Source organism: Neovison vison, chromosome 13, assembly GCF_020171115.1.
Source record: "Neovison vison isolate M4711 chromosome 13, ASM_NN_V1, whole genome shotgun sequence".
NCBI classification, from domain to species: domain Eukaryota; kingdom Metazoa; phylum Chordata; class Mammalia; order Carnivora; family Mustelidae; genus Neogale; species Neogale vison.
Genome location: NC_058103.1, coordinates 15,604,981 through 15,671,683, shown reverse-complemented (window position 1 = coordinate 15,671,683; position 66,703 = coordinate 15,604,981). Strand labels below are relative to the sequence as shown.

At 51.7% G+C, this 66,703-nt stretch overlaps 3 protein-coding genes across 7 annotated transcripts in view; 2 read left to right on the top strand and 1 right to left on the bottom strand.

Annotated features, from left to right (window-relative positions):
• PGF (placental growth factor) overlaps positions 1–9,715 on the top strand; it is a 12,271-nt gene extending 2,556 nt beyond the window's left edge. Inside the window, exons 3-7 of one of the 2 annotated variants that reach the window (XM_044229805.1) lie at positions 2,867–3,063; positions 3,644–3,720; positions 5,855–5,884; positions 5,993–6,055; positions 9,061–9,715. In XM_044229805.1, coding sequence (XP_044085740.1) covers positions 2,867–3,063; positions 3,644–3,720; positions 5,855–5,884; positions 5,993–6,055; positions 9,061–9,088 — 395 coding nt within the window. In that variant the 3' untranslated portion in view covers positions 9,089–9,715. The remainder of the gene's footprint in view (positions 1–2,866; positions 3,064–3,643; positions 3,721–5,854; positions 5,885–5,992; positions 6,056–9,060) is intronic. The other variant, XM_044229806.1, reaches the window with a different exon arrangement.
• Positions 9,716–28,515: 18,800 nt separating this feature from the next.
• Positions 28,516–43,425, top strand: RPS6KL1 (ribosomal protein S6 kinase like 1). 4 transcript variants are annotated; one of them, XR_006381679.1, is made up of 11 exons: positions 28,516–28,933; positions 29,752–29,876; positions 30,727–30,819; positions 37,836–37,883; positions 38,263–38,395; positions 39,156–39,764; positions 40,143–40,232; positions 40,375–40,457; positions 41,591–41,686; positions 41,951–43,098; positions 43,238–43,425. XR_006381679.1 is itself a non-coding variant. In XM_044231004.1 (11 exons), the coding sequence occupies exons 1-11, from the start codon at positions 28,594–28,596 to the stop codon at positions 43,020–43,022; spliced, it is 1,791 nt and encodes a 596-aa protein (XP_044086939.1). In that variant the 5' UTR covers positions 28,516–28,593; the 3' UTR covers positions 43,023–43,425. The 4 variants fall into 4 exon arrangements, 3 of the variants coding, with proteins under 3 accessions (XP_044086939.1, XP_044086937.1, XP_044086938.1); XM_044231004.1 differs by having other exon boundaries at positions 41,951–42,057; positions 42,956–43,425; XM_044231002.1 differs by having other exon boundaries at positions 41,951–43,425.
• Positions 43,426–44,713: 1,288 nt separating this feature from the next.
• DLST (dihydrolipoamide S-succinyltransferase) lies at positions 44,714–65,255 on the bottom strand. Its single transcript, XM_044229567.1, has 15 exons — positions 65,146–65,255; positions 64,546–64,579; positions 61,606–61,654; positions 58,253–58,308; positions 58,046–58,120; positions 57,764–57,819; positions 56,918–57,029; positions 54,880–55,035; positions 54,334–54,410; positions 53,378–53,475; positions 49,784–49,914; positions 48,370–48,443; positions 47,995–48,078; positions 47,393–47,560; positions 44,714–46,245 (listed from the first exon to the last, which is right to left on the bottom strand). Exons 1-15 carry the CDS (start codon positions 65,206–65,208, stop codon positions 46,111–46,113), a joined length of 1,368 nt encoding a protein of 455 aa, XP_044085502.1. The 5' UTR covers positions 65,209–65,255; the 3' UTR covers positions 44,714–46,110.
• Between the last annotated feature and the right edge of the window lie 1,448 nt (positions 65,256–66,703).

Sequence of the window (66,703 nt, the reverse complement as noted above, 5' to 3'; positions counted from 1 at the left end):
TCAGGGAGGCTATACTGTGGTCAGTGGCAGTACCGTGAGTTTTGGAGTCCAGTCGCCACAATCTGAAAATACCATCCCCTCTTGCTAACACAGACAAGAGACAGCATGTTCTGTACTTTGCAGCCGTGGACGTTGATTTTTACTCTTACTCTTCGCGGTACTAGGATTGGGCATTTCCTGTGATTCTGCCCGCCCGCAGGCTGTGAACTGGGAAGGCATTCACAGTCTCCACATTTTGAGGAACCTGAGGCTCAGAGAAGCCCTCAGGGTCTCCTAAAGCCTCAGACGCTATTCAGTGTATGTGGCGAAGTCAGCGTGTATAGCCCCAGGCCCCCTGGAGCTGGGGAGAGGTTTCGGTGAGCCCGTCTGAGGCCCTGCAGCAGCCCCATGAGACTGTCCAGCCCCGGGCAGGTGCCTGAAGGAGCCACGGCCTCCAGTTCCTCTTACCTCTCTGCCTCCGGAGCAGGTCTGGGGCCAGAGGAAGGGCTCTCAGGAGCCGCTGAGCAAGATTCTCTCCTGAGGGGCTCAGCCTCCATCTGGGGGCAGTCCCCATGCTTCTGGAGCCAGCCCCTCACACACCCCCCTCTGATTCTCCCACTGTCTCCCAGACAGTGGCCTCCAAGACTCTTTCCTGGTGGCTGCCAGGTAAACTGGGCCCAGCCCGCCTCCTGCTTAGCCCTCGCGCCCTCCTCCTTCCCACACGCTCTGGCCATGTGGCCCAGAAAGGGTCAGATTTCGGGGCTCTGGGGCATGGTGGGGTGTGGGGTGAGGGAAGGAGAGCCCTTCTGCCTCAAACCCACGCAGCTCTACTTAACCTGGCCGTGGGCCCGTCCGCCCAGCCGGGTGGGGGTCCCTGTGGAGAAGGGGAGGAGGTTGAGTCCCGCCTTCTCTGCTGCTGTCCCCTCCCACCCCCCCACCATGGCTGATCCCAGAACAGGAGCCTGGGCTGTCTCTGGCGCTTCAGCAGCTGGCTGTTCCTCTGCTGTTATTGACGTTGTCCATGGCAGAGGTTAAATGCTCAGAGTTATGGAGCACTTACGGGTTTCAGACTAAACAGGTGCTCATGGAGTTCCATGAGGGTGGCGGTCCTCTGGCCTCACACCGCACAGGCCAGCTTCCCTGGGGCACGATGGCTGCTTACAGGGAGAGGGGCTTGTTTCCCCCTTGGGTCCTGGGAGAGTATCCCTGTGGCCTGGAGAGGTGGGATCAGGGGAGGCATCTGGTCCCCTGCCTGTCCCCAGGCCCAGCCCCTAGGACCCCCTAAGCAGACAGTGCGGAGTGGAGCGGCAGACACCCAGATAAGCATGGCTTATTGCCTCTGTGGCCGCCTTGGCCAGCTCCGCAGGGACACACAGCCTCTTGGGTATTTTCCGCCAGCTTGCGGCCCTTTCCAGAAGGCCTCTGCTAGGGCTGAAGTTTATTTTTCCTCTGAGATTACCCCGAGGCCAGTCCTCACAGGCTCAGTGGAATGGACTTTGGCCCCTTCTGCCTCCAAGGAAAGGCCACAGGGAAGAAGTGGGGGGCTGTTGGGAGAGGCCACAGCTCTAGGGCAGAGGCTGCGGGGTCCCCAGGGGATCCAGCTGTCCTAGCCACCCCCCCCCCCAGCTATGGATAACTGTCAGGTATAGGGCAGGATGACCCAGAGTGGGAGAGGTCTCTCTGCCCACAGTCTCAAGGCTGGGCTGGGTTGCACGCACTGACTCCCAAACCGTCTGCCAGAGCCGAGGGAGACCTTAGCAACCATCTAGCCCCAACCCTGTGTTTTCTTCCGGGGGAGGAAACTGATACACTCAAAAGGTTAAGTGACCTCCCCAAGGTCACACAGCCTGGACAGGGCCAGGACTAGAAGCCAGGTCTCCTAGCCCTAGCTGCTCACTTCCTCTGAGCCTCTTTTAGGGAGCAGGCCCCAGGCCTTTCCCCGAAGGAGCAGCATCTTTTGAGAGATTCTAGATCAGCCCACACAGGCTCCTTGACATGACCCCACCAGGACCCGGAAGGGGTCGGAGATGTCCCTGATAATTCTCAGTGAACCATCATTTAACCAATCAGTCATTACTCAGCCTGTGTTTCCCAGGTGTTTCCTGTCCTCACGGAGCCTCGACTTGGTTGTGAAGGAGATAAGATCTACTAGTGGTCGACACAGGGCAAGGCCTAGCGGCCAAATTCTGCTCTAGGGAGTAGCATCTGGTCAGACTGGAGAAGCTGGAGAAGGCTTCAGAGAGGAGCTTGGGTAGTGGGCTTTATTTGATTAGAAACGCGAAGGGGACGCGGAGCATATCCCCCAAGGTGGGGGTGACAGTGACGCAGCCGGCCATGGTGTGAGGGCTGGTCTGACGGTTGCAGAGAGTGGGTTCTGGGCACGTTGCTGGCCGTGGCCTTGGCTGCCAGGTGGAGGAGCTGGCTCAGAGCGGGGCGGGAAATAAGGACTAAGGGGAAGGCTAACCCTCCCTGTGGGGCTCTACAAGCCAGTCATGCAGAACGGACTGCTTTCTGCAAATTCCCCATGATCGAGAAAGCACTCGTTTGGGCCTGAGAAAGACCCAGAGGACATGAGGAGCTGCCAAGATATGCTCCTCCAGGCTCCAAGGGCACCAAAGCCGATGTGCGCGCCTGCGTTGAGAACAGAGCGGAGAGCCCAGACACTGAGAAACTCCCATCGCACTAGGATTTCTGTCTGGCAGATGGGCTGCGGGTCCAGCCATCACCCCAGAGGCCTCATGTCAGGGGTTCAGAGCCCAGGGAGCTCGCAGAGGCTGGGGGCTTCCTGGAGGAGGGAGCGTAGGCTGAACCTGGAAGAGCCTGCAGGGCCCGGGAGCAGAGAAGGGAGCTGGGCCTGACCCGGCCTGCCGTGTGTGTCTCCTCTTAGTGGTGCCCTTCCAGGAAGTGTGGGGCCGCAGCTACTGCCGGGCACTGGAGAAGCTGGTGGACATCGTGTCGGAGTACCCCAGCGAGGTGGAGTACATCTTCAGCCCGTCCTGCGTCTCCCTGATGCGCTGCACGGGCTGCTGCGGCGACGAGAACCTGCACTGTGTGCCCATAGAGACCGTCAATGTCACCATGCAGGTGGGCGCCCGGGAGGGAGGAGAGCGGGTCGCGGTCGCAGTCATGGGAACTGGAACTGACTCCCAGGCACGAGCTCTCCCCACCCACCCCTGTGCCAGCTTGGAGCCCACTGGCTTCCTGCATTACTAGCGCTCTGGGCCTCAAGCTTGGTCCTACCCCAAGATCTAAGGGTATCTGGTTGCACTTGGAAGAGAAGTGTGTTCAGATTCAGGAAGTCCCTGTGTACACCGGGAGCATTTGGCACTCTGAGCTTTACGCTCATGTACACACACACACACACACTGGTTTATTGAGCACTTGCTAGTGAGGCCCAGCTCTGTTCAAGGCGCCTCATAAATGCAACTTCTGTTACCTCAACATTCAGTCCCTCGAGACAAGGCTGAGGAGGACCAGGGCCTCCCTCGACCCACACACAGGTGCGGGGCTTTTTGCCCCCCACTCAGAGCAGAACGAGAGTACGTCACGCAAAGGCTGGTGGGAAGCAAGGAGTCTGGCCCTCCTCGCGAGGAGAGGGTGGAGAGGATATTGCAAGCCCACAGCCACCCCCCAATCCAGGCATCCAACCCTTCTCTCCCCGAAGGTCCTGAAGATCCGCGCTAAGACCCGGCCCTCCTACGTGGAGCTGACATTCTCTCAGCACATCCGCTGCGAGTGCAGGTAGGTCCTCGGGAGCGGCTGGGACAGGCCCTTCGTACTCGCCGGCCTCAGCTAAGTGGCTGCCCAGCCTCCCTGCACCTTCCTCATGGCTGAGGGAGACCAAGGAAGTCGGGGGCCAGTGGCAGCTTTTTATCCCCCTTTTATCCCTCTCGTCGGCCTGGTTGGCCTGGGGAAGGGGTCCCATCCGCTGGGGCACAGCTGCCCGAGACACCGTGGGGGCAACAGAAGCCTGGGTCCCTCCTAGACGTGCAGGGGCAGGGGGCACACTGTCCTGCTCCCTGAGATGGGAGGGAGCTGCCACAGCCCTGGAAGAGAAGTGTGGGGCGAGGACATTGCTGGTCTAGACATTGTCCAGGGCCCGACTGGTTCGCTGGGGAAGGGGACACTGGACTGAGGGGCAGAGGGGGATGAGCTCTGCAGGAGAAAGGCAGCAGAAAGTAGGAGTCATGGGCTTTCTTTAAAGTCATGCCTCCACCTGGCGGACACTCTGCCCAGCACCGGTCTTGCTGCCTTTGCCCAAGGCACCTTGACACAGTGACCAGGAGCAGCAGGCCCGGCACTTCCACCAGGCTCGGGAGGAGAGAGACGGGCTGCAACCTGGTACTCTCCTGGTACCCCTGAGCCGTGGACGGAGGCGCCAGACTAGAGGTCCTGAGCCTGTCTGGGGGCCAGGAGATGGGGGGGCCACCATTTCTCATGTGCACCTCTTCTGTGCCTTGCCCCACACTACGCCCTTGAATGTTTTCTCAGTTATTCAGCAAACATTTATTGACTACCTACTGTATGCCAGGCACTGTCCTAGATGCTTGGGATACAGTAGTGAGCAAGGCAGACAAGGTCCTTCCTCTTGTGACAACCCTGGGAGGTAGTGGGTACTGTTGTCGTCCCCTTTTATAGAGGAGGAAACTGAGGCTTGGAACAGTTACATTATTTGCCGCGACTAGTGAGTGAACCCCCGCCTGTCTAACACCTGAGCTTGCCCTTTCTCGTGCTCCCTCGCTCGTCCATGATCACATTCTTCAGGAGCCCCAGCGCTGCCCTGGGCTTGCCCTGCCTACTGCCCAGGGCTCTGGCCACCCCTTTTGGACCCAAGCCCAGGCTCCAGGCCCTCTTCTCTGTACCTCTGTTGGAGGCCCTGTTTCAGTCCGTTTCCTCCCTTCCGTCCTGGCCAGGGCTTAGCCACATAACAATAGTTCAGTAGTGAGCCCTCCCGGGCACAGTGCCACCGGTGACCTTTACCTCCTATGTCACCTTTGCCCTCACAGCTACTTTTTGGGGGCAGGCAGACTGGGGAGACTGAGTGTCTCTTATGGGCCCAAGATGGCAGAGACATGACCAGGCTGTCCAAGAGGCCCCGACTGGCCCAGGCAGGGCCCAGCGCTGGCTCCCAGGGGAGGTAGCTGGCCTAGGGCAGCATTCTGTGGCGCCAAAGTGGACGGTTACCACCCTGCCCACATCCCCACCCCTGTTCCCAGGGGAGACCGAGGCCCTGTCCCCTTCCAGAGGTCTGGGCAACAGGGACACCTTTCTTCTCACTTCTGGGCCACCAGCCACAGCCCCGCCAGGCTGAGCCAGACCATGCCTGGTGACTGTGGGGCTCGGGCTCCCCTCCCTCCATTCCACCACCTCCCGCATTCCCCCTGCTGTTGCCTGCTGTGGCATGTGTCCCCAGGGTGGGGGTGGCAGTTGTGCCCTGACAGGCAGAGCCTCAGCTGAGGGCAGCCATCCTCCCGTCCAGGGCCCTGTCCCTCATTCACTGTCCTTGCAGAAACTCCCACAATGCACTCTGGGAGGAAGGGCAGGTACAAGGGAAGGAAGTGAACAGAGAAAGTCAGCAGAGAACAAACTCACAAGTCCACAGCTTGATACCAGGAGGCTGAGGAGTGCAGAAGGGTGTGGAAAGGGGCCCGAGGAGGAGATTCCTATCTCTCTTCCTGGGGTCACAAGAGCCTAGAGTGGAAGCTGAAGCCCAGAGGCCTCTGCCCATCCCTCTCTTGCCGGCTCATCCTGCCCCCTAGTGGCGCCAGTACTAACTGCAGGACCCAGGCTCTGGAGGTCTGAGAGATGTGGGGGTGGCGGGGAGCCCCACTTTTTGGTTTCCTGACTCTCCCCTGGTCTCTGTCTGTTTTCCTAGGCCTCTGTGGGAGAAGATGAAGCCAGAAAGGTAAGTGGCCTGGCCAGGGCTCTGGGCTATTCTCGGGCCTGCCAGTCCCTGTCCTAGCATGGGGGCCCCCCCCAGCCACTTGGTCTTGACGCTTTTGGCTTATTGCAGGAGGAGACCCAAGGGCAGGGGGAAGAGGAAGAGAGAGAAGCAGAGACCCACAGACTGCCACCTGTGAGTGTGCGGAGGCGGGGAGCAGGGATGGCAAGGAGGCCTGGCCAAAGGGGAGCCCCAGCCCTGCCGGCAGGGATCAGCGGTTGGGAAGGGGAAAAGCAAGGCCCAGGGCAGTCTTGCGGCAGAACAGGGAGCCAGCATCTCCTAGAGAACCTAGGGCCCAGGAAGCATCAGGGGGCCTCCATCCTCCATCCGGCTTAGCCCCGCGTCTCCTCATGGCCCTGAGCAAGTCATGTCATCGCTCTGAGCCCTGTTTGTCTCTGTGTGTAGAAGGAGGGGAGCCTAGCGGCACTGGGGAGGTGCAACCCCCCATCAGCTCCCAGGCCCGTGTTTTTGCCAGCCCTCTGCTTCCCACCCAAGCAGGGGACCTTGAAGGGCCACTAGCTTCTTCTTTCCCTCTCAGCGTTACCTGCCCATCTTGGCTTCACACCTGGAGGCCCAGGCTGCAGCCCAGGCCTGCATGTGGCTGGGAGAGGATTAGAGTGGGGGTTGGGGGGGACCCAAATCTGTGAGAGTAAATAGTAAAATAGTAAAAATATAGTAATAGTAAAATACCTGCACAGAAATTCACATGGTGGTTCTGCTAGAGCCTGCTTCTTCCCGGTGCCAGACTCCAGGAAATCATTCATACCATGGAACTGGAGCTGACCCATGTTCTACCCCCATGAGTCCTCCCCTCCAAGACTTCCACCCCATTCCATCAAGATAGGGATTCTGGGGAGGTTGGTCCCCTGAAAGTGTGTGGCCCTCATTTGTTCCTTGGGCCCAGGCATGGACTGGAAGGAGAAGCTGGCAGTGTAGACAACGTGGGGTTCCCCCCAATCCCACGGACCAACAGTGAGAGAGCCCTGGACCAGCAGTGCTTCATTGCTCTGTCTTCTGGGACAGCAGAGCAACACCGCATTTGGGGAATCTCCTGAAGGAATTTTTTTTTTAAAGATTATTTATTTATTTATTTAACAGGCAGAGATCATAAGTAGGTAGAGAGGCAGGCAGAGAGAGAGGTGGAAGCAGGCTCCGCGCTGAGCAGAGAGCCTGATGCAGGGCTTGATCCCAGGACCCTGGGATCATGACCCGAGCTGAAGGCAGCGGCTTTAACCCACTGAGCCACCCGGGCACCCCTCCTGAAGGAATTTTAAAAACTCATGTACTCCCTCACTTATTTTTAAGTTGACATTGAACTTTTTCACCAAAATTATAAATAGTTGCAAAGGGTATCATTTCTGGTGTGTTATAGATGTTAGTATTTTAGCAAAGTCATTATATGTCCTCCAGGTTACCCCACAGGATAAGCTATCCTGATATTCACCATCATTCACTTTTTTTCACAAAAAGATTTTATTTATTTAATTGATAGAGCACACAAGCGTGGGGAACAGCAGAGGGAGAGGGAGAAGCAGGCTCCCTGCTGGGCGAGGAGCCCGATGTGGGGCTTGGGACTCGATCCCACGACCCTGGGATCATGATCTGAGCCAAAGGCAGATGCTTAACCAGCTGAGCCACCCAGGCGCCCCTGCCCATTATTTCACTTTAAAAATGAGATGTGAACACTCTGCTTTAGTGGTCGTGTGTTTACATTGCTTCTTTTCCCCTTGGCCTTGTATATCCCTTCCACTTGCCCCACAGAGTGGCCTAACTTAATATGCTTGAATGTTCAAAGTCCTTGACGTATCGCCTTGTCTTATTTATCGGCCATGACAATGGCATATACATCGAGATGATTTTCATTTTCCTATGAATAGAAAACTCTAAATTAAGCTCTGCCCTGGAATAAATCATTGCAATAATTATTAGTAGTACCACTTGATCAAAACAGCACAAATACATCATTATTTTAATAAATGCAAAACACAGAAGTATCATCAATGTTACCAGGAGTGCATCTCAGTGAGATGGCAGTGGGTACCTCTTTTTAATTAGTTAATGAATCCATTAATGCATGTTACCTCCTGCCAGACCGAGACAGGATTCAGCATTAATTCCATTCTCATTTTTTAATAGATGGAAATGTTGAGAAACCATGCTCACATAAATAAATGGGACTAGATGTCACGCAGTCATTTGAACTCCTTCCAAGTTATTTGCCAAAGCCTCAAGGTGATCTCACAAAAATCACTCCTCTTGACGTAGTAGCTGACAATTCGGTTAAACCGTTCTTCAATTTTGTTGAAAGAGGAAGACGGAAACCACTTGACTTGCAAAAGGCTTGGTGGCTTGGTGGCCGGGTTGTAGGCCCTTTCTCCTTTCCTAATTCTCACCTCAATATGCCAAGTTGTCTTTTTGTTCACCATCCCCAGCCCAGTACTTTTACCCTGGAGCAAAGGACTGACCCGGTTTAGGAAGGAACAAGATGCTCCTTTCCTTTCCAGAGGGAGCAGGACAGTTGTGGGCAAGGCCATGGGAAAGCAGACCTCGGGTACTTCTCATGAAGATGGCTTTCAGGCAGAGGATATGAGCAGGCTGAAAACCCAGTCTCTGAGCACCATCAGTACTCACACACCCCTCAGACAACCTCCATGCACATGTGGGGTTGCCTGTCCCCCTGCTAGGGGACTGCTGTCCGAGAATAACCAGAGGCATTATTGTGTGGAGCCAGACTGGGTTCAGAGTTGGCTCTGTCACTGAGTAGCTGTGTGACTTCCAGCAAGTTTCTTAACCTCTCTGAGCCTTAAGTTAGTTTGCGGATTTTTGTTTCTGTTTTCATTTTTGTTTTGTTTTGTCTTCGAAAGGAAAGTGGCAATGGGGCCTTCCTCACAGGAAGTTATTAAAGGGCAATGAAAAAGTGCTTTGCACCGGGCTCGGCACCGGGCTGGGCACCAGGCTAAGTGCTTGGTGCAAAGTAACTCCCAGCTTCTCCGCCCCGGTGCGAGCAGAGACGCAGGAAGGCTGCAATCTCCCTGTGCTCCCTGTCCAAGCTTTCCCTCCAGGTTTGCCCCCCTCCCATAGGAGGGCCCCCCACCCTCCCTGGGTGCTGATACCCCCTTTCTGTGTTTGGTCTCTGGCAGGTGCGGCCATACTGTTCCCCGGAGGTAACCGGCCCCTCGGAGGAGAGTCACCTCCGCCCGGCTCCTGTATTTATTATTACGGCCACACTCAGTCCCCTCCCTGCTGACGCCTCTATTTATTAGCCAGTTGTATCCCTGCTGAATGACTTGCTCCCTCCGCGATGAGGGGCAGGGAGGGACAGGACCCTCAGGAATTCAGTGCCTTAAACAGAACGTGAGAGAAAGAAGGCGGCCCCGGAGCCACGTGTGCTGCAGCTGGAGAAGAAACAAGACCTGAGGCCCGGTGAGGGGCCGGCCAGGCCCCAGCGGGCTTCCTTGGAGCGGGAAAGAGAGCGGGGACGGCGGCAGGGCCCGGCCCGGGGCTCCGCGTGGACAAGCAGCCCCGACTTCTGGGGGGAGGCAGGCAGCGGCCGGAGCAGCAGCAGCTCCGGAGACAGGCCATGGCCTGGGGGCCTCTGCCACGGCTTGTCCCCTACGTCTCTCCTGACATCTTGTCACTGCTCGTGCTGGGATGTTGTTCTTTACGGTCAAGGCGTCCCCCCCTGCCCCTCTCAGGGACATAGGCAAAGAGGGGGCCCTAGGCTGGCCGTGGAGCCAGCTGCCCCTGAGTGGCTGCTGTGTGACTGCCAAGCCAGATTCTCTTGAATAAAGTATTCTAGTCTGGAAACAGCTTTTCCAGGGGTGTGTGTCTGTGGAGCGGGGGACCACAGAAGCAGAACGCGGAAGTGGGACAGGAAGAGGGACGATGGGCTCAGGGCCACCCCCACCCCCACCTCCGGTGGCCCCAGCCACTCCCGCAGTATCCCACGGTGCTACCTTCCCAGCTGCTTCAGGCAAAAACCTGGGGTCCGCTTCTCCCGTGCTGAGGTGTTCCCAAGATGTAGTCTTGGCTTTAAAAAAAAAAAAAAGATGTGGTCTTGGCCTCAACGTGGGGGCCCCTGGTTCCAGCCACCCTGAACAACCTCAAATTCAAGAGCACATTCCTCTTCCCCTCCCCCCGGCCCCGGCCACAATCAACTCCAGTGCCTGGCCCCCCGGGGCCCTGAAAGAAGGGGGGCTCCAGGGCTTCTCCCAGCCTTTGGAGAAGATGTCCCAGCTGCCGTTCCCCAGCCTGCTCAGGCTGCTGAACGCGGGGATCTGCAGATGCCCGATTTCTTCTTCTTTTCACCTCCCATCTTCCTCTGCCTTCCTCCTGAACCCCTTGGCACGACATGAGAGAAAGTTCTCTTTTCTCAGTCCAAACCACATACTGTCATATTCCTACCTGCCTGTGACCTGCCAGGCACACACGTGGGTTTATGTTGTCTGAGTGGTGGGGGTCGGGGGGACACCCCACTTCTGTCATCTGAGGCTGCTCAGGACAAACCCGCAGGGACGCAGGGGGCAGGGGCTGGCCTCAGGCTCTGGAGGGAAGCCAGGGCTGATGGGGCGCCGTGGGGTGGGACGGGGTGGGGTGGAGAAGCCCTGCTGAGGCAGCTGCCCTTGGCAATGTGTTCACGGAGGCCCGGGCCCCCCAGACAGAGGACGCTCTGGTCAGAATGTGCTTCTGGCGTGGTCGCAGAGGAGGTGTGGGCCAGCCTCGGGGGACACATTTGCAGGAGAATGCACTTCTCTCCTACTTCTCCATGATGCGGCGGCAGCCATCATGAGCCACTACCTTTGACAGACCGAAAGCTGAGAAGAGCGCCCCTTCCCCTTGGTCAATCCTCGGGCTTGGCTCCGGGGACCCCAGCCCAGCCCCTGTAGCGTGTCCAAGGCCCTCAGCCTCCCAGGCTCCCGCTCACTTGGACATCAGCCTCCCCTCCCAGGCCAGCAACCCCTCTAGGATGCTAAACCGAGACCAGAGAAGCTTCCGGAGGTCCGAAGTCAAAATCGGCATGGGTGGCTGGGAGCCTCATGGCAGGAACGAGCAGGGAGGGAACTGACTGGCCCATTTGACTGTGTTGGGTGTCCTTTAGGTCTCAGAGGGCCCTCTTCCTTTGCTCATGACATGTTTGCAGAGCAAAAGTCACTGCACCTGACACCATCTCAGCACCACGGACTCAGTGGGGGAATCGAGCACGCAAAGCCCCATTCCCATGGATCTCAGATTTGAGGAGAGAGACAGACCATGACCATATGTTGCCAGATACTGGGTGGACTTTTCCATTGCTCAGACTGATGACTGGACTCAGGGCTAAGGAAAAGGGTCTTGAGCATCTCACACTCTGAAACAGAGGGAAATAATTTGGGGTGGGACACCTCTGCCTACAGGATTTGTCACGAGATGGCTGGTGTTTACGAGCCCCAAACACCGCCCCCCAACCCCCTTCCTCAGTCTTCAAGGTCTTTACAAGCAGAACCCAGGGAGGGGGAAGGGAGAGGGGGAGAGGCGAGGTTAGCAGAGACCCGGGTTGCTGGCTCTTCCCCTCCTCTCCGGGGCTGGATGTGCTGTGCCGATGAGCCCGTGTGCTAGCTGGACTGCAGCTGTGGGGAGTGGAGAGTTGAAGCAGGACGGAACGGAGAGAGGCGCAGCCAGCGGGAGCTTCCCTGGGGTCAGGGTGTGTAGGGTGGGAAGGTGGACAGCCCTAGGCAGCCCTCCCCTTCTCCCAAGAGGAAAACCTGTGAGGAGGCTGTGGGCTCTGGCTGGAGGGTTGGAGCAACCGCTGAGTGGGGCTGGCAGACCTAGAGTTGGGAGGGGAACAGTGCTGTGGGGGCCTGTTGCCCCATAGGAGCTCCACTGTTGCCCCACAACGGAGCTGGCCTCCAGAGGCCCATCCGACCAGCTGCCTTCACAGCCAGAGAAGACATGGCCACAGCTAAGTAGTCCTTTCCCCCGGCCACTCCTTCTCGACCCTGTGCGATGGAGCAGAAGGGAGCCATAGAGAACACAAAGCGGGGTACAAGGGGAGACTGTGCCCACCCTGCTCCCTTAGGCCCAATCCAGCCCAGTCCAGGAAAAGGAGTGGGTCTTTGGTTGGACAGACCAGCCTAGATGGTGCTGGACTTTTCCTAAGTTAAAGTGACAGGAACTTTAGAAAGTCTCCCAAAATGCCATTAAGAGACAGGAAAAGGACAATGAACAAGGTTCATCTAGAAACCTTGATGACAGAAAAAAACTAGTTTGTTTTAAACCCATTGTTTGCTCAACAAGCAAGTTTCCCGTGTAAACAAAGAAATTAATAAGAAAATGTCTTTTTACCAAAATGTGGCTCTGGCACATTTAGAGGTGGCCTTGAATTCTTTGACATTATATTCCTTGAGAGGTCAGGCCTCTGTTCCCTCCCTCTGAATGTGAGTTGACCTGGGTCTTCTCTGTAAGTCGGAAGAGACCCAAAATGGTTCCTTCTGAGAGGGCTGGCAGTTTCTGCTTGGTCTCTTGGGAGATGGAGCTGCCACATAAGAAGGTCCGTTATCGTGAGGCCACCATGCTGGAAGGGAGCCCAAGCTGCCACAGAAAGGTGGAGAGAGAGAGCCTGTGTGAGCAAGAGCGAGTGAGCTCAGCCGGCCTCCAGCTTTTCCAGCTCCCAGCCTCCCCTCCCCTCCCCCCTCACCTCAGCTGAGACCCCAGACCCCACAGAGCAGGGGAGCTCCTACCTGTCATGCCCTGTTGGGCTTCCTGGCCCACAGAACTGTGAGATTCATTAATAATAAATCGTGTGGGGCCGGTTTGTCATGCGGCAACAGAGGCTGAATGGAATATATGGAAAATAAGGAAAGGAGATGAGATGGTGTTTGGAGGAAGGTGCTCCAGACCAGGAGGCCATGGGGGGGCCTCAGAGGAGGTGACATGTATGGGGAAGTTTTAAAGGACAGGAAGAAGTTGGTCCTGTCAAGATCATGAGGAAAAGCACTCAGCCAGAGGACACGGCAGTGTCACGGAACGGGAGGAATTCCAGGCCACAGGAGCATGACGAGAAAGGGGGAAAGGGCACGGGATGGGATGTCAGGGGGAGGCGGGGGTCGGGTCATGGGGTCACGAAGGGCTTTACAAGACAGCGTGAGGGGCAGGAATTCGCTTATAACGTGGAGGGAAACCATTGGAGGATTGCAAGCAGGGGAGTGAAGTGATATTAAGTACATTTTTGAAAGATCTAGAGATTCTAGGGACACCAGCCTAGAGGTACAAGGGCCACTTCGAAGGCTGTAGCAAATCCAGGCAACCAATTACCGAGGCTTGGCCTAGGAGATACTGGGAAGCAAGAGAAGTAAGTTTGGCCTTAATTATGCATGCGAGCTGGTTGTCTCGATCATTCCTTCACTCAGGAGCACTCTCTGAGGCTCCTAGAAGCAGGCATTTTGTAGTAGATACACGTGTGAGGGGCCAACTTTATTACCACATGAAAGCCTTCCCAGTTTCCTGCTTAATAAAGAAAACTCCAGTCTGTGAGGCGGAAGAAGGCTAAGGAGAGAGGTCTTGGCTGGAGAGGCTAAGCTGATCTACCTAAGAACTAGGAGAGAGCATTCAGGGAAGCTGGGGAAGGGAGTAAAAGGCCCTGGGGACTAGATCTAGAAAAGAGCTTAGGGTTTTGTCCTAGAGCTCTTGAGGCTTCGGGTCATTCGGGAAGTGAGGCAAGTGTTTGTAGGAGTGTCCTTCCTGTTGAAGACCATAATGTTCTTTGAGAGAGGCTCGCTCAGAGAGACACCCAGCGGAGACCAAGCCCAGTGGAATACCAGACTCGCCAGGGTTGCACAGAGAGGGGGTAAGACCTTGTTTCTGATCTTACAAAGTTGGTCAAAGGAATCAGATGTGGGCAGGTGATTATAATAGAAGGAAAGAAGGCCACGTGGCTTGAGCAAATGCAGGTGAAGGGCTACTAGAGAAATCCGAGATGCCAGGACCAGCTTCTCAAAGCTGGTGGTGCTTGAGCTACTTGAGGAAAGGCAAGCCAGTGCGGGCAGATGACTGGGGAAGGCGTCTACTGGGAGGCAACCCGTTAACAAAGGACCCGTCGTGCTTTGGGATTTTTGAGTGGTGCGGTTTGGCTGATGCTTAAGGTATGTGAAACAGAAGAGTCATAGAGAAGGCCAGAAGGTAGCCCGGGGCCCTGGATGCTATCGTAGGGAATTAGGGTTTTGCTAGGCAGTGGGAAGCACTGAGGTTTTTTTTTCATCAGGAGAGTGACACAATTTTGGAATTCAGGGCTGAAAGAAAATTTGCAAAAGATCTATTTCCACACAAACCTGAGGCCCAGGCTTGTCCAAAGGCCTGAAAGTGAAGTGAGCCAGAATTTGAAAATTTATCAGTGAGTGAGATGAAGGAGAGGGAAAGGGGAGGAGAGCCGTGTCTGCTCCAAGCCTGAGAAGCAGGCCAGACATCTGCGAGGCGGGTCGGGCGGGTCGACAGAATAGGCCCCTCCACAAACTCTGGTGGGAAATCAAGGCTCCAGACAGGGCAGCGGTAGGACAGAGTCTTGGTGGGGAAAGATGGCTGTCTGTCAGCACCAGAGCACAGCAGCTGTTTTCCCAGAGAAAGCGGAGCCTTCCCTTTCCTGAGGGAAGCCTGGAGCGTTCCCCTTCCCCGTGACATTGGCTGCGACCAAGGCAGATGAGGGCCTGGCCCCCGCTAGCCGTCTGCGGGCCCCACCTCAGAGGCCACGGGGCTCCAGGCCAAAAAGATGGTGTGTTTCTAGTCCCTGAGGTATAACTTCGTTACCATAGAGACCACCAGGCAGGAAGGTCGGGCAGGGAGGAGGTCGGCGTTGGGCCCCCTCCCTGTGCCTCGCACCGAGAGGGTATTACCTGGGTGATGGGGACAGGGTCCCGCCACCCTACTGATCTCTCATGGAGGCACTCTGGAGAACCGGCCCTGACCTCGGTTGGACTCCCCGACCCCCATGCAAGTGTTTCCCCTCTCCTGTCCCCTCTAGGGCCCCCGCCCTGCCGTCAGCCGGGCCACCCATGTGGGCAACACGGTAACGGGAGCCTCTGTGCTCACACAGCACGGGCTGTTTACAGCCCTGTGACCGCCTGCCGCCCGGCTGGGGTCTGCGGTTTAGACTGTAACGGTGATATCCTCCCCTCGTTGAGCTCTTTATCCTTTTCCAATCAGTCTCTGCCACAGTCCTCTTCCGAAGCCTGTGAAGTCTTCTCACTTACCAGACAAGCTGGAAGGAAGTACGGAGAGGGCAAGAAATCTGCCCAGAGGATTTCAGCGCCGGCGTCTCTGGAGGGTCAGGGGAGCTGACAGCTGGCCACGGCTGCCTCGAGGCCAGGCAGGCAGGAAAGGCAGAAGCTGAGGCCCCCCCAGGATCTGATTCCCGCGTGGACCCAGGGTGTGGACCGAGGGCCAGCCACGTGCGGTCGTGGAAGCCATCACCCGAAGGGAGGGCCCAGTCCGAACCTGGGGGTGCCTCCTGGAGCTGTCCCCAGGCTGGCTGGAAATACAACTTTCAGCAGCCGTGGGGAGCATACGGGGGCCTGCGGATTCTTCTCTCAGAGCCAAGTTCCAAGTCCAAATCCAGGAGACTGCAGGTGCTTTTGGGATCCGTGAGAATCCAGTCCTAGCCAATCAAGATCAGCTCCAGCAACCAAGGCTCTGCGTCTTTGTGTAGGTGTAGACTTCCCTGCCATCCGCCACCCTCTACCCCGCCCCTTTCTCCTGGGAATAAAATGCCCTCTTGGGCAAAGACTAATTGTTCTGTGGCTGTAACAAGCAACTCTCAGAACCAGTTATAAACCTGGTTTATTCGACCACTTGTTCCAGTAACCGTGTTCCCTAACCCGTGTGCTTTATAATAGCAAACCGTGAAAATAACCAGTCAGCGACAGGCTCCCTCCACGTTCCAGGCTTCTGGGGCCAAGGTCAGCCCCCTGAAAGCCGACCCACCCCTGAACTTTGTGCTTTCCGACGCCTCGCGGAGGTTAGCCTCAGACACGTGGCTTGACACACAGCTGTCCCTTGGTTCCACGAGTAAATTCTGCCTCTCGTTTCAGATACTGACTAGTGACGTCTTCCTTCCATACTTACCCCCGCCAAAGTCTTTCTTGTGATCTAGCACAGATTGAAATGAAGAACTTCAATGAAATGAAATTCTTCCAAAATCCAGAGAAGGAGGAATACATTTTCTTTTTCAGCTTTGATATGAAGTTGGTCTAAGCGGGGGCCAGAAGCTCCTTCCTTCTCATCCCACTGCCCTCCTCCAACAGCCCAGCCCCATGCTGGGCCCGCGGGGAGCATCCACAAGACAAATAAACCTCTCTTTCGATAAAGGGGATCGCTTCCTTTGGCATCATTTGTATTGTGTTGCCGGAGGGCCCAAAGACCCCTTTTTCTACCATCAGACATGAAGGCAGGGAGAAAGAAAGTGATAAAGGAATCATCTCGATACATATACTTAATTTTTGATATCAAAATGAGATTGCGGGGATCCTGGGTGGCTCAGTCAGTTAAGCACCTGCCTTCAGCTCAGGTCATGATGATCCCAGAGTCCCAGGATCCAGCCCAAGTCAGGCTCCCTGCTCAGTGGGGAATCTGCTTCTCCCTCTCCCTCTGCCCCTTCCCCTGCTCCTCTCTCTCTCTCTCTCACTCACACTCTCTTTCAGATAAATAAATAAATGAAATGGTAATATACTCATTATCTTATAACTTGCTTTTAAACTTAATATATTATAGACATTTCCCCATAACTATAGATATTCTCCAACAATATGATTTTTTTTTTAAAGATTTTGTTTATTTATTTGACAGAGAGAGAGCATGAGTAGGCAGAGCGGCAGGGAGAGGGACAGAGAGAAGCAGGCTCTCCACTGAGCAGGGAGCTGGATGCGGGGCTCGATCCCAGGAGCCTGAGATCATGACCTGAGCCGAAGGCAGCTGACTAAGCCACCCCGGCGCCCCCAACAATATGATTTTTTAAGGGCTGAATTGTACTGCCCATAATTTGATTAACTGATCTATTACTAGATTTTTGTGTTCTCTTTTTTGTTGTCCTATTAAACCGTGCTACAGTGAACATCCTTGGGGGTTTGTCTTTGTGTATAGAAGTCGTTCTCAACCTAAAACTAAAAACAGCAGCAAAAATCAAGTCCGTCCAAAAAAAAAAAAAAAAAAAATCAAGTCCGCCCTTCAACTGCACGTTCTCCTTGCAGGCGTCTCTCCATGCCCGTCTTGTGCTTCATGGCCACGTGCCTTGACAGTGGTCTACGCTTTCCCTCTCTATCTTGGCATTTCCGCTCACTTCCATAGCTCAGCCCTGAGAAAGTGACTCCAGGGATTTCCAGGGTGTCAGTCAGCGTTTCCGGTTCGTATCTAACTCAACAGCACACGCTGGTCTTAGAATTAAGCTCCCAGCCCTTTCCCTCGGCCTGGAAGCTTCCATGAGATCTGAGCTCTGCCCACCTCCAGCTTCATCCCATGTTAGACTCGTCTCTAAGGTCCAACACGCTTGTCTTTTTCCAGTTTCTGGAATTTGTGGTGCCCCCTCAGGGCCTTTGCTCATGTTGTTTCCTCTGCCAGGAAATCCCTTCCCCCCCACCCCCCCACCCAACGTTGCTGACTAATAAATGCATCAGCCATAGCTCAGCTCAAAGGCACTTCCTCAGGAAAGTCTCCCAAACACGCCTGCCCATCAGCTGGGTCCTATTCCACCATTAGAGGCTATGAAGCACCGTCTACTTCCTTGTAGCACTGAACACTATATCTTGAAAATTAATTCTGTAATTTCATGGTTATGTATTGAATATATCATATTTAAATATTAATCTTAACATCACAAATAATATACCAATTACCTTTATCCCCTAAAAACAGAATTTTTTAAAAAAAGATTTTATTTATTTATTTGACAGATCACAAGTAGGCAGAGAGGCAGGCTGAGAGAGAGGGAGAAGCAGGCTCCCTGCTGAGCAGAGAGCACGATGCGGGACTCGATCCCAGGACCCTGAGATCATGACCTGAGCCGAAGATAGAGGCTCAGGCTTAACCTGGGGAGCCACTCAGACACCCCTAAAAACAGAACATTAAAGGTATTATAATGTCCACCTGCTCCCTGCCCCCATCAGTCCCTCGCCTCCCCGGAGAACAGCGCTGTGGGGAGCTCAGCGTGATCAGCCCAGGGGGCCAGCGCTCAGGCTCTGGAACCAAACCGCCAAGGTTTGCTTCCTAGTGCTCCCGCTTCCTACCTGTGTAAGCTTAAGCAAATTACCTAATCACTTACTGAATTATTGAATTACTTAATTAAACCTGCCTCAGTTTTTTCATCTGTAAAGTAAGGATAAATAATAGTAACAAAGTGTGTTTTGTTTTTTTGAGTAGTGTTGTTTTAAGATTCATGTAAGATGTTCTGTGTTAGGTGGTTAGGATGAGTGCCAGGCTCACAGTACATGCCGAGTGGATGTTAGCTATTACTATCTGTGGTCGTTACTTTTATGTGTCAAGTTTGCTGGGTCATGTGGTGCCTAGATATTTGGTTAAACATTATTTCTGGAGAAATAATAATGTTAGGGCACTTGGGGGGTGCAGTCGGTTTGGCATCTGACTCTTGATTTTGGCTCAGGTCATGATCTCAGGGTCGTGGGATCGAGCCCCATGTTGGGCTCTGTGCTCAGCACAGAGTTTGCTTGAGACTTTCTATCCCTTTGCCCCTGCCCTCCACACACACACACACACACACACACACACACTCTCTCTCTCTCTCTCTCTCTCTCTCTCTCTCTCTGAAATAAATAGATAAATCTTAAAAGAAAGAAAGAAAGGGGGGTGGGGAAGAAAGGAAAGAAAGAGAAGAAAGAAAGAGTTTTTCCAGATGAGATTAGCATTTGAATTGGTGGACTCCGTAAAGCAGGTGACCCTCCACAGTGTGGCCCGGCATCATGCCTGAATAGAACAAATGAGTGGAGGAAGGGAGAATTCACTCTCTGCCTCACCGAGCTGGGACGTTCATCTTCTACCCTTGGCCTGGGACTCAAACCGCTGGTGCTCCTGGTTCTCAAGCTTTGGACTTGGACAGGAACTTTTACAATCAGATCTCCTGGTTCTCAGGCCTTTAGATTCAGACTGGAGCTATGTCCTCAGACTTTTCCAGGTTTCTAGCTTGCAGATGGTAGGTCGTGGGTCTTCTCCGTAATTGCATGAATCGATTTCTTATAATAAGTCATCTATTTATCTACTGACCTACCCATCTATCTATCCTATCGGTTCTTCTCTGGAGAATCCTAATACACTATAATATAGTGGTAATATATAATATTGTTTTGTGTGTGTACTTAACAAATACAAATGCAAAAGACATCACGTTGTAGGTAGCATTTAAGAACTGTTTTTACTCAACAATGTGTTTTGAGATCTTGCATGATCATAAGCACAGCCTTAGTTCTGGTTCATTCTTCTTTTTCTTCTTTTTTTTTTTTTTTAAGATTTTATTTATTTATTTGACAGAGAGTGGGGGAAGCTGGCTCCCTGCTGAGCAGAGAGCCCAACGTGGGGCTCAATCCCAGGACCCTGGGATCATGACCTGAGCCGAAGGCAGAGGCTTTAACCCACTGAACCACCCAGGTGCCCTCTGGTTCATTCTTCTAAAATGCTGAATACTAGGGGCTGCCTGGGTGGGCTCAGTTGGTTAAGCATCAATCTCTTGATTTGGGCTCAGGTCATAGTCTCAGGGTCATGAGACCAAGCCCTGCACTAGGCTCCATGCTCAGCAAGGAGTCTGTCTGAGATTCTCTCCCTCTCCCTCTGCTTCTCCTCATGCATTCTCTCTCTCTCTCTAAAATGAATAAATGTTTTTTAAAAATATTTATTTATTTGACAGGGAGAGAGATAGCGAGAAAGAGAATGCAAGCAGGGGGAGTAGGAGAGGGAGAAGCAGGCTTCCCACTGAGCAGGGAGCCCGAAGTGGTGCTGGATCCTAGGACCCTGGATCATGCCCTGAGCCGACGGCAGATGTTTAACTACTGAGCCACCCAGGCGTCCCTAAATAAGTCTTTCTTAAAATGCTGAATAATAATAATTCAATATATGAAATGCCACATTTCATTAATTCATTTCTATATTGATGGTCCAAAATATATTGAATTTGAAATTTTTTCCCAATTTTTTGATATGGTAGGCAATGCTGCCATGAATCTCCATATACATCTTTACGTATGTGGGCAAGTGTTTTCCTGGATTAAATATCTAAAAGTAGAACTGATAGGTTATAGATTGGGTGTATTTTTACTTCAAATGGTCAAAACCAACCTCCAAAATGTATAATCACATACTCCTCCCCACCAGGAATATTTAAAAGGCACTTTCTACCCAAAGATTGTGCTGATATTCCTCAGTGCTTTCTTCTAAAAATTTGAGGTTGTTCTGGTTCTTTTTCATCTAAAATTTTAAACTTAGATTTATTTTTTACTTATGAGTAGGAATTAATCTTTTCCCACAAGTTAATTTAATTGTGCCAATCCCTCTCATGAAGAATCCATCCTGTCCTACTGGTGTGAAATGGGTTCTTTATCCTAAGTCAAATCCCCCTAGATGCATGAGTTTTGTTTTGGGTTCTATTCTATTCTTATCCTCTATTGATGTGTACCCATCACTGTTCTTACAATTGCAGCTTTGTGATATATCTTTTGATCTGGTAAGTAGACCCCCTAACCCTCACTATTTGTTCTTTTTCAAGGGGTTATTGTTGCCCATTTATAAATACTGTGTATAATCACCATGAGATATTATGTACCTATACCTCTATGTTTTATCATTGGTTTTCTCTCATAGGAATGAAGGGCTTTTTTGTTTGTTTCATTCACCTCTGTATCCTCAGTACCTAGAATAGAGTTGGACCCATAGTAAGCCCTCCACAAGGTTTTGTGATGATAATGAATAAACATAGGAATTTTAGAAGCATCTGCTCAAGTTCTAAGAAGTCCTTTTGGGATTTTGCCTGGAATCACATTGGACTTTTAAATTAATTGGGGGAGGGGGAGAACTGACATCTTTACAAGGGTAGTCATCCTATTACAAAACACAACACATCTCTCCATTTATTTGGGTCTTTTTTGTGTCTTTCAATTACAATTTTATTGTTTTCACCATGAAGGTCTTATCTATTTCTAATTAGTTCATTCATAAATATTTCACAGTTTTTGTTACTATGGTGAATGGGATTTAAAAATTATTATTAAATTTTCAAATTGTTATTGCTGATATATGGAAAAGCTCTTGATTTGTAAATATTGATCTGGCCTCCAACCATTCTGCTGGACTCATCAATTTTTGCTCTGGGTTTTCCAGGTAGATAATCACCTCACCACCAATAACGGGCACTTTGGCCTCTTCCTTCCCAGTCATTAAACCTCTTGTTTGTTGTTGGGTTTCTTATTGCATCAGTTGTAACCACCAGTATATTTTTGAAGAGCGGAGGCATTGATTCACTTCTGACTGCATTGGGTGTACCATTCCAAATAGGTCTGGGTAGGCTGCAATAACAAACAATCCCAAATCCTGTGGCTTTACACAATAATTCTGTTTCTTGTTCAAATTCACTTCTCACTCACACCTCTCGTGCAACACAAGTCATGGGGCAGGGAGACGTTCCTTGTTTCTCAGAGACTCCGGCTGATGGAGTCCTCGTACCTCCACAGACCCGTGCTTTCATGATCACTGAGGTGGGAGGGAAGGGCTGGCATGAATTATGCACTGTTTGAAGCTTCACCCCGGTCAATCTTGTTCTGTCCATTAACATTTCAGAGCAAGTCCCTTGGCCGAGCCCCTTCCAAAAGGAGCAGAGAAGTGTGATCCTACCATATGCCAGAAGGATGTCTGGACCGTGGGAAACCTTCCAGGGCTCTCCCATTACACATGCTGTTTGCCCTGAGTTTCTGGCAGATAACCCCTTATCAAGTTAAGAAGTAGGTTCGTAAGTTTGTTTAGAGTTGTTATGGAAGGGGTTTGCTCTTATCATGAATGAGAATTGAATTTTATCAAATGGTTTTATGCCAGGCCATTCGTTTGATGTGCAAATGTTATTTTTCTCACTTAATTTGTGAAGATATTTATGCACACCATTTCTCTGCCCAGAACACTCCTGCACTTTTCTTGATTAATTCTTTCTCATCCTTCGGAGTTCATTCATTCATTCAGCAAATATTTATGGAGCAAGACTATGTCCAGGGGCGCCTGGGTGGCTCAGTGGGTTAAAGCCTCTGCCTTCGGCTCAGGTCATGATCCCAGGGTCTTGGTATCGAGCCCCACATCGTGCTCTCTGCTAAGCAGGGAGCCTGCTTCCTTCTCTCTCTCTGCCTGCCTCTCTGCCTACTTGTGATTTCTGTCTGTCAAATAAATAAATAAATAATCTTTAAAAAAAAAAAAAAGACTATGTCCAGAATGCAGTTCTAGCTGCTTGGGGTAAGTCAGTGAACAAAGCAGATAAAGGCCCTTGCCCATGTGGATCTTACCTGGAGGCAAGGAAAGAAAATAAACATAGAGAAAGAAAATAAACATAGAGAAAGAAAATAAACATAGAGAAAGAAGATAAACATAGAGTAAATGACATTGTATGCTACTGGGGTTCAGTACAGTGGGAAAGAAGCAGGGCAGGGTAAGGGAGATGGGGTGTTGGGAGTGTGTAATCAGAGTGGGTCTCTCAAGAAAGTGACAGCAGGGCAATGACTTGAAGCAAGGCTGGGGTTGACCAGGCAGAGGGCCAAGAGTATTCCAGAGTATTCCAGGCAGAGGGTAGCTGCACGGCAAAGACTCTGGAGTGGGAGCTGTCAGGTATGTTCCAGAAGCAACAAGGAAGCTCGAGAGGCTGGTGTTGAGTCAGTGAGGTTGGAAGGAGATGAAGCTGCAGAAATAATGGAGAAGGGTGACCATGAGAGCCTTGGAGGTCACAGTAGAGGGATGGGAGCCCTGGCAGACTTTGGAGCAGAAGAAGGACAGGATCTGACTTGTGCTTTGAAAGGATCCCCTGACACAGTGTTGAGAACCGCCTCAAGGGTAGCGAAGGTAGAAACAGGAAGCCAGGGGAAATCTCCCAACAGTAAATCAGGTATGTGAGGAAGGGGCCTGTCCCAAAGTCACACCAGCCGAGGAGGAGGTAAGAAGTGGAAGGGGAGAGTAGTGCTCAGAGTCTGGATATATTTTCCAGGGAAAACCTGTATGATATTCTAATGGACTGGATATAGGGTGTGCGAAAATAGGAGAAGCTAGGAAGGCTCCAACATTTTTGGCCTGAGCATTTGGAAGGGTGGAGCTGGAAGAGGCTTTAGATGGAGTTTCAGGTCAGGAAGGATCAAGAATTCAGTGTTTTTCTTTTTCATTCTGATAATTTTTAAATTGAGATATAATCCACATACCATTCACCTCTCTAAAATGTGAATTTGTGGGACACTTGGGTGGCTCAGGTCAGTTGAGCGGCAGCCTTCAGCTCTGGTTGTGATCCCAGAGTCCTGGGATGGAGTCCCACATCGGGCTCCTTGCTCAGCGGGGAGCCTGCTTCTCCCTCTGCCTGCTGCTCCCCTTGCTTGTGCTCGCATTCTCTCTCTCTGTAACAAAAGAATAAAATCTTTTTCAAAAATGTGAATTTGGTGGTTCTTAGTATATTTACAAGTGTTGCAACCGTCGCACTAATTCCAGAACATTTGATGAACTGGAAAAGGAACCCTTATTCTTTAGCCACTCCCCCATTCCCTTGTCCCTGAAATCTATTTTCTGTCCCTATGGACTTGCCTGTTCTAGAGATTTTATATAAATGAACTCCTACAATATGCGGTCTTTTGTGTCTACTTTCTTTTACTCAGCATAATGTTTTCAACGTTCACCCACCCATCTGTACTTCATTATTTTTTTAAAGATTTATTTATTCATTTATTTGAGAGAGAGAGAGAGGCAGACAGAGATCATAAGTAGGCAGAGAGGCAGGCAGAGAGAGAGGGGGAAGCAGACTCCCCGTTGAGCAGAGAGCCCGATGCGGGGCTCCATCCTAGGGCCCTGGGATCATGCCCTGAGCTGAAGGCCGAGGCTTAACCCACTGAGCCACCCAGGCACCCTGTACTTCATTATTTTTATGGTCAAATAACATTGCATTATATGGATATGCTAATTTTATTTATCTATTCATCAGTTGATGTTTATATTATTTCTACTTTCTAACTATTATGAATAATGTCATTATAAACATTCATGTGTAAGTTTTCATGTGGACATATGTATTTAGTTTTCTGGAGCTTATTTTTTTTTAAAAGATTTTATTTATTTATTTGACAGACACAGATCACAAGTAGGCAGGGAGGCAGGCAGAGAGAGAGGGGAAGCAGGCTCCCCACTGAGCAGAGAGCCCGATGCGGGCTTGATCCCAGGACCCTGAGACCATGACCTGAGCCGAAGGCAGAGGCTTAACCCACTGAGCCACCCAGGCGCCCCAGTTTTCTGGAGTTTAGAGAAAGCCACGAGTGGATTGCTTGGTCATATGGTAACCCTTTGTGAAGAACTTTCAAACTGCTTTCCAAAGAAGCTGCACCATTTTATACTCTGACCAGCAATGAGTCATAGTTCCAACTTCCCCAGGTCCTTGCCAACATTTGCTATTGTCTGTCTTTTTTTATCATAGCCATCCTAGTGGATGTGAAGTCATATCGCATTGTGGTTTTAATTTGTATTTATTTAATTTGTATTCCTTTAATGACTAACCATACTGAGTATCTTCTCAAGGGCTTATTGGCCATTTGCATATCTTCTCTGAGGAAGTGTTTACTCAAATCCTTTGCCTATTCTAAATTGGGTTATTTGTCATTTTATTGAAAAGTACGAGTTCTTGTTATGTTCTGGATGCTAGACCGTTATCAGATAAATGATTTACAAATGTTTTCTCCAATTCTGTAGGCTGTGTTTTAAACCTTTAGTTCTGGACTTGTTGAATTAGAGATGTTTTATTAGGCTATTAAGTATTTAAGTCTGGTAGACAGGGGAAGGCTAAGAGATACAGAAGATAGAAGATATCTGTAAATAAGTATACAGAACCATCAGCATATAGAATATGCTGTTTAAAATCACAAGACTACATGCAATCTTCATTAAGAGAGGAAGGATAGAGGGAAGAAAAACACCAAGGGCTGAACCCTGGGCCACTCTAACATTCAGAAACTGGAGAGGAGGAGAGGAAACATCAAAGGAGATGAAGAAGGGGCTGCCAGTGAGACAGGGGGCAACCATGAGAGTATGGGGTCCAGAAGCCTGGAGAGAAAGGCATGATCACCTGGGATGGATGCTTCTGAGAGGAAAGAGAGGACCAAGAAATGACCATTGGGTTTGGCAACCAGGAGGTCATTGGTAACTTAGCCAAGAGCAATTTCATTTTGTAAAAGATTTTACTTATTTATTTATCTGAGAGAGAGAAAGAGTGTGCATGTGTGAGAGCAGGGGAGGGGCAGAGGGAAAGGGAGAGAATCTCAAGCCGACTCCCCACTGAATGTGGAGCCTGATGTGGGGCTCAATCCTACAACCCATGAGATCATGACTTGAGCTGAAACCAAGAGTCTAGTGCTCAAGAGACTGAGCCACCTAGGCACAGGCACCACCACCCCCCACTTTTTTTTTGAGAGAGAGAGTAAGTGGCGGGATGGGGGAGGGCAGAGGGAGAGAATTTTAAGCAGACTCCATGACTGGCATGGAACCCCACTTGGAGCCCCACACAGGGCTCAATCTCATGACCCTGAGATCATGGCGGGAGCCCAAATCAAGAGTCAGCCACTTAACTGACTGAGCCATCCCAGTGCCTGGACCAAGAACAATTTCAGAGGAATGCTGAAGAAGAAAGCCTCATCAGACGCAGGTTCAAGAAGAGGAGAAGGTGGAAGGTCTTCAAGAATTGGAGACGGTGAGCATAGACCTCTCTTTCAAGGAGCTTTGCTACAAACCTAGGGTGGTAGATAGTGGGAGAAGGGAGGCCAAGAGTGATTTTGGTTTGTTTTGTTTTCTTGCTCTGCTTTTAAAATGGGAGAATCGGCATTATGCTTGTATCAGACGAGAACAATCCAGTGGGAGTCAAAAAGTAATGATGCAGGACAGAGAGGGGAGAATTGCTGGAGAAGTTTTCTTGCACAGGTGATGGGATAGGGCGGATCCCAAGTGGAAGTCTGGCCTTTGATGGGTCACAGACAGGTCATCTGTGGGAAGAGGTGGGCAGGCATTGTGTGGGTGCAGACCTGGCTGGCAGGCAGATAGCAAACAGAAGAAGAGAGCTCCTGTGTTTTCAAGGGAAGAAGGAAGTGTGTCTCTGGCTGGGAGTGAGGATAGTGGAGGAGGCATTGGGTTTTAGGAAAGAGGACTTATGTTAATGTATCCAGGGAAGACACAGTGCACTAAGGACAGCATGAATGCAGCACTGGGGTGCTAGTAAGGGTTGTATGCCCACTTCGGTTATCACTTCCTCTGGAAAGCCTTCTGACCCCCCAGACCAGGTCATTCCCCTTGTTGTGAGTCTCATAGGCCCTTTGGTGCTCCTCTCACACACATCTGATCCCAACTGGAATGAAATATCAACTGTATTCTGTGGTTCTTTAATCCCTAGATCCCTCCCTAGACTGTAAACTCCTGAAAACGCGAGCAGAGGCTGTCTGTTCCAGCGCTGGGTCTCCGCACCTCCTTCCTCCTGCATAGTCATGTCTCAGTACAAAAGTATTAAATAGTTGAATGAAAGAATGAAATAATGAGAAAAGTCCCGGAAGCGGCATGCATGTTTTCTAGTCGGCCTAGATTTCTTTCTTTCTTTCTTTTTAAAATTTATTTATTTTGAGAGAGAGACCGAGAGAATGGGGAGGGGGAGAGGGAGAGAGAGAATCTCAAGCAGACTCTTCGCTGAGCGTAGGGCCCTCCCAGAGCTCCATCAGGACCAAGAGACCATGACCTGAGCTCAAACCAAGAGTCCCAGCTCCACCGACTGAACCATCCCTGCTCCCCTAGTTGGCTTAGATTTCTGAAGCAGGCTCTCCCGGTCATTACGGACACCATCCCCCTCTCGGCCACCCCATTCCCTCTCCCAGGTGCGGCTTCGCGGATGCTGGGGCTTTAAGAGCCGCAGAAGCGGAGCCGGGTGCTGATTGGCGGTTTATTCTAACGCCGGGGGATGAGCTCATCCGCAGCCAATGGGCAGGCCGCACCCGGCCAGACCCCCGCACCCGGCCTGAGGGCGCAAGGCGGCGCGGGTGCCGCACGGTCTCCCGCACGAGTGAAGGGGCAGTGGCGGCAGGGGTAGGTCCGGCCGCGCGGACCGAGCTCCTGGCTCGGGCAGGTACGGGGTTTGCCCGGCCCCTCCTCCGGGCCCCGGTCCTCCTGGCTAGGGTGTCCCCTCCTCTCACGCGCCCAGCACGCTTTCCTCCGTCTCGCCCGCGCGGGTTGGCGCACCTTGCGTGCCGGGACTCGCGGGCTGGGCGCTCCGCTTCCCGTGTCCAGGCGCCGCCCGGCAGCCCTGTCCCGCGACAGCCAGCCCCGCGGGGTGGCCCGGGGGGCTGACTCGGGCAGCCCAGCCCCTCAGCCTTGGCACCCCCACCCCACCCCTACACAGGCCTCAGAGCTGCTGGTCCCCAGGGGGAGGGAGGGGGGGAGGGCTGGGCGGAGCAAGAAGGGTGCGGCATCTCTCCCTCCATCCCCTGGCCGCATCCTGGACAGGGTTCCGCTCCCCGCTTGCAGATATGGGTTTCCCTCCCTGCCCCATACCCCATCCTGCTCTATCGAGTCCCTTTCTCCGCAGAGCCAGAGGTGGCCTAGTCTTGGAAGTTCAGGCCCTGCCTTTCTCAATGGGGCCTTAGAGAGCACAGGTGCCACTGAGGCTGGGTTGGGGTGGGGGAGGCAGCTCTGCTGGCCGCTCTCAGGGTCCCTTCCTTTCCTGAAGCCACTGCTCTTCTCCCTTTGTCCACTTGTGTCACACTGCTTGGGGAGCAGCTGCTGTCAGGTCCTTGGAGGCCATGTGGCCTCCTGGTTTACTCAGCCAGCCAGGAGTTTAGTGCCGCTGCCTCCCTGGGGCAGGGTTGGCCCTGTCCTCCTTCCTTCACCTCCATCCAGAATCTGTCCCTCCATCAGTTTACCTGCCCACAGGTTTAAGGCCAGGCCTTGTGCCTAATGCTCTGCCAGGCTCTCTAGGGTGGGGTCCTCACTTGCTGACCTCGGCACCAAAGGAAATAGAAATAAAGCAGGACAACTCTCCTGTTCAGAGGGAAGTGCCACTGAGCTGAACCCTGAAGGATGATAAGATTCCTGTAGGAGGTGTATGACCAGGAGAACAGGCAGGATGGAGGGAACAGTGTGAGGAACAGCCTTGGCATGTGGTCAGCATATGTTTACCATGTGCGAGACACCAGTCTGTCTGTGAGAACCCAGGAAGGACGTTCTGAATCACAGATATCCTCAGCTCTCTCCAGTGCTCATGAAATACCTGTTGATCTGAATTTGAATTGAAAGAAGGAGCCCCGAGCATGGTTTTTTTTTTTTTCCCCCCGAGCATGTTTTTATTCTATTATCACTATTTACAAAAGGTGTGCCCAGTAAAGGGATGTTCCCTGCACCAGCTCGATCCCTCCAGCCCCTGGAGGTGAACATTAGTCTCCCAGTCTCCAGCGGAGGAAAGCAGGGTACAGATGGGGGTGTTGTTCCCTGCCGTGGCCTCCCTGGGGCGTCTGTTTATTTCAGGTCACCAGCACAGGGCTGCGACCATGAGCCTGGTGGCCTGCGAGTGCCCTCCGGGACCTGGCCTGGAGCCTGAGCCTTGCTCTCGAGCTCGGTCTCAGGCCCACGTGTACCTGGAGCAGATTCGCAACCTGGTGGCTCCTGGGGCTCCTGACATGACCAAGCGTGACTACCTGGTGGACGCCGCCACGCAGATCCGGCTGGCCTTGGAACGTGATGTCAGTGAGGACTACGAGGCCGCCTTCAACCACTACCAGAATGGCGTGGACGTGCTGCTGCGTGGCGTGCATGGTGAGGGCCAGACCAGCCAGGGGCGGGAGCCACTGCAGAAGGGTCGGCTTGGGCTCAGCCTGTCCTCCGTCTGTCTGTGCTGAGTGAGAAGGATGGTACTGATAGCTGGCCTGTGTGAGCAGTTCCTATATGCCAGACCCTGGTCTAAGGGCTTCCCTCCCAGTAATGCGAGTAACTCTATGCGTTGTCGATGTCGTATAGAGGAATTACTTTTATTCCTATTTGCCAGATGTGAAAACTGAGGCACCAGGCAGTTAAATTACCGGCTTCAGTTTCCATAGCTCTCATTGGCAGAGCTGAGGTTTGAACCGTTGGGGCTCCCGAGAAAGAGAGTTCAGCCTTTTCAGGGCAAAGTGAGGCACTGTCTCTTCAGGGGAGAGGCTGGTCCTGAGGCCAGGTGACCCCTGAGGGCAGTGGGGGTCGGGGGTAGGTGTCAGTAGGAGTCAGGCCCTCCTTCACGGGTCCCACCCCCCTGCCACAGAGCCCCCCACCGCCGGGGCTTCGGACTGCCCAGTGAATTTGTCCCTCTTCCAGTCCCAGGCCCCACTCCGGCCATTTCACACTGGGTGTCAGAGATGGCAGAGGGGTGTTTTCTGGGAGCTTCTGTCTCCTTCTCTGTAAATGGACACGGAAATCCCCACTCTGCTCCTTCCCCCAGGGTGTGTCTCCCACCCGGAGGAGGGCTGGGGCACCAAGTCGGGGCATGGTCTGCAGACCAGCCTCGGAAGCAGGCGCCCTCTCTGCTGGAGAGCAGAGGGCAGGCGGCGGGAGTGGGAACCCCAGCCCTCCGGGGCTAGGGTGGATCCTTTACCCCACAGTCGACCCCAACAAGGAGCGATGTGAGGCTGTGAAGCTGAAAATTACCAAGTACCTGCGGCGGGCCGAGGAGATCTTCACCTGCCACCTGCAGAAGACCCTGGGTGGGGGAGCCAGCCCTGGCACGGTGAGGAGACCGGCTCCCCAAAGGCCTGGGGGCTCTGTGGGGAGAGAGCTGAGCTCCACCTCCCCACAGGCCAGAAGGCTGTCACCTCCTGTCTTGGGCTGCGTGCAGGGACAGGGCTGTCCCCCTGCTATCCTGCTGGCTCCCCCAATCTCCCACACCCAGCTAGTTCCTTCATCTTCAGACACTTAGTGAATCATCTCCCAGCCAGTCTCACCCCCGCCCAGGGCGCACACACACACACACACACACACACCCCTCCAGACTCTCACGCATGGCTCGTACACAAGCTCCATGTGTACACACTCGAAGTTTCCTCCGTCTGGTGAAGTTTGAATGGCCTCAGGGAGCACAGCTAACCCTTGAATGGGTTTGAACCACATGGGTCCACTTACACTCGGGGTTTTTCGAGAAATGCACCACAGTGTTGGAAATGTGCTTTCTCTTCTGCATCTTATTAGTCTGCTTTCCCCCAAAGCAGGTGCCTGGGCCACATGCCATGTTCCCTGAGACCACATGGGCGTGGGTTATTTCCCCACCCCTGGGAGTGGCTGCCTCCTTTGGGTGGGGCTTTTAAGACGGGATCTGAAGGCCAAGGACTCCCTGGGTCTTGGAGGGGGGTTGGTGGGGGGCGGGGGTGAGTGTAGAGGGCGGTGTGGTCACCCGGGGCCAGGGTGGGCCCGTTGCCAGTCAGGGCCAGCTTCTCCCTCCCTATGAGGCCTGGGCTCCAGGGACCTCAGGTCTGCCCCCTAGTGCCTCCTACTGTCCTGACAGCTGGAGGAGGGCCTGGCGTGGAAGCGGTGCCTGAGGAAGGCTGGGCCCTGAGTCTGGGGTCTGTCTCCCACCTCTGCAGGGCTTCAGCACACTGAGGCTCCGGCCCATCCGCACACTGAGCTCTGCCCTGGAGCAGCTGAGGGGCTGCAGGGTGGTCGGGGTCATCGAGAAGGTGAGTAAGCTGATGGCCCCGCATTTGGTGCTGAAGGAGATGGGGTAGGCAGACCGGGGTGGTGGGTGGGGAGAAGGGGCTGGCAAGGGGTCAGCGGGGCCCAGGGGAGGAGAGCAGCTGTGTCCAGGGTTCCCCACCCTTCTCACCCCCCAGCACACATCAGTCGGGTCCTGGAGAGGAAAAGGGGAGCAGAAGAGGCAACAGCCCCTTTTCCATGGCCTGGAGCTCAGGGAGCCACTCCCTCAGAGATTCAAGACCGAAGCCAGCAAGGCAGTGCCCAGGGCCCCCTCCCCACCCCCCCACCCCCGCCCGCCAGCACATACTGCTCCGCTCACTCCCCTTCTACTTCTCCACAGGCCCCCACCCACTCTCCCTGTGCACCCCAGGGCTGCAGGCCTGCTGGAGATCCCCTGCCCCCCCGCTCCCCGAGTAAGGTTGAGGAGTTCCTGTGGTGGAATTTTACACTCCTCTCCTAAAGCCTGTCCTGCAGAGGGTCCCGGCGCCCAGACGGGCCTCAACAGTTCTGCCCATCCCCTGCCCTTCCCCTGCCCACCCTCATCCTGACCCTGCCTGAGGCTCTTTTCCCTCCTGTGGGGCAGGCAGGGGAATAGGAGCCGGCATTCCAACCTGAACGTGGGACACTCATCAGAGCAGGAGAACCAGAAGGCCAGACAGTTGGGTCAGATGAGATCTGAGCCAGTACTCGGTCGCCCTCTGCCCCAACCCAGGCCACACCTGAATAGTTGCTACTCAGTTGCTATGGGGTTTGCAAACTGGCTGTTCTTCGGCATCACCTGGGGGAGCTTCCTAAAAAGAGATGTCTGGGCCCACCCCGGCCCGTTGAGTCAGAATTTCCAGGGCTGAGCCCAGGCAGTCTGTAATTTAAACACGCCTTGGGGGATTTGGCCGGGCCTGGGAGCCATAGAGGGCGCCTGCTGCATGCCCAGTGTGGCCGCAGCAAACCCCTTCACCTCCCGGTTGGTTTCCTCATCTGTAAGCCGGGTAAGAGTCCTCCCCCTCAAGGGGGCATGTGGGAACTAAAATGAAATAATTTTTGGGAAAGGCCTGGCACACGCTGAAACATTTGATACGTGTTTGATGGTTCTAAATGCTAGCGACAAGGGCGGGCAGGGAGGCGTGCAGGCTTCCCGTCCCCCAGCCGCGCTCCAGCTGCTTCCCTGGGTGTCTGGAACGGGCCCCAGTCTGTCAGCCAAGGGCCGGCCGGCTTCCATCTGCCTTCCCTCCAACGGCACTCACTGGGCTGTGCGGGCCCTGGCCAAACACAGCGGCTCCCGCAGACCTGCCAGGAGGAGACAGCATCCACCTTTTCCTCACGTGGAATCCTGCTGAACTGATAAGTGGTGTGGACAGGGGGCTTCCAGGTCCAACCGGTGTGGGTTACAGGGAGTTACAGTGACCCGACTTTGTTTTTTTAATTATCGGAGTTTGCCGAGCTTTGGGGATGCAAATGTATACCGTGCGTTTCCGAGAAGGAGGCCTGTGATAGAATTTCCCGAATCTGTCTGACCCGGGGACACGCATATGCAAAGCATTTTCAGAATCCAATATTCCGAGGCCTGTGCGTATGGAAAGCACACATTAAGGCCAAGCCCAACCATTCTGTTTTGACATTGTCTTTCTTTCCTTACCCTTACCCTTTCTGGGGCACCCAGCACACCTCCTCCTGAGGTCCTGCTTCCCTTTCCAGGGGCATTTCCAAGTCAGGAACACCACAGTCCCCAAATTAGGAGAGAAGTTAGCCGCACCCCCCTCCCCCGGGCCCAGATCCTTGCAGCCAGGCCTGAATGTGCTGTAGGGGCAGATCCTGGCAGGAGGGGGCAGCACAGGCTAGCAGCCCCCAGGGGTGGGGGTGGGGGTGGAGGGGTGGGTGCAGGGTGGGGCTAAGGGTCAGCTCAGGAAGCCTGGAGTTCCCCCCTCACCCATGCCCAGTTGTTAGGTGAACTAGGCTGGAGAGGGATGCCTAGGGGCTAAGGAGGTACTAGCAGGGGGAGGGGGTTGCTGGGAACTGTGAGGGGTGGGGGAGGGGGGCGGGACTGGATAGGTCCCTGGCTAGAATACCCAGGGGTTTGCTCTCAGGGAGCATGGGGGGCCTGAGAGATATCACCACGTGTTTGCTGAGCCTCATGTAGAACCCAGGCATGGGGAAGAAAAAGGCCATCCAAGTCACTTCTTGTTATTTTGGCTCAAACACAGGGGTGTTTTTTAAAAATTATCATTCCTTACCAACATTTAAAAATTGGCAGGTTTCACATAGAAGTCCAGATAGCCTGCTTCTCCTGCAAAATTGGAAGATCTGGCAATGCTGGCTCACATTCTCGCGTGGCAGCAAGGGGTCGAGTTGGGGGGCGGGGGGTGCGCTGCTGGTTTTAATGGGACACTGGTCCTCGGGTTTGCTCCTGTCCCTGCCCTGCCCCCTTGGTTCCCGTCCCAGGCGCCTGTGGGCCTTGGAGTCAGAGAATCTGTTTGGAACTTCTGGACTTGGTTGCTCCATGAGAGAGCCCTCCTGGGATTTTGATACTTCGGGCATTTTCAAAGAAAGGGTTGCTGTGTTTCACTGAAGTTTTCATTGTTCCGCGTCCCAAGATCTCAGTGGGTATCTTAAAAAAAAAAGAAAACCCCTTTATGAAAAGGTGAAAAAGGGGGGCCCAGAACTACCTTCTACCTTCCAAAAAGCAACACTCATCTGACATGAGTAAGGCACATTCTCATTTGCAAAACTGTTGCATTAAACCCTCCAGTTGCCCCAGGGGGAGAGCACTAGACTGTGCAGCCCGGTCCACTAGTCATTAGCCACATAAGACTATTGAAGTGAAAATTAGTTAAAATTGAATATTCTGCTTCTCATTCACACTAACCCCGTTTCAAGGGCTTGATAGCTTTTCGTACAGTTCGTGGTTTCTCTGTTGGACAGTGCAGACCCATGTTTCTTTCATGCTCTATTGGACAGCGCTGCATTTTATTTTTTTCAAGATTGATTTATTTATTTGAGAGAGAGCACGCGCCCACGCAGGGATGGGAGGAAGGACCCAAGCAGGCTCCCCACTGAGCAGGAAACCCAATGCGGGGCTCGATTCCAGGACCCCATGGTCATGACCTGAGCCGAAGGCAGATGCTTAACTCACTGAGCTCCCCAGGTGCCCTTGGGCAGTGCTGCATTTTAATAATGGTCTATATTATAGAGAATGAAATGGAGGTTCATACGGTAAAGTGAATAGCTAGTGCTCTGTCCCCCATAGCACTGAGCAAAAGAGAAGGATTTTTTTGTTTGCTTACTTGAAGGGGAAAATGCCCCTCCGCTCTTCATATACAAAAGAGGGAGGAGTTTAAAACAGCGTATATATTCCACACCATCCTACCTAGCTCTAAGATAAGTGCTATTAATGTTTTGGTCTAATTCTTTTTTTTTTTTTTTAAGATTTTTATTTATTTATTGGACAGAGAGATCACAAGTAGGCAGAGAGGCAGGTAGAGAGAGAGGAGGAAGCAGGCTTCCTGCTGAGCAGAGAGCCCGATGCGGGGCTCGATCCCAGCACCCTGGGATCATGACCTGAGCGGAAGGCAGAGGCTTAACCCACTGAGCCACCCTGTCTAATTCTTTCTAAATAGATAGGGGTCTGTGTGTACGCATGTGCGTGTGTATTTTAAAATATATATATATGGGGAGCCTGGGTGGCTCAGTGAGTTGAGGCCTCTGTCTTCGGCTCAGGTCGTGATCTCGGGGTCCTGGGATTGAGCCCCGCATCGGGCTCTCTGCTCGGCGGGGAGCCTGCTTCCTCCTCTTTCTCTCTCTGCCTACTTGTGATCTCTGTCTGTCAAATAAATAAATAAAAATCTTTAAAAATATACATATATATGTATACATATGTATATTTGTGTGTATATATATATAATTAAACACACTTGTTCCGGTATACTGATCAAGTTTTAAATCTGGTTTCCCCAGCCTTCACCGCTGGTTTTTTGGACTCTCTCTGAGAGGACCTTGGCCAGGACAAGGTGGTAGGGAATCCCATTTGGCAAGGGATAGCGGGGAATTATCCAGAGTGTCAGTATTTGTGGGAAACTCGATTCTCCTAAATGACCCCAGAATTTTCTTTCTTGCTTTTTCAAACGTTGCCCAAATTTGGTCAAGGAGCTGGGACCAGGCTGGGTTCCATCTCTGGCTGTTAGAGGAGAGCCCTCTAGTGGTCAGGAGGCAGGCGTCACTGCTGCCTCAGGAAGGACACTGACTGGGGAGCCCGTTGAGGCCCGGAGGGGAGGGCAGGTGCCATGGTCACCCGGCTGTGCCCCCCTTGTAGTTAGGTCTCCAGGGCTCTGGGATCAGCCCTGTCTGCATTCAGATCCTGCCTCTACCTCCTTTTTAGCAGTGGGACTGTAGGTAACATAATCTCTCTGAACCTGAACTTCATCAATAAAATGGGTCACTAATGACACCTTGTAGGGCTGTGGGGCTAAAATTAAGTAATTTATATTAAGCATTTAGTGCAGGGTAAGTGCTCTGTTACCAGCTTGGGGCTTGCCTACGACAGTGTTAGGAACAGTGACTACAGATTATTGAGGGAGGGCATGTGGCAAGGCAGGGGCAGGCCACCGTTAGACTTGTCTGCTGGAAGAGGTTCCCCCTACTGACCTAAGGGAGGTACGGCCGTGACCCCATTTTGAAGTTGAACAAGGTTCAGAGAGGCAGTTTGGCCAATGTGGTAACTGGCCTTCTCCTTCCTTATAGGAACAAAGGGACTTTATTTTTTTTTTTTTAAGATTTTATTTATTTATTTGACAGAAAGTGAATGAGAGAGAACATAAGCAGGGGGAGTAGCAGGCTGAGGGAGAGGGAGAAGCAGGGGGAGCCTGACAAGGGACTCAACCCCAGGACCCTGGGATCATGACCTGAGCTGAAGGCAGACACTTAACTGATTGAGCCACCTAGGTGCCCACAAAGGGCCTTTTTTTTTTTTTTTTAATTGTGTTGTTAGTCCCCATACAGTACATCATTAGTTTTTGATGCAGTGTTTCAGGATTCATTGTTTATGCACCACACCCAGTGCCGTGCAATCCGTGCCCTCCTTAATACCCACCACTAGGCTCACCCATCCCCCCACCCTCTTCACCTCCAAAGCCCTCAGTTTGTTTCTCAGAGTCCACAGTCTCTCATGGTTCGTCTGCCCCTCCCATTTCCCCCAATTCATTTTTCCTTTCCTTCTCCTAATGTCCTCTGTGTTATTCCTTATGCTCTACAAGCAAGTGAAACCATATGGTAATTGACTTTCTCTGCTTGACCTATTTCTCTCAGCATAATCTCCTCCAGTCCCGTCCATGTTGATACAAAAGTTGGGTATTCATCCTTTCTGATGGCTGCGTAATACTCCATTGTATATATGGACCACATCTTCTTTATCCATTCGTGTGTTGAAGGGCATCTTGGCTCTTTCCACAGTTTGGTGATTGTGGCCATTGCTGCTATGAACATTGGGGTAGAGATGGCCCTTCTTTTCACTGCATCTGTATCTTTGGGGTAAATACCCAGTAGTGCAATTGCCAGGTCATAGGGAAGCTCTATTTTTAATATCTTGAGGAATCGTCACATTGTTTTCTGAAGTGGCTGCACCAACAGTGTAGGAGGGTTCCCCTTTCTCCACATCCTCTCCAACACACGTTGTTTCCTGCCTTGTTAATCTTTGCTAGTCTGACTGGTGTAAGGCGGTATCTCAGTGTGGTTTTGATTTGAATCTCCCTGATGGCTAATGATGATGAACGTTGTTTCATGTGTCTGTTAGCCATTTGTATGTCTTCTTTGGAGAAGTGTCTGTTCGTGTCTTCTGCCCATTTTTCAACGTGATTATCTGTTTTGGGTGTGTTGAGTTTGAGGAGTTCTTCATAGATCTTAGGTATCAGCCCCTTGTAGTGTCATTTGCAAGTATCTTCTCCCATTCTGTGGGTTGACAAAGGGCTTTTCTATGTATGGCTTCAACAAACCAGTAAAGAGGGAAGGTGGGCATTGGTAATTCCTGTTTGGTAGATGAGAAAATCAATTCACTTGCCCAGGTTTTAAACGCAGTGCCCCTTTCCCACCCCAATCCTAGGATGCAGCCTTTGTGACTGCCCAGTGGCCTGGCTTCGGGGGGACAGGGGGGCCCATCTGCCACCAAGGGGGGGGTGCCTCCAGGGCAGGCAGCCAGCCAAGGAGGCATGCCATCAGGGTGCTGGGCTTGCCCCCACATGCCCCTCCCACAGCCAGATCTTCATCCTTCCTGTCCCGGCACGCTCCTGCTCCCTCCTGTGGCTGGGGTCCACCCCTGCCCACCACAGAGACGGGTCAAGGGACCAACTCCAGACAAGGCCCCGACCCAGCCATTGGCATATTGCTGCCTCAGACCAAAAGCAACGGGAGAAGGGGGCTGTTCTCCAAAGACGCCTCCAGAGAGAAAGACTATTTTTAAAAAGAGGAGGGGCAGACAGGGGAAGGGACCCAAACGAGCGTGCCAAGCCTGTGTGTGCCCAGGCACGGCCCAGCCCATGAGTGACCTTGGGCCACACTCTCGGAGCCTTAGACGCTTCACCTGTCAGAGATCAGAACAGGTGACTGGCTCTGAGGTCCCGCCCAGTCAGGACACCCTCAAACCCGGCAGGAGGGACGATGGTCTCCCTGCTTCGTGCAGGACTCTGGGAATACGGAGCTGGACAGGGGAGTCACTGCTCTCACATTGCTCCTCGCCCAGTGGGGAGACAGGAAGTTAGACCCTGTGATCGGGCTCCCAGCCTGACCGGAGGGCTGGCACCAGAGCTAATGCCGCAGGTCTAACGAAGGGGGGTGAGCAGGGCAGGGTTGATGTCAGCTCAGGGGGGGGCCAGGAGCACACTCTACCCCACTGCAGCCTGCCCTCCTCCCTGCCTGGGAGTGAGTTGGCCTCGGTGGAGGAAATGGGGGGCTGGGGCTTGGGCCCCGGAGCCCCAGGAACTAGCCTGTGCCTTGACTGGTGCCTCCTGGACCTTGGCAGGTGCAGCTGGTCCAGGACCCAGTGACCGGAGGGACCTTCGTGGTAAAGGCAGGTGCCACTTAGTCCCCTGCCATCCTGCATTCCCCGGGGGCTTCTCACTGCTCTTGGAAATGCCTACCCCTCTGAGGAGCCTCCTGCCCAGAGCCAGTATCTGGAGACCAGGCTCTCTCCAAATCTAAAAGCTGAGCATGTCCCCTGCCTCCCGGAGAGACACACGTACTGTCTCTTCCTTGTTCCGGAGGGTGGAGGGCCTGGATTCCATGGTGGGAGCAGGGGGAGACCCGGGTCAGGAACTGGAGGGAGGCGGTTGCTCCCCGGGGTAGCTTCTAACTTCCATCATCTGTTTGCCCCTAAAGCCAAGCTAGGATGTCCCCTTGCAGGGCTCCTCCTGGTCTGGGCCGCGCTGACCCGCCTACCCTCTCCCCAGAGCCTGTCCAGGTGTCCTGTGGCGAACCGGGAGCGGCTGACGATCATCCCGCATGGTGTCCCCTACATGACCAAGCTGCTCCGCTACTTCGTGAGTGAGGACTCCATCTTCCTGCAGCTGGAGCACGTGCCAGGTGAGGGGCCCTTGGGGCTGGGCCATGGCCTCTTTCATCCCCGTGAAATGCCAAGCACGACGAGGGGGTAACGCGCTAGAGGCACGGCCCCGGGCAGCGGACCCGGGTTTCCTGGGGGAGGACGGCGGGACCCGGCTGGGGCAGGGGACATCTTGAGGAGGAATTTCATGTCCTGGGCTGGGAGAGGGCGTTGACGCAGATGTCCCCCGTGTCACCATTTCCTCCAGTTTGGGCTCTTTTCATTTTTCCAGTCGATGCCCATTCTCCGGAGTGGCCACATAGGACGGTGGTACCTAAGGTAGTGAGGACGGCAGTGGGGCCGTGGAACCCCTCACCCCTAGCACAGTGGTTTTTGTTTTGTTTTGTTTTTTTAAATGAGGGACATATCCTTGGGCCATGACATAGAGTCACTTCAGGGCCATGCCTGGCCTTTTTTACTTCGTTAAATTTCATCCTACTGTTCTCCCTAAAAAGTAAAAAAAATTATAATATTTTGAGCACGGGTGAACCCACCACACAAACCAAGGGTAGGAATAATAATTCACAATTCCCTTGGGGTCATGCGCCAATTTTGTGCCAACTTGTGACGCCGGGTCCCCTCAGGGTGAGCCAGAGGGAGAACAGAGGGCGTTCTGGGCTGGTGAGGGAGGGACACAGGTGAGGACCATGGTGGATAGTGGGGAGGCAAGAGTTGGGGACCTGGGGTCCATGCTCTTTTTCTCCCCTGTCCCCATGCTCACTGCTCCTCTGCACGGCCCAGGAGGCACTCTTTGGTCGCATCTGCTCTCCCAGGAGCAGCCCCAACAGTCTGGGGGCAGATCTGGCTCCAGCCCAGAGAGGATGAAGGCTCCACTCACCCCACCCCTCGGCCTCCAGACCCCAGCACTGCTCCCCCGGGAACCCACCCGCCTGCAGGACAGAATCCTTCTGGAGCCTCCACGGACTTCCCGGAGACTTCCCCCAGCCAGGGAGGCCCTGCCTGTCATGCCCCAGAGCGAGGCTGAAGGCGACCCCTCCGCCAGGACCCATACTTCCTGCCCCTCGGACTTTCCGAAGGCCCCAGGTGGCCGCCTGCACCTCCAAGCCAGGCGGCGACCTGGCCAGAGCTCAGACATGAGGCCCTCTTGGGGGCTCCCTTGGGTTCATCAGGGGGCCGTCCGGGTGCTGGGGGCCTGTGGCCGAGGCAGGAGTCCGAGCCGCCCCTTAGCGGCTAGGGCCCGCCCAGGGTCAGGCTGGGGCGCCTGGAGAGTGAAGGAGGAGCAGGTGAAGCAGTGGGCGGCGGAGACCCTGCTGGCCCTGGAGGCGCTGCACCAGCAGGGGGTGCTGTGCCGAGACCTCAACCCCCGGAACCTGCTCTTGGACCAGGCAGGTAGGCGCCCAGGCCAAGGAGGAGGAGGGATCAGGTTGTCCTCACCCCACCCCCAGACTGAGGAGGAGAGGTCCTCAAAGTCCCAGGGACCTCTGAGGCCGTCTGCTTCCCCAGCCTCCCCCCGGCCTCTTCATACGGGACCCCGCCGAGTCTAGTTGGCCAAGGTTGAACCTGAGTACCGGGCAGCGGCTCCTAGGAATATCGGTTTTCCCTGGGCCTTAGGGGACCTAGGGGGGCTCTGCCCAGTGCAGCCACTGGCTCCTGCTTTGAGCTTGTCGGGGGAAGCCCTGGAGTCCCCTTCCCCATGCCACCTGCTCCAGGACGTCTAAACACAAGTTTCCTTCCCGTTTGTCCTCCCTACGCACGCTGGCTGAGAAGGTCACATCCGGCTCACGTATTTTGGCCAGTGGTCCGAGGTGGAGCCCCACTACTGCAGGGAGGCCGTGGACAATCTCTACAGCGCCCCAGGCAAGAGGGGAGGAGGGGCTGCCTCTGTGGGTGGAGCCGTGGGGCTGAGCTGGCAGAGGGGAGGGGCCGTGTCTGGGGAGGAGGGGTAGAGGGACCAGCCCTCTTGGGTGAGGCTGGGACACGTGTGTTCTTATTGCCACAGAGGTGGGGGGGATTTCTGAGCTGACGGAAGCCTGTGACTGGTGGAGCTTTGGGTCTCTGCTCTATGAAATGCTGACAGGAACCGTGAGTAGCTGGGCAGGGGGGTGGGGCCCTGGGGGGGGGTGTCCCCGACTGCAGGATCGGCTCAGTTTTGTCCAGCCAGCCAGGGTCGGGGCTGAGGGTACCTGGTTTTCCAAGACCGGGCTGTTCCCCCTCCCCGTCTCCCATAGCTGCCCCCACAGGCCCTGAGAGCCCTGGGAAGCCGCTCCAGCCCAGGTCACGGGCACACTGAGCGCACCTGCCACCCTAGCAGCTAGAGCTAGTGGGACGGTCGTCAACTTAGGTAAATGAGAGTTGAGTTGGGATAGTCAGGGAGGGTTTCCGGAGAACACCTGGAGGGAGGCTGGGATTGGATACAACCTCTCATCCCTGGAAGGCCGCGGCATCATTCCCCCCACCCACGCCCGTCTGGGCTGTAAGGTCCAGTTTTGGCCAAACAGCGGGCTCTGCCTCTGTGCTTCTCGGTGAGCACAGCGTCACACGGGGGCTGGTCAGGCCAAGCAGCAAAGGAAAGGCCAGACTACAGCTGAGCAGGAAATGACGGGAGCGGATGAGTGTGTCTGCTAAAGAGTCTCCGAGAGCCCCAAGGGTGGGTTCTCTCCCCTCCGCCTCCCACCGCCTCTCTAGCCCAGGGCTCCTGGCCTTCCTCCTGGTTGCATCTTGCAGCTCTGCCTGATCCCCGAGAGTCCTCTCCGTGCTCCAGGACTGCAGGGTTCTGGAGCACAGGGAGCTCCTGCCTTGGCCCTGACAGTGGCATTCCATGGCCTGCCGTGGAGATTTTCTTTCCATAAGGAGACAAGCTCCGGTATTGTTCCTGACAGATGCCTGCCCTGAAAACAACCCAAGATGGATGCTTCTGGCAGGCTTGGAGACCAGGGAGCCCTGGGTTCAGACCCTGAACTCAGCATAAGTCCCTTTACCTCCCTGAGCCTGCTTCTTGACTTTAAAATGAAGGTCCTAGAACTTATTTTGAGGGTGGTGGTGGAAATTACGGACAAGGGATGTCAGGGATCTTCTGCCACACGGCAGGTAGTAGCTCCAGAGCAGGACACCACCCTCCTCCTCGTCCCCATGGGCCATGATTCAAGGGGAGTAAAGCTGGCTGCCGCTGGCACGGACAGACATTGCTGGGGCGACCCCCTCCCTGTCTCTTGCAGGCCCTGTCGCAGAGCCACCCCTCAGGAATCCAGCCCCACACACAGCTCCAGCTGCCTGAATGGCTCAGCCGCCCCGCGGCCTCCCTCCTGACCGAGGTGAGCTACGCTGGCCTAGAGGCAGCAGCCTCTAGCGTGGAAGGCAGGAGCTGGGAGGGCACAGCCCTGGGCTGTCGTCTGATGCGGCTGCAGGGGGGGAATGGGGACAACAAATCTGCCCATGCTGGTATCCCAACAACACTGGGGTTTCGTGGGCCGGGAGTGGTGGCTAGGACCCCCACCCCGCCTCCCGTCCCCAGGTCAGCCCAGGCTTCAGCGAAGGGGCTGGGAAGGCCCGTCAAGCCCACTGGGCTTTTTCCACAGCTGCTGCAGTTCGATCCTGCCCGACGCCTGGGCGCCGGAGGTGGCGGTGTAGACAAGCTCAAGGCACACCCCTTTTTCAGCAGTACCCAGTGGAGCAAACTGGGGGGGTAAGAGGGGCCAGAGTGGGTCATGGAAGCTGCTGGACTAGTCTGGATTTTCTCTCCCCTCTGCCTGTCGCCCAGAGCAGGCCCATCTCATCAGTGACCCTTGGGCGAAGAAGGCAGGGCAGCTGCCCCCCCGCCACCGCTCAGCACCACTCTTGGGCGTTGTCGTAACCATCACCACTGCCCAGAAGGGGCTAGGCGGCCTCCAGCCAGCTCTGGAGACCCTTTCTGGTCACTGCTGTGGGGGAGGGACAAGGAGAGCTCACCCGGCTGGGCAGCTCGGACCCCTCCGCCCATCTGCTCTCCACCCACCAGCCAACAGCTCTCTGTCCCTTGACCGCAGACCTGCCGGGCTACAGGTGCCTTCCGCAGCCTGAGCTCTGAGCTTCTGGCCGCCTGCTGAGAGGACTGCAAGCTCTCTTGACTCAGCAGCTGCCCTGTGCCCCATGTGGGACATCTCTGGACACTCATCTGAGGATATGGGTCCACTGAGCCAGTGGACCCAAACCAGGGCCGGCCAGCCTGCTCATGTTAGCCGTGCACCTAGGGGGCCACTTCCCACTCCCAGGCTCTGCCTGCATGGGGTGGGAGGCTGGGAAAGCGGGGAGGCGGCTGCAGGGGGCAGGAGGCGAGGTGGGGGGACAGGATGATCCACTCCCCACCCTGACCATGCCCCCTACCTTTGTGCTTTCAGATGGGAAAACAAAGGCAGGCAGGAGAGGGAAATCAGGATAAGTATAAGGGGAGAGGGAGTCACTTAGTGCCCCTTAGTCATTTTGAAAACAGAGTAAAGGGCTCCCTTCCCCAGCTAGCCCACCGGAGTGGAAAGGGGAGCCTGCCCCATGGGCCTTCAGGCTGGAGCCACTACCACACTTTGTACCCGTTACAATTCCCCTCTCAGGCATTTGTCCTATTTATCATTTTGCATTTTCGTCTTGAGGGTCCATTCAATTCACCGTCCACTGTGACTTCACATAACACATGGAATGATTGCCTAAGCTTTTAGCCAGAACCAAAAATGTTTCTGGTCCCAGAGGAACCGGGGTAAGTAGTTACCTCAAAGAAAGTCCCCTCCCAGGTATGGGGGGCCCTCTGATTCCCCTGGGGGCTCACCCTGTCACTGGGGTGTGGCACCTAAGAAGGAAATTTCACCAGACCTCTGCCCCCAACCTCTTCCTTCCAGTGTCTCACCACCACCACCAGGGGGCGCCAGACACTTCATCAGAGTTGGGCCTTCACAGCCAGACTGACTAGGGGTAGGGACCACTCCTGCAAAGGGCAGCTGGGGGAAACAGACTGCGTGTGCTTTCCCTGGGGCTTGCCCATACCTCCCCCACCCTGTACCCTAATAAAGCCTGCCATTGCCTCTGGTGTTCTTGCCTCCTGAATGCGACCAGAGCAGCCCTGCTGGGAGAGTGGAAGGCTCCCTCAGAGAAGCTCCATGATAGTCATGAGCTTGGGGTCCAGTAGAGGGTACGAAGCGGGGGTGATGGTGAAGGGCATGCCAGCCTGTGCCCTGCACAGCTTTGAGCTGAGAGGAAGGGATGGCATATTGGGGGCCCTGGAACTGTGGGAAATAGAGAAGTCTTACGAGGGGGGCATGGTACCTGGGGAGGCGGGGTGGGGGGGCGACAGGACAGTAGTCTAATCCTCCTCACAGTGAGCCCAAAGATGGGTGGTGGCTCCCGTTAAAGACATTAAGGGTAGGGCTGGTCAGAGCCGGGGAGCCTGTTAAGTCTGTGCTTTTGCTATGCTAGCACACCGGACTGCTTCCAACCACCACCACATGAAGTGTGAGTTGCTTCTGAACTTCTGGGCCTCGTCCGTGCAACACACACTTGCACACCTGATACCTTGCTGGGCCCTGAATACGGAATACTGGTGTCGCAGCCCTTATGGGGCTTACAGTCTACCTCGTTTAGACAAAATGGGGTTAATAATACCTCCTTTGTAAGTTTACAAGAGAAAGCGTCTGGCACCAAGCCCAGGACAGATTAATACTAAAGTTCTGCCTTTTGTTGAACCCATTTCTCCCTCTCCCCCCCACAACCTATTAACTCTGGTTCTGTCCTGAGGCCACTTCGTTCCCATGACAGCCCACCTAGACATGGCATCACTGGGTGCAGGCCCAGCAGGTGGGGACGTTGCTTAAGCTCAGACGCCATAGGTCTGTCCCCCGCAGTCCGGCTGGGTTAGCTCCCAACCCTGACCGCTTACACTCCCAGACCACTGCTCCCAGGTGACCTAGTCATCTGTGCTCACTGACCGCGAGCACCCTTGTGTATGTGGCCATCAAGTCCAAAATGCAGAACTGTCTCAGTTTCGCCCACATCTTCAATCCATCCCAGAAATGCTGCGAGCCCCCACAAAATGCTTGTCTGTTGACATCTGGTTCACACCTTTGCGAAGCCACTGTGAAGTCTCTCCAAGAGTGTGGCCTGTCGGGCCAGAGGGGCTCACCGGAAGGAAGCCAGGCACGTTCCTGGCACACGGACGGGACGGCTAGGGTTCCACCTGCTGTCAGATTAGCACAGTAGTAACCAGAAGCCTGGCATCTCATGGACTAACCCCAGGGACATGCTGTGGCTTCCAAGGCTCGGGACAGTCACAGTGCTGGGGCCGTGCACCGTGGGAACTAAAAGGAACGCAGAAGCAGGAACCTTTTGAGAACATTTGCCCTTTAATTTGCATTTAAAATCAATTTCTTTAAATATTTTAGGTACAAGTTCTGAATAGTGAAGACAGAGTAGATGCTGCAGGCACTCAGTATCGGCTCCCGACCCTTCCCCCCACCCCACTCTCCAGGCCTTGCTTCTCTGCTCAAGATCCAAACGGGCACGTGCACTAAGTCAGTGGCTCCCGGTGTCAGGGGCAGCAGCCTCAGGCCTGGATGCAGCTGGATACGAAGCAATGAAGCCCAGCAGCTTTCAGGACAAGATGTGTGTATTTAAACTTGCTCCAAGCAATTCCAATGATTGGGTCCAGACCCAAGGGGCAACACTACCTTGAGCGACACTGCCTGTTCTCCCCGCTGTGTGGTAGCATCTTGGGGCTGGTGTCCACCACACTCTGTCCTCCCCGAGACCCCGCTCCCCCAAGGGCCACGATGCACAGAGAAACAGAGCTGCCCCTTCAGTCCAAGTGCTCACGCCAATGGCAAGTAAAAGCTCAAATCAATCTGAGCCAGTCCACAGGAAGCCCCCTCACCCCAATCTCACCAGGTGCCAGCCCTTGTGACCAGGCCCTGTCCCACTGCCATGATGTGCTAGAATCTGCTCTGACAGCAGTGTGCTAGAATGGTTCCAAGCAGCCTGCAAAGGTCGGGACAACCACGGCTGTGTGTTTCTGTGCCGAAACGGAGCCTGATGGAGAGGGTGGGCTCTGCTCCTGTCTTGTCTACAACATGCCACCTCAGGGAGGGGACTCTGGCCCCCTCCCCCAGACTACCTACCCCGCTCCTCCCCAGATCCCCTGGCCTGTGCTTCCTGGACGAGGTAGAAGAGGCATCCTGAAGTCCATGGCAGCAGAGAATGAACGTGTCATTTAAGCAGCAAGCAGCACCTCTTGGTCTGTGGCCAATACCTCCACACAGGTGGGATCATGTGAGAATGTGCACAGCCAGGCCAGAGGCTGCTGTGAGCTCGGGAGACACCACACCCTCCGAGGCGGCTCTGGAGAACAGACTTTTAAGATACAAACTTGATCACATGGTCCCCAGTGGTTTCCCTATAGAATACTGGCCCACGGGAGAAGCAAAATCATCTCTGCGAAAGACGAATGGGAGAAAGGCAGGAATATTAATGAGCATCCACTAAGGCTCTCCCTCCCTTAAGCCTCAAGAAGATACTCGAATGTAAGAGAAGGGTGCAGAGAGGGGAGAGCCTGGCAGAATACCAAGAAAAGACCTGTGGCTGCTGGTTACGTAGTGCCCTGGTTTCCTGCTGGAGGCCAACAACATGTGCCTGGCACCAGGCTAGCCTGGGACCCATGAGGGGACAGGGAGAAGACTGGTGTTCAGTTCCTGCATCGTTGGTGGGTAGGGTACGTGGCTTCCTCCTAAAGGTCCAGTAGGAGGACTCTGGGATCCTCTACCGCTGCTTTGATTTTGCGAAGAAAAGTTACCGCCTCTCTGCCGTCAATCAGCCGGTGATCGTAGGTCAGTGCCACGTACATCATGGGCCGCACCTCCACCTATGGAGAGAAGTCGACAGGTCTGTCTGCAGCAGAGAAAGCCCCACTGAAAGTGCAGAGATAAGAAAGCATAGCCCACAGAAAAGTTTCCAATTTCAGAGCTTTTCCTACTAATGTTGCTTCTGGAGCCTTCCTATTTTCAAAGACCAAGGTTTACCCTTAGTGCAAAGCTCTCCCACTCAAGAAAACTTAACCAAGAAAATAAGTCTCTTAACAAATGCCTTTTAAAAGCATTCCTGGGCATCTGGGTGCTGAGTCGGTTAAGCGTCCAACTCTTTATTTCGGCTCAGGTCATGATCTCAGGGTCCTGGGATCGAGCTCCAGAGAATCAGGCTCCACGTTCAGTGGACCCCTGACCCCCAACCGGGCACATGCTCCTGTGCATGCGCTCTCAAATAAATCTTAAAAGAAACAAAAACATTCTCTGCCCTTTCATTCATCTGCGGTCTAAAGGAAAAGTTTTCCCTTCAATTCTGCAGACTGAAGTTTCTTCTTTAGGGTTAGAATTTTAAAAAGTAACTGGAGATCCTCAAATTCTCTGAAATAGTATGCAAAGTTAGGTGTGTGAGCATTTTCAAAGGAGAAGACCTAGGATTTTTGGATTCACAAGCCCTAGTGACCCAAAAAGGTTCAAAACACAGGAATCCAAGAAAATAATTTCCTCTCAACATATCTTCTAGGGCCAGCTGAAGACTTCATTGCCCAAACTCCCAAAGGAACACCTAAACCTTCATACAACCTGGGAGCTCAGAGATCTTCACTGCTGTCTTCTGTTTCCCAGGGGCAAGGACCTTGTTTCCAACTGTGTCCCTACTCCCAATAGCACCTCGAGAATGGAGCTTGAGGACCCCTCCTGAAGAAGGAGCAAGTCACCTCAACTCCATGGTCTCCCACTTTTAACTTGTATCAGAATCACCTGCAGCTTCTGCTTCATCAGGTCTGGGTAAGGGTCCAAGAGTTTGTCTTTCTAAGAAGTTCCCAAATGATGCAGAACCACACACCACATGAAGATCAGTGCCTTAGCTATTAAGCAGAAACTAAGAGATGCAACTTATGCCTGAAATTACAGTGGATTGCCATAATTATTAGTTAGCTTTCCCTCTCCTCATCATCTAGCTGCTAGGACATTAGCAGTGATGGTTCCTACCTTGCCTCCCACAGCCACTGGCCTATCAACGATGGCATGCATGCCCAGGATGGCCGACTGGGGGGGGTTGATGATGGGTGTTCCAAAAAGCGAGCCGAAAACACCTCCATTGCTAATGGTGAAAGTACCACCATCCATGTCTTCAATGGCAAGTTCATTCTTTCGGGCCTAAGAATGGAGAATGAATCATTGAAATATAAGTAAAACCCAGCTTTCTTCACTTACAGAAGCCCAGAAGGCTCCTATCTGAGATCAACAGTCCAACTTCTAGCTACTGTTCAGCTGAGACCCTGTGGCCAGGCCTCCACACCCGAGGACAGGCACGATGCCTTGAGGACCTTTGCTTTCCCCAGCAGGCCTTCTCTGATAAGGTCTTCTGTGACAAGAGCACGTGACTTCCGTGACTGGGCACTGCCAGATAGGTAGACTTTGGCTCCTGGGGGTGATTGCCAGTCTCGGGCTCTGCACACCTTGCCCAGCACAGAGAGGCTCTGGTTTCCTGAGCACTGACCCCTGGTGAACCCAGCTTTCCCTGGCCGCCCCCGCCCCGCCCCGCGCCCTGACCTGCCGGAAGCTGACACACACGCTGCTTTCCACTTTACCTTCTCTCCCAGTTCACTGATGGTTCGCTCGATATCTGCGTAATTCATAGATTCCACGTTCCTGATGACAGGAACCACCAGACCCTGAAGAGAGTGAGAAGCTGTTTTCAGTTCAGATGAACAGTACCCTTCTAAGTCCCTTGATTCCAGCGGATGCTCTCCCCACCCCACTGAGTATCTTAATGACAATGTGATTAACAGAGTCTAAAATATTCAGGTTTGACATTAAGATAGGTGGGCCAAAAGCAAGTTACTCTTTATTAACACCCTTCTGAAAAAGCCAGGATTGCAGAAATGTTCTCTCCCCAGGGGTCTGCTTTTTCATGCAAAGGGAGAGTCTAAGACCAGAGCTCCCCACCTCCTTCCCCAACGTACCCGTGGGGTGGCCACCGCGACACTGATGTCAATGTAATCCCTGTACACCACCTCTTTGGTTGTGTCGTCAATCACTGTTGAGAGAAAACACACATTACGTGTAACGCCCCAAGGCTGGGCGAATGCGCAAATACTTGCGTCAACAGAGTAAAAATCCCCGGTGTCTGGTATAGTGGTGCTGAGCAGCCAGCAGAAAAAGCGCCGCATCACCCGTGGCAGGCTCCTCTGCCTCCCGGGCCAACCAAGTCCAGCATCTCCCAAAGACCCTGACGGAGGCCGCGCACAGGAGCACCCATTTCTCACAGAAAGGCTCAGGACACCGCCTCATACAGGACAGGTACAAACGGGGTTCCCTTTAACTAGCTCGCCCAAACCCTCCCTTAACGAAGAATGGCTAGGTTTGAAAAGTGCTCCCAAAAAGGCAGATTAGCAAAGGGAGGAGGGGTAGCGCTGCCCATTCCGCGGCCTACTCTCCACAAGAGGTGAGGGAAGTCTCGTTCTCGGAGACTCCAGAGGAAGCAGGGTAGTGTAAGCCAGCAAACCAGCAGCAGAAAGCCTAGGTCTGGCGCTCAGGAGAAAATACAAGCTTGGCAATCTTGTCCACAGAAAGACTCTTGTATTGTTAGATAACCCACTGAGGTAAAGCATATTAGTGAGAAAGAGGCCAAAATAACTCAAAAATGCCTACATGTACAGGCAGGCAGAAGAAAGGGAAGGAGAGCCAGTCAGGAAGCATGAGAAAAACGGAAGAAACAAAGAGGTACACATTTGGGCAAAGCAAAGACAGCCCTCTACCTACCTAGAGCGCACCACTCAATGAAAGGGACTAGAACTTCTATTTCTAGATCTTTAGGGACCCTGGCACTGCTCAGGATTGCAAAAGTGCCACTGTCCCCTCCCCAACCTTCCAGGGAACAGAGAAGTGTCTCAATAGGAAAGAGAACGGCTTGTAAGGTCAACATTTCAATGACGTAGGTGAGCAAAAAGTAAGGAAAATGAGCACCCAGTCCACGAAAGAGGACCAAGCCCAAGGTCTCCCAACTGAGGTCCATCAACCAGAAATCAAAGGTCGCCCTGGAGCCTATGCCAAATGGGGAAGTCAGGCCCCAAGATCCCGGGGCCCATGGGAAGGCAGGTGCTAGACAGAACAGGAGAAGCCTGGAGAGCTGGGCTGGCTCAGGAGTGCTTGCCGGCAGAGCAACTGCCCAGCTAGGAACTGGACGAGAAACTCCTCTGTCCCGCTAGTGGGGAAAAAATAATCATGGTACCATTCAGGAAGGTGAATCAAGAAATACCTGAACAAAGACACAAAAACACTCATATTTTCACGGGTATGAAATAAAGCCTTGGTCTCTGTGTGCGTGGGAGCACACCCCCCCCAGGACCTCTTCGGGTCCGGCCACCACACACTCACCTGCGTTGACCACAGGCTGCTCCTGCAAGGCAAAGGCTGAGGCCTTCACGAATGCTGACATGAAGCCTAGTTTGAGGTTATGTTTCTTCAGAAAAGCATCTTTGTGCCGAGCCCTCATCTCCTGGATGTTACTATAAAAACACATTACAAAACAAGTGACCACAAAGCCTTTATTTTGCTTTTCATACCAGTTTCTGACTCCATGTACACAATTGGGTAAGCATTTTTCCCTTACTCTGAACCATCTACCTAAGTTCAAGTTTTGAAATAGTCCAGGAGAGATCAATACCATAACCTCGCTTCTTTACAAAAGCCTGGAATCAAAGGAATTGGATCCAGTCAGTCTTTAGGCTAGGCTGAGCCCCTACAGGGCTCCCTCGTGTTCCAGAAGTCACAGAACTCAGTGACCGGGAACGTGAACAAGAGCTCACGCAGCACACTAACACCCTGACCTGGACGAGAAAGTGATTTCCAGCTTCCTTAAAATCATGAGCTCTTTACTCTGAGGAAAAATTATTTTCAGTATAAACAAGGTCTACAAGATAAACAATATTCTTTATATTTCTTGTTAGAACTGCCCAAAAAAACCACCAAACTTGATCAGGACTTCCTTGTGACATTCTTCCTATTTCCTAAGTAATGAAAACAAAAACCTGACAAAACTCCCCAGGTGTTTCAGGCTCCAGGTGGTCAGGTACAGGCCACGTGCGGAACCAGCGTTCTTTGAGGCTCATGGCAAAGTCAACAGACGCCCTCCTATTTCCGCGGAGTCAGCAGTTCCATATACTTGCTCCTTCAAACAGGCGCTAACACCCGCCACACATTAACGGCCAAGGCTGGGCATCAAGATAAGAAAGACACGGCCCTTGCCCTTCATATCAGTTTACTGGATGTGGTTCCCTTGGTATTTAGGAAGTGGACATGTTGGACGTGAGCTTTTCAAGTACAAGCAGCTGGGCCTTCTGGGAAGCCTCTGCGATGTCAACAGCCTTTGTTCGTTTAGGACTGGTTTTCCACAGATGTGCCACATACGTAAGGCAGTTAGTGGGAGATGGCTTTCCCATCATTTTGCTGCAGAAACCTCAGTATTTATCAGAATACCATTCTGTGATGGAAATTGAATTTAACTTTATCTCAGGCCCAAATGCTCCGTTTTCCCTTTCTCCCCATAATGGCCTAATTCGACATTAGCATGAAAGAGAAGATGGTATAACTTTAACTCCCCCTCAGACTGTTTGCCTTTGAAAAAGGAAGTTTTCGGGGGGGGGGGGGGGTGCACTGATTAGGTTTAAATGTTTGTTTTCCTGAGTCTAACCTTATTTAGTGCTAGGATTACCACCCTAAAGACATTACTGGTTCCCAAGACACAAGAGCTGCAGAAGAGGGAAAGAGATGTGATAAACATCTCTGCTCTCAAACCTGCCCAAATGCTATTGTCTGGTCATTAAGTAGTTTCTATTTCAGAGCTCTGCCCTTGGAGGCAAGGCCTGGGACAACAGGGCAGAGGAGGAGGTCTCAGGAAGGCCCCTTATGGGTAGCCGATCAGCACAAGACCCAAGGGCACTCGATGTAAACCACATTACCGACTGCAGTGAGACCCCAGGCCACCGTTAAGTGACACCTCGATTAGCTGCTGAAACGAGATCCTGCTACTGCACTTACCTTCCGATCAAAGCTGTTGGGCCAACTGCATCTTCCAAGGCCACAAATATTTACATGTTTTGTCTTAAGGAATTAGGTAGAATTTCAAAGCCCAATTCAATTTGTGTACAATTTGGCCCTAATGCACTGAAACATAAGCTGCAGCCTTTGTAATTCATTAGCCGAGGTCCTTCCCTACGCCCTACAGACGGCAAGGACAGAAACCTTTAGACACCCAGTCTTTTTAGGAAGCTTCGCAACAGCGTGGATGACGGCCAGTGAGCCAGGCCGCAGAGCCCTCCTCTGTGAACGATGCCACAGCACACTGTCCGTAAACCACTCCCTTCTCTAGGCTTTTCCGATCCCTTCCAAAAGAAAACAAATTTCCCTAATGAGAAGTAGGTGAGCAGACTAAACACAGAAAAAGCAGCAAAGGGATGACCTGAAGACTTCATGATTTACCTCCCAAATTAGGTAGAAACTCATTACTGGCATTCAAAACATTCTGAAGTACAGATCCAACTTTATTCCCGTTCTTTCCCACATACTCCTCAGAGCAGATAGCTCCCAGATGTGTCCTGTACTTTCCTGGGTCAGCTCCATATTATTAAAATCGTCTGGAATGACCCTTCCCCACAATGCTACCTGTGTCAGAATGCTAGTTCATCTTAAGGTCTATTAAAAATCTCTTTCGGGGTGCCTGGGTCGCTCAGTGGGTTAAAGCCTCTGCCTTCAGCTCAGGTCATGATCCCAGGGTCCTGGGATCGAGCCCCACGTGGGGCTCTCTGTTCAGCGGGGAGCCTGCTTCCTTCTCTCTCTCTGCCCGCCTCTCTGCCTACCTGTGCTATCAAATAAGTGAATAAGATCTTAAAAAAAAAAAAAAAAAATCTCTTTCCTCCACGAAGCACAGCAGAAACTTCCCCTCCCCACTTCTGCTCTCCATCTCCAAAACAAATGATCTCATTTTCTCCACTTCATACTTTGTACCCTTCTGAAACTTCTTTTTCTAGATTTTACTTCATCTGTTTTTTAAAAAAGATTTATTTTAGAGAGAGAGAGTACGGGGGGAGCTGGAGAGGGAGAGAGAGAATCCCAAGTAGACTCCCTGCTGAGCCCGACACAGGCCGATCCCTGAGATTCTGACCTCAGCCAAAATCAAGAGTCACTCAACCGAATGAACCACCCAAATGCCCCTTACTCTGTGCGTATCCAATCAGAGGGTGAGCCCCAGATGGTTGATGTTCTTTTCACTTATCTCTGCACTCCCCTCAAAGACAGCATAGCATCCTGTACACCGTACGCGCTCCAACACGCGAGCCAAATTTAACTACATTCTCTTCCCCACAGTGCTGGCACTTGTACACACCGAACCGTGAAGAAAATGGGTGAGTCGACAGTCAGCCTACCCTAGACACAGGTATACTAAATTTGCCCCTTTGGTTATCCACCCTGGGATTCCTACTGAAAAACACAACTTGCTTTCCATTTCATTATCACAGCTGTGAAAGGCGAAAGCTACGACAAGCTGCTGCTTATTCACCCCCCAAATCTGAGTGGCTAAGGAACACAAATCAGGAGCAGTCACTGTGACAAAGCAGCAGGGTACTGGGCTCTGGCTCTTAGTCTGAGGTCATGGGGTTCTCCACCCCAAGGGCAGGCCCCACTGCGCCATCGCTACTTGGCAACTCGACACTAGGCATCAGAGTTTACCACCGTGACCAGTCTCATTTATCAGACATCACAAGATTCAGGTATAAATGGCCAAGTTTTTTAAGTCACAGAGGCAGGCAATTAGAGAATGAACCCAATGGGTTACTGGGTTTTAATCAGCAAGCAGTGCAAAGAAGTACCTCTTCTTGCTGTCAGTTTTGGAATCAGAACTAGGTAGGGGCTGGGGCAAGTTCAAGTGTTCAAGAAAAAAGGCGCGGTGAGTAAGAGAGGCAGAGCTCTCACCTCATGTCGATCTCATTGAAAGTCGTCAGCATGGCACACGTGTTCTGGGCCTCCTTCAGACGCTGGGCGATGCGCTGCCGCATCCTGTTCATTTTCTCCTGGAAGCAGGACGAGGATTGACGGTCCGGGATCTCCAGATCAAGCCCCCCACTCAGTCCAAGGGGGCACTCAGCTTGCAAGGACCGATGTGTCAAGGACTAGGAACCTAAGTACAACAAGAGCTCCAGGCTCTCTTTCCCGTGGTGGCCTTGGCGCCTCTGAGCAAGGACAAGGAAAGCCAGACAAAAACTACTCGCTCAGAGGTGCCTGAGTTTGACCAAGAATGGAAATTCAGGAAATGGTTTGATTTAAAAATCAGAATCAATTTTTGAAAAGGAATAGTGTGGCGTAGGGCTAGTCAGCTCAAGAAGCACTACAGATTTCTGGTGATAAAGACTTGCATGAGAACAGCTATTTGTGCAATGGAAACTCACCAGCAACAAACTTTGAGGCTGTAGTATTTTTAGGAGGTCTTCTTAGGCAGAGGAACCCACACTCTTGACCATATACTTCCTTGAGGTTTTACAGGTGCCCCTACCAGCTAGTGCTACCACGGAGCCCTCAGTGACATGTCCCGGGAGGTTAGGAACAGGGCTCAGGAAGACCACTTTCAGCAATGTGTGTTACTGTGCAAGGGAGGGGCACACTACTAAGCTCCCACCCCCCGCGGACAGCTCACTCAGCCAAGGCAGGCCAGTGGGAGCACAGCACCATGGGAAAAGCCACTGGACAGGTGTTCTGAAGACTTCAGGTTCTAGGCCTCTCATATGACAAGTAGAGGACTATGAACAAGCCACTTCCTAAACTTGGTTGCCATGAGCTGCCAGCGATTCAAAGGGGACACCACAATGCCACACTCCACTAATCTCAACACCGTCCCCTCGGTCTCTTCCTGGAAGTGGTCCCCAGAGGCTTACCCGATGTTCCGAACGCAGACCCTTGCCAGCTCCTGGCTCAGCTACTGGAGGGGCAGCCGTGGGTTTCACTGCAGACACTGAAAATGAAGAGAAGGTGCAGCTCCATCAGCAAAATCAGACACAGAGCCGCTCTCTCAGCCCACAGGTCCCATCCCTGTGCTTTAGTAAAATCATCTTTTTGCACAAAAAAAAAAGAAAGAAAGAAAGAAAAAAGGAAATCAGAGAAACATTTACTAAGTGCCAGTGCTTTCAGACTGAACAGTCACTTAATCCTTAAGATACTGTGAGGTGTACTAGTACCATTCCTATCTGACAGATGAACAATCTGCCAAGAAGTAACGTAACTAGCCTAAGTCACAGAGCTGTAAACAGAAAGCTGGGCTCCAAAGCCATCTTCAGATATACAGTCTAGAGTTCCTTCTACAAAGCAGCCAATGGAGCTTGTTCGGAGCCGTGATTGGTCTCCGATTCCGCCCAGTGAGGGAACATGGCACTGGAGGAGATGTTCTTCTCCCACACGGAGACATGCAGGAGGTGGAGGCATACCGGGTTTGCTAGCTAGAGGCTGTGAGGGCGAGGGCATTGGTGGCATCTGAGTGGGTATGGATGCTGGGGGGGGAGGAGGAGCTGCCGATGCTGGAGGCTCTGCTTTGGGGGCTGTGGCAGCAGGAGCTTCGGCTGGCTTGGCCTTCGCAGGAGCAGCTGGAAAAGAAGAAAAACAGAGGCCATTGGCACTGTCTGGAACAAAGAGCTACCAAATCACAGATACTTAGCAAGGTTAGCAGCAAAAGCTCGATCTCCAATCACCTGACAAATGCTAACTGCTACATACAAGGCACTATGAAATGCACACAATGATAGAAGGTGCTATCCTTGCACCCCCCCCCGGGCCTCCTAGAGGTCCTACATTACATAACTGACACCATTCAGCTGCCTTCTTGATTCACAAGCACCGACTGGTGATCAAGTCTAGCAAGTACTTTCAAAGCACCTATTAAGCCCATGGCAATATAAACTTCTATGCAACTGAAGATGTTGATACACATACATGAAAGCAACACATTTCTAGTAATGTGAGTACAGACAGTCTTGTCTTCCATTTTAACATCACGTATGGAAGAATGCTCTTAACTATTAAAAAATAAAAGTTTAAATAATCAAAGGTTCACTCAGACTTAGGAGTTCAAAGCACTTCATCTAGCATAATGCTCATAAACCACGACTTTAAATTAGATGTTTTAATTTTATCCATCTGTACATACCTGGTTTCGTATTTAAATTACAAGAACATTCTTTTAAAGGAATGAACAGAAGATGAAAGCATCGATCTTATTCCCTAGCCTTCTACTACACACTATTTCCATTCTGGGCTTTTGGTCTTACCCTGATTAATCTCAAGGATGCAATCTACTCTCTCTCTCAACTATTTTGATAAAGAAAGAAAAACAGACTTTAGTAGTTACAGCATTTAACCAAGAATCAGAAAAACAGTTATTTTCTTTTCTAATCTCTCAGAATGACTGTAAGGTGCCATACAAATTCATTTCCTTATTTCCCACTTCCTCCCAAGAGAAAGAGCAACCTCCCTCAGAAATGAGAACAGATGTGAAAAAAACAAACAAACACTAAAACACTGAATTCTCCAGAACAGACACCATGAAATACTACTTCTTCTCCTTTTAGAATAGTGGCTCTTGGGGCGCTTGGGTGGCTCAGTCAGTTGAGTGTCTGCCAGGTCCAGGGAGGAAGCCCCATGTGGGGCTCCCTGCTCAGCGGGCAGTCTGCTTCTCCCTTTCCCTCTGCCCTTTCCCCTGACTATTCTCTGTGTCTCTCTCAAATGAACAAATAAAACCTAAAAAAAACCCAACAGAACAAGAAGAGTGGCTCTCAGCCCTGTGTATCAGTATCACCAAGAGAGCATTTAAAAAAACAAAACAAAACAACTTTAATAAATAACCAGGATGATAACCCAGATTTAATATGTCAGAATCCTTGGGCTATGGGGTCTAGGCATTTGTGGGTATTTTTTGTTTTTGTTTTTAATTTGAGAGAGAGATGCACATGCGGGGAGTTAGTGGGGGGTGGGGTACAGAGAGAATCTTAAACAGGCTCCATGTCCAGGGCAGGGCTTGATCTCAGGACCTTGGAATCAGGACCTGGGTAGAAATCAAGAGCTGGTCACATAACAATGGAGCCACCCGGGTGCCCTGCATGTTATTTTTAGAGCTCCCATCTGATTCTGATGCCAGGGCTGAGGAGGGGAGGGAAGAAAGGAAAAAAAAAAAAAAAAAAAAAAATCACTAACTTTAAAATCTTCTATTATACTTTTAAGAAAAGGTCCAGCATAAGAAATATATGTGGAAATAACAGTTACTATGAGGTTTTGTTTTTTAAATACCATCTTCTTTTAGAATTTACCGCTTAAAAGTACCCAGTACACAAATATCACCTGTCTTGGTCCCTCAACTAACAGCAACTGGAAAGCCAAACAGTATCGGAGGTATCATGGAATTAGTAGATTATGCTCAGCCCCAATTCCAAGGGGGAACACTGGAGACCTTGACAACCAGGAGAACTTCTTTACCGCCAGTTTTCCTGAGTGTGAAAAGAGGAGTGCCTCCTTCTACTTTTCCCCCATCAGGTACCAAAAGAGCTTCAATCACGCCATTTGCTGGTGATGGAACCTGCACAGATGTCTGGAAAACAAGGATCGAGGGAGAAAGAGTCCAAATTTTTACTCAGCATTAGAAAATTGTCTAGAATCTCAAATTATGAGTCACAATAGTCACAACACAGATATACTAGACTCTGCTTATGGAAACACCAAGGCCACGATCTCAGAGTAATAAGGAGTCAATGCTACTATGAAGATTCACCGTTTGTCCTTCTTCAGAAACCTTAAAAGCAATGTTCAGATAATGTATTTCCAAGTGAGACACAAAAACCCAATTGAAGGGGCACCTGGGTGGCTCAGTGGGTTAGGGCCTCTGCCTTCAGCTCGGGTCATGATCCCGGAGACCTGGGATCGAGCCCCACATCGGGCTCACTACCCAGCGGGGAGCCTGCTTCCTCCTCTCTCTCTCTCTCTGCCTGCCTCTCTGACTAGTTGCAATCTCTGTCTATCAAATAAATAAATAAAATCTTTGAAAAAAAAAAAAAACCCAATTGAAGCAGTTCACACACACATATGCACACACGCAAACACACGCTACAAAATTAATGCTACTGAAGTACATAATACATACACTAAGAACAATCTAAAATTAAAATTTTAAAGCTTTTTCTTTTTAATGAGCTATTCCAACACTTTTACAACTGAGGTTAGAGCAAGTTAAAAATTATCTTTAACAGTTAAGTCCCCCCTTTTAAAATTAGGTTAAAAAACCAAAGGGAGACCACAAAAAATTACACTAATATAGGACAAGCCTACCTTGTCAGTTTCAATCTCACAAACCACTTCATCTTCTGCAACAGTGTCTCCAACAGCTGAAAAGACAAAGGCTACCTGTTAAGGGGGGGGGGCAGGGGACCCTAGTAGCTACAAAATCCCTTTAGATAGTTGTTGTAAGACCCCTTCCCTACAGGGCCAGGAAAAATTACATGTCGTGTAGAAAAGGGAGGAACCCAATTTATTGGGGCGGGGAGAGGGGGAGGTCAGTGATGACAACTGTATCAAATACTTCCACTTAAGAAGTAGGCCCTGAAATCTTACCTTTCTCCCACCTGACGTCTCCCTCTGTGACAGATTCTGCAAATGCTGGAGTTTTGACTGTAATCACATCATCCTCTGGGAAAAAAGCAAAAGAGGAAATCACATATAGTCCGTATTTTTCCTTTTTAATTACACTCTTGTCAGTTGTTGTTCTTGCCATTAAAACACCATTCCCATGAAGGCAGGAAACTGAAGGCAGGTACTTACTGCACACAGCTGTAGTTCTGAAGAAGCGAACACTGAAGACACTACTGTTGTTAATACTACAGAAAAAAACATAAAAACACCTTTAGCAGGTGAGCCACTGGCAAGCTAGTCTAGAACCCCACACATAGACCATTTTCTCTTTAGATCAATGATTCTCAGCCAAGGGTGCCCATGAGTGTCACCTGGAGGGACTTTTTAAAACATTCATGTCCAGGCCCCATCCCCAGAGACTGATTCAGCAGGTCTACAGCAAAGCCTGGACGACACGGGTACCCTATGTAGTAAATGCCTTGGGTTGAGTCCAGAACCCTGTGCTCAGTGAAATGCCAGTTCCCACAAAATACAGACTTTCATTTGGTTCAGTGAAGAAAAAGATAAGCATCCTTTGCACATCCACTGTAAGGAATTAGTCTCCCGATTAAGTTTTTTCCTAGACAAAATCCAAGGAAAATAAACTGGGTGCCCTCGCAGTGCCTGCCACTGTGCCACAAACAATGAGGTTTCTGTCTGCAGGATTACAAACGGAGATCAGATAAGGCAGCAAGAGGAGACAGTTAACTCAGAATTAAAACGAGATATTATGGCCCAGGGGTTGGGAGAGGGCAGAAGCACCAAAAAAGCCCTATCTCCTAGCTGGTTCTCTGGCTAGGAGACAATCATTGGTCCATTCTGGACTCATTCAAGAAGAACTTCAAAAGACCAAGGTATTTTCTGATAGGACACTAACTTCAAATAATGTAACTAGAGAATGATACTACTTTGTATACACAAACCATTAACAGTAGTTAACTCTGGAGAGTGGGAAATGTAGATATATACAGTACCCATGGTTATCTGTTATATACATACACATTTTGGGAGAGTGATCTGGGGACTTTCACTTTCTACACTTCAGGATTCTGAATATTCTATAACAAGCACCTTTGTAATACGAAGTAAAACAGATTTAAGTTGTCACTTGTTATTTGTACTTTTGTAATGTCAAAATAACTGTAAGATCTATTTTAAAAAATCAAGGGAAAATATGCTATTTTTTTTTTTAAAGCACAAAACACAAGGTGATCTGCAAAAAGTTTATAACCATGTGTTAAGTGTTCATGGACAAGAACTCATGGGTAGTTTGCGATTGCAGAGACTCCTCTGTGAGGACACTCAAGAACCTGGAGCTCTGGATGACTCTAAGAAGAGGAACTTGGGGAGCACTGCAAGACAAGGGTAAAGTCTCATTTTACTTTTGAATCATAAAAAAACAAAATGTTTTATAATAAAGAGTTTTTAAAAAATAAAGTGGGTACTTTATTAGATTAGGATGATCTCACCCCACAAAGTTTAGTGGGGTTTTTTTTTTTTTAAAACAAGTAATTTGGGCGCCTGGGTGGCTCAGTGGGTTAGGCCGCTGCCTTCGGCTCGGGTCATGATCTCAGGGTCCTGGGATCGGGTCCCGCATCGGGCTCTCTGCTCTGCGGGGAGCCTGCTTCCTCCTCTCTCTCTCTCTGCCTGCCTCTCTGCCTACTTGTGATCTCTCTCTGTCAAATAAATAAAATCTTAAAAAAAAAAACCACAAATAATTTACTGGGGCACCTCGGTGGCTCAGTTAAGCTCTGACTTTGACTCAGGTCATGAGCTCGGTCGGGATCCTGGGATCCAGCCCTCTGTCAGGTTCTGTGTTCAGTGGGGTTTGCTCGTCCGTCTCATACTCCTGCCCCTCACTCCGCCTGTGCTCTCTCTGATAGAAATCTTTAAAAAAGAGTAATTTACTTTTTTTTTTAATGTTTTATTTATTTATTTGAGAGGGAGACATGAGAAAGAGTATGAGCGAGGAGAAGGGCAGAGAGAGAAGCAGATCCCCCGTGGAGCTGGGAGTCCGGTGCGGGACTTGATCCCAGGACTCCAGGATTATGACCTGAGCCCAAGGCAGTCACTTAACCAACTGAGCCACCCAGGCGCCCAAGAATTTACTTTTAAACACTTATTTGTTGTGTTTATTGCATCAAAATTTGTAGTTGTTCCAATTTTCCTTTAAGTTGCAGCTGAGTAGCACATTTTAAATTGCTCTAAATAATTTTTTTGTCTAAATAATTTTTTTAACATTTTAAAAATCGATTTTATTTATTTATTTCACAGACAGAGATCACAAGTAGGTGGAGAGGCAGGCAGAAAGAGGAGGAAGCAGGTTCCCTGCTGAGCAGAGAGCCCGATGCGGGGCTCAATTCCAGGACCCTGAGATCATGACCTGAGATGAAGGCAGAGGCTTCAACCCACTGAGCCACCCAGGCGCCCTACTCTAAATAATCTTTAAGTTACAAAAGTATCAGATGTTCGCTTGTAGAATATTTTGAAACAGCAAAAAACCCATGATGATACTGTATAGTAAAAAACAGAATTATTTTATAACCCATGTTTCCCCACTTATCATAGTGTCGACATGTTAACATGACATAGCTTAACCAATCCTGCTGTATTTGGCTATTTTGAGAGAAATCTGGGTATACCAGGAGTTCTTCTGTAACGATTCGTAGAAATGGAATTGCTGGATCAAAAAATACACACAGTTCAAGACTCATGAATGCTAATTGCCCTCCAAAACCTAACTCAGAAATTCATGTTTCTAGTACTGAGTGCATCATTTTCTTAATTGAAAGGTAAATCCCATCGTGATGCACAGTGAAAGAACTAAACTGGTGGCCCTTCATTTTGAGGGTTCCCCCTCTGCAGAACCCAGCTTGATGGCTGTTTAACAGATAACTAGAAAGCATCCTTTTACCGCTACCCTGAAAATACTTGGAATGCAAAGCAGCATTAAGCAACACTCATAAGCAGAAGTTAATCTGAAACACACACAGTTGGCCTTTCTCCAAACCCTGTTATGCAATAATAGCATTCCCTCTGAGGTAGTCAAAGTCCCAGGACTCAACTGACTCTGTCTTTTGTTTTTACTGTTTCTAAAAATTAATAAATATATAAAATAATAAAAATTAATAACTATGCTACCAAGAGGATGCTCTAAATCTCCACAGTAAATGTTAACCTCCGGCCCTTCAGCTGCACCTGTATCCAAGCAGAATACTTAAGAGCAACCTTCTGTATCTATTCCCATAAAGAGAGAGTTCCGACTTCACTTTCATTACAATCTCAACACCTGAGGAGAAGCACACTCCACCTGACTGACATGGGGCTGAAGCTCAAGGTACATCACATGTCATAAATCAACATCAACGTTAGGCCTACAGACTCAACATAAGCACCTTGATTATCCAGGCCCAGAAGCCAGTGAAGAAAGCAGGTGGTCAAATTTAGAACTGGTGTCTTAAATACCCGGTGGCCACACATCTGTGCTCCCCAGTGATACTTACACAATCTTCCTGCTGTCAGGGTAACCTGGTCGCTGACATAAGGAGACCCCTGCAAGAAACAAAACAACATGTAACCAACAACTCTTACACAGGATTCCTATTCCTGCTGGGAATAGGAAAAAAATCTGTTCACCCCCTAACTCTGACATCGAGCAAGATCAAATGTAGGCAACAATATAATCCTTATCACACAGAGTCCTGCTTCTTTTTTTTTTTTTTTAAGATTTTATTTATTTACTTGACAGAGAGAGATCAGAAGCAGGCAGAGAGGCAGGCAGAGAGAGAGGAGGAAGCAGGCTCCCTGCTGAGCAGAGAGCCCGATGTGGGACTCAATCCCAGGACTCTGAGATCATGACCTGAGCCGAAGACAGCGGCTTAACCCACTGAGCCACCCAGGCGCCCCAGAGTCCTGCTTCTTAATGGCAGAGAGCAACAAGTATGTGGGATTGAGAGTGGGTATGTGTTTTGAAAAAAAAAAGGGGGGGGGATTCTAAGGGCTTACCTTAAAATTCATAACCTATCATTATCCCTACATGTTTTCATAATAAAACCTCCCTACTCCCCCGAGTGTTCAAACAGAATTGAAGCTAGAGAAAGACCTATCATGGCTTATCCTGTGACTACACAGAGCCTAATCTGAGAAGCAGTGGGCAAGTCTGGTCTGGGTTACTGTTTCCCTGGTTACTTAAAATGCACTGAGCTGGAAGTCTCACTGCATACACCGTAGTAGCAAAGACGGGGCTACGCTCAGCCCAGGGTCTCCAGTCTGCCCCACTACTGAGCAAATCACTGTTCCTCCTTTCAGTTTATTGCGCTCCCGTGAGCTCTGAGGTTGTGCGCTCTGGTCAAACTCAGCAAGGTGGGAGCCCCTGTCTGCCCCACCAAATGTCGTTATGACAGATAATGGCATTCTCCCCACTGTCAACTAACTACAACAAGGGCTGCCACCTCACCTGAAACATTCTTTCAGGGGTCTTCTTTTTTTTTTTTTTCAGATTAACAACTCTTTCTAAATAAATGATGGGCTCAGGAAACAAGAGAGGAGAAACAGCTCTCCCTTTTGCCTCCTTCTCCCCCAAATCTCCAGGGTTTCAGAGTCAAGGAAATCACCATGTCCAGCAGTCCGTGCCTCTGCAGTCTAAATCCCAAGCAGAGCGTATCTTTGAGCTAGAACAGCCAGCAGCCCATCCTGAGTTTTGGAACCCTGAGTCCAATTTAGAGTTCATCCTACGGCAAGTCTCATTTGTATAGTTGCTTTAGGGTTTATAAAAAGCTTTCACATAATGACCTCATTTTGATTTTCACGTCTCACAACTCCCTAAAGTAGAACGACCATCTGCTATTATTCCCACTTTTTATATAAGTAGGGCCTCTGGAGTTTTAGGGGACTAGCCCAAGGTGAAGCCCTGAGCCATAATGCAAACCCTAAGTACAAGGTTCTTTCCATTGTCCTACCAGTCTATAAATGGAGAAAATGTTTACTTTTAGGATTCCTAGTTTAAAAGAATATTTATTATTCAGAGTCCACTATGAGCTTACACTCTGCTAGGTGCCTATGTTCTCATGACTCTTAGAATAAAGTCCAAGAACTTTATACATTCCTGTACTGTCCAGCCCTCCCTATCTCTCCAGCCAGCCAGACTTCCTTTCCATTTCTATGACAGGTCAAGTCCCTTCCTGCCTGACAACCTTTGCACAAGCAATTCCCTTTGACTGGAATATTGTTCTCTTGGCCAAATGCTACGTATTCTTAAAGACTTGGCTTAAATATCGCTTTTTCAGGCAGGCCTTTACTGACATTCTCACCACACTCTTGACCCTCCCAAGATGGGCTACCTCCCACCCTTTCATTATACGCTGCACTCCTTGCCCACAGTCACCACAGAGTAATTGTGGCCTTATGTGTGCATAAATGTCCCTTTGCTATCTCTCCAGCTAGCCCTTATGATCCTGGAGGGTAGAGACCAACTATTTCCCGGTCACATAGCACAGTGCCTGGCACATAGGAAGAACTCAAATGATCTGTTGAGCACTTGAGTAAATGACAACATGGTGGGTTAAGAGCTTAAGTTGAGGAGTCAGGTAGAGCTGGCTTGACCAATAGGTGGCTGAGTGACCTTGGTCAAAGCACTTACCCTTTATTAGCCTTGAGGCATGCGTTTGTAAAACAGAGAATACCTTTTATTTTTTTCTTTTTCTTTAAACATATAATGCATTATTTGTTTCAGGGGTACAGGTCTGTGAACACCTCTCTTATTGTTTCTTGATGATTAACTGCAAAATGCAGAAAGCACTCAGAACCATACTTGGCCCACAGAAAGCTCACAATACGATCGACTCATCCAACGAATATTTATGTCAGGCGTATAAAAATTTGGGATAAAAACTAAATTCCTTCCAGTAGTCTCTACACCATCTCCTATCTCATGCCAATTCTTTAACCAAAATTTTCTGGCTAAATCACCTTTTTTCCAGTTTCAAAACACCGTCAAGCTCTTCCCTTCTTCAGGGACTCTGTAGATGCTATTCCTTTTCCTTTTCCTGCCCTTCACTGAACTCGCCTCTGTCACAACCTCTGGGTTGCAGCTTTAACGTCCCCTACGAAAGAGGGCCCTTCTGTCCACCTTCATTTATTTCCTTCTTAGCACTTAATCAAAATTCATGATCCCTCATTTGCTTAGCAAGTTACACATTCCCGCTAGACCTTAAGCGCCAGGAAGGTAAGAATTGTTAACTGCTGCGTCCCTCGTGAGCGCCTAGCACAGTGCCTGACAGGCAGTAGAAACTCGGTAACTATGTGCCAAATGAGTAAGTGACAGCTGTTATTAAATAGCACTTTGTTTCGCTCCACATCGTGTGGAGAAACGAAGGCACCCCGGTTTCAAATACTGCTCTGCCCAGGAGGAGGGCATGTTAGGTGACGGCAAGGGCACAACTTACCAGGCAGGGAACGTCTCCCTAGAGGGCAGTTCCCCTGTTGAGAAAGAAGACATTATCGACGTCACCCATGATGAAAGGAGGGAAGAAACAGCTTTTTAAGAGAGACTCAAAGCGGCCGAGGTGCTAGTGACAGGTGAATCTCGTGACTCCAAAAGGCAAATACAACAGCGAGGGCTCTGAGTCCCAGTCGGCACCCTGGGCCTGCCAAACTACCTCAACTTCCCATCGGGGCTGACGTCCACTAACGGGAGAATGGGGGCGGGCCCCGATCCCGCCGGGGGACTCGGCGGCGCCGCCTCCCAAACTCCGAGTCTCGTGTCCGGACGGGCGCGGCTCTGGGCGGCTCCCCCGCCCGGGCGCCGAGGGTGGGGCCCAGCAGGGGACTGGGCACCCGCTGCCTCGGGAAGGGGGGGGCCGCTGGGCTCTGCAAGGCGACCCCGAGAGCAACGGCGGCCCCGGGCCGCTCAGCCCGCGGCCTCCGCGTCCCGGTGCCCTTGGTGCCCGGCTTGACCGGCGCGCCGCCCTCCTGCTCCCCGGGCTGCCCCTCTGCCCGCCGGCGAGTTTCTCATCAGCCGGTGCTCCGGCCCCACCGGACAATACCTTCTGGAAGGCAGAGAGCGAGCGGCTGAACGCCCGGGACACGCAGCGAGACCGGGACAGCATCGCGGCAGCAGCGGCGGAGCCGAGGGCGGGCGGACACCGGATATAGGGCCCGGCACCAACCGGAAGCGGGGCGGGCCGCGGCACCCGCCGCGCGGGGAGGGATGTTCGGAGCGAACCACTGCCGCCGGGGGAGGGAGCGGGGGAGAGAACAGACAGGCCGCGCCAAGCCGCCCGCGCCTCTGCACACCCGTCTGCGCCGGAGAGCCCACAGCGGCGGGGCGCTGTCGGAGCCCGCCGCACTGCCTGCCGGCCGGCCTGACACACCCACGAGCATCCAGAGATGCTCGTTCCACCCACCCCAACACCTTTCTGCAGAGCTGGCCCTGAGCTTGGCGCCGGTCTCTTTCTGGGACCCCGGGACACCGCGCCTAAAAGTGAGGAAGGCTGGCACGGGCTTTGAACTCGGATCTTGGCAGACAGGCCGGCTTGATCGTACACGTGGGTGGCGTGGGGCAGATGACATTGCTTCCCTGAGCCTCAGGTTCCACAATTACATAAAACAAAACAAAACAAAAGTCACTTCCCTGCTTCTCTAACTCCAGAATAAAGAAACAGCCCGAAGGAAGCTCTGAAGGGTTCCCATTGCCCTTTTATCAGACGATCGCTAAGTAGCCTTACTTACATCTGATCTTCCCTAGTGCTACTCACACTCTCTCCAGCCAAGCTAATTGTTTCCCATACAGCCTGTGCATTTTGAAGGCCGTTTATTAGTCACTCTATCCCTAGAATATAAACGGCTAACTTAGGGACCTTGTCTGTCTTGTTCATTGCTCTATGTACGGTACTTAGAAGAGAGATTGGCATAGGTAGGTAGGTGTGTAATCATTCTGCCTGGTATCTTCAAAGTGGAAGCACATAGCTTCACCTCCCTCTTTTTTAGTTTTCCCTCCCCTTGAATGCCCAGGCCCCTGGATATTCACCTTTATAGCTCACCTTCCTTTTTCCCTTTTTTTTTTTTTTAAGATTTTATTTTAAAGTAATCTCTGTGCCCAAGGTGGAGCTGGAACCCATGACCCCAAGATTAGGAGTTGTACCCTCTACCAGCTGAGCCAGCCACGTGTCCCTATAGCTCACCTTTCTAATAGAAAAGGTTTTCTATAAGTTTGGGTGGAATTAAGAGTGACTGAATGAATGGGGGCACCTGGGTGGCTCAGATGGTTAAGCATCTGCCTTCAGCTCCAGTCATGATCTTGGGGTCCTGGAATTGAGCCCCACCATGGGCTCCCAGCTCAGCGGGGAGTCTGCTTCTCCCTCTCCCTCTGCCTCTCCTGTTTGTGCTCTCTTTCCCCTTCAATGAATAAATAAAATCTTTAAAAAAAAAAAAAAAGAGGGCGCCTGGGTGGCTCAGTGGATTAAGCCGCTGCCTTCAGCTCGGGTCATGATCTCAGGGTCCTGGGATCGAGTCCCGCATCGGGCTCTCTGCTCAGCAGGGAGCCTGCTTCCTCTTCTCTCTCTCTCTGCCTGCCTCTCTGCCTACTTGTGATCTGTCTCTGTC

Bases quoted from the DNA above. Each gene is read 5' to 3' on its own strand.
- RPS6KL1 (XM_044231004.1), top strand. From the start codon at position 28,594: ATGGGGGTGTTGTTCCCTGCCGTGGCCTCCCTGGGGCGTCTGTTTATT. The intron at 28,934-29,751 runs GTGAGGGCCAGA...TTTACCCCACAG, and splicing joins GCTGCTGCGTGGCGTGCATG to TCGACCCCAACAAGGAGCGA. The intron at 40,233-40,374 runs GCAAGAGGGGAG...TTATTGCCACAG, and splicing joins CAATCTCTACAGCGCCCCAG to AGGTGGGGGGGATTTCTGAG.
- DLST (XM_044229567.1), bottom strand. From the start codon at position 65,208: ATGCTGTCCCGGTCTCGCTGCGTGTCCCGGGCGTTCAGCCGCTCGCTC. The intron at 58,309-61,605 runs GTAAGTATCACT...TTTTTTCTGTAG, and splicing joins CCTGACAGCAGGAAGATTGT to TATTAACAACAGTAGTGTCT. The intron at 55,036-56,917 runs GTAAAGAAGTTC...CTTCTTTTCCAG, and splicing joins CACACTCAGGAAAACTGGCG to CTGCTCCTGCGAAGGCCAAG.